We start from the raw sequence: 55,814 nt of genomic DNA, 5'->3' as shown, positions 1-55,814 counted from the left end.
CGACGACCTACTGTTAGAAGTACTTGTTTCTCAGTAGGCATCAAAGAAAAAATAAGTAAATAATAAAGCATCGCCCGCTCATTGAATCTGCGCGTATTGTCAAGCGTTTTGCTGCAGTTTGTTAAGGAATTAGTGCGTTGCCACAGATTATTATTTAGATGCATTTGCATTTGAAAGCATCCAGCATATAGAGGCTGGAGTGATCAATAGCCCTGGTGCCATATCGATCTATCCTCAGTTTGATCGATTGGCTGGAAAAAAAAATCTCGATCTCTTTTACGTTCTTTGCTCCAAACGAAAGCCAAAATGTAAAGAAACACGCTGAAAAAGACCTTTTTTTTAACGCAAGAGGCCTCTGAAAATATTTAGAACAACAGGTGCCAGACAGGCCACGTGTGCCCTGACGTTTATGACGAAACAGAAAATAAATACTTTGCTTATAAAGTTTCTCTAAAGTGTAAATGTGACGGACGCACTATGAATTAATGTACGCGTTTTTTAAAGAATAAAAATCGAATTTTATTTGTTTTCTTGCGGGAAAGAAATGGGACAAAACACAAACCGTTTATTCTTAATGTACTTTGAATCTTAGAGAAAGACGCCGAAACTATCCTATTAATAAATAAACGTGTTTACATTTTTTTTAACATGTATATCCGAGTTATTTATTTTCCAGTGAGCCGTGAACGCAGCAGCCATCGCTCAGATGAATTCACGTGATGTCACTGCGATCAATAGAGCTTCTAATCACAAACACATTCAATTGACTATCGATCAGATTTGGAACTATCACTAAATGTTGTGCATAAACTCTTTCATTCTTTCTTTCTTGAGCACATATTCCTCCAATACAACAGAATATTCGTGTTCATTTGATTGCATTCACATACATGTTAGTGAAGACTCAACACCTCTGAATAAGTACAGAGATAAATGAATGAATGACAGGAATAATACCAACATTTGTGTGCTTCCACTCCAGGAACAGGTTGGGCAGCAGAGTTTGCTAACACTTGTTTTATTTTGGTGAAATGTGTGAGTACATCTGTGTATCGGATGAGACTGAAACAGGAACAGAACCCTGCACAATGTTAAAAAACATCACAACATCAACACCTCTGCAAAACATGTTTGAACACAGCCTCGGTGTGTGTGTGTGTGTGTGTGTGTGTGTGTGTGTGTGTGTGTGTGTGTGTGTGTGTTCCAGATAAGACAGACATAGATAGATAGATAGATAGATAGATAGATAGATAGATAGATAGATAGATAGATAGATAGATAGATAGATAGATAGATAGATAGATAGATAGATAGATAGATAGATAGATCAGTTGTCAGTCTAGATTGTAATGTTGTTAATCCAGATCTCTCAGCTGAGGTGCTCATATCTGTACATTCAGCCTTATAGATTCCAGATTAGAATGATTATAGATTGTAATGTGTATGCATTATCTCTCCAGCTTAAGAGCATTATTCTTTGTTCTTCTCCCCCTGCCTTCGCCGTTCTAAACCTCTCGGCTTTTTCCATCCTTAAACACTGCTAACGCTGGATTTATTAGGCTTAAAGAACAGCCGACACATCTTCCTCAGAGGGGATCAGACATTAAGTGTAGATCAAAAGGATAAGGTCTTAAAACAGAACAATGCTCTTTGCTTATTCTTATTCCCCAGCGTGTGTGAGTGCAGGCTTCTCTTGATTTTACAGTCTATACCGTTAATGTTTTCATACCTTTTATAATTATGTACACATTTTAGGCAAGAGTGTATAAAGCAATGGTTTTGTGTAGTTTGAGAAACAGAATTTGGTACGTATGGAGGGGGGGGGGGGAATAACTGGAATATTTACTTCCATTTGTGCTCTTTGTGTGTTGTGGAGAGACGGAGAAAAAAAGGCGGCGCAGATAAATTTAAAGCTCTCTTCGGTGTGCACGTATTTCCAGAAAGACAGATAAAACAGTGACACAGCTTCAGGGAGAGTGATGGATTGTTCAGTCAGATTTGGAACACACACACACACACACACACACACACACACACACACACACACACACACACACACACACACTGCAGAAACGCTGACCTACTAGTAGTCATCCTGGCTCTGCTATCAAACAGATTCTTGCCGTACAACACTTGCAGCACATTTCTTCTTCTTGTGTGTTTAATCTCTTTGCCAGTGTCATTTTGTTATCTCGCAAATTTTATATTCATCTGCCAAGTAAAATCTTTTCACACACACACACACACACACACACACACACACACACACAGAGCGAAGGAGAGAGACGTATCAGTCGGAATAAATGTGGAATCAAATACAATTGGCTTTTGCTTAACCCCACCACCACCACTGCCACCCACACACCCATACATGCCCCCCACCTCACCATCCTACCCCACTTCCTCCCACTCCTCCCCTAGTGAAACTCCCACCCTCCACACCCGATAGAGCACCCGTTGCTAAGCGACAGAGGGAGAGATGGATTGAGGAGACACAGTCAATCAATTCTACAGAGAGAGAGAGAAAGAAGAAAGAAAGGAGGCAAAAGGGGGGAGAAGGTAAAATAAAGAGAGGAGGGAAGGAGGAGAGGGGAGAGGAGAGCAAAGGAGGGGAGGACAGAAAGCAGAGTGATTGCAGTCGTATTCAGGCACCAGTTGGGGCGGAAGACGCTTTTTTTGAATCCATCTTTGTTAACTGTATGGCGGCTGTTAGAATAAATCCATCTGTGCGGCCGTCCGCCCTTCCATCTCTGTCTGAGTGCTTTACTTTAATACTTTTATCACTGCAAATTACAGTCCACACAAACAGCCCGTGTTTAATATTCCCCTACTCAAAAGAGAGTTAATTGTATATTGCATGCAATCTTTCTCCCCAGCCTCCCTCTCTTTCCCCATTAGTCACTGCCACACACACACACACACACACACATGCATGCATGTGCTATTGCCCAGCATCTGCATGTGTGTGCGCAGCGCTGGGTGTTGAGCACATCGACTGATTATCGATCCCACCACTCACCTCCCTGCAGTCAGCTCTTGTCCTACATAGCATGCCCTGTCTGATTTCTCCCTTAATGGCTTTTATCCAGCTCCAATCTTTATTTAAACTGAAAAGTAGGAATTAGCACCCACTTCTGTCCTGGACTCTCTTACCTTTTCTTTTCACTGTCACCTACTTTCGGCAACTATCGGTCCATTGAACCCCTCCTCGGTTCCTCCCCGTGGCGATGAATGCTGCCCCCCCCCCACACACACACACACACACACACTCGCAACGTGTGCAGTATTTTCTCAGTGCTCTAGCTTTCAAAGGTGCATCATGCACGTTTATGATGCTTTGTGTTAGAGTAAATGCAAAGGTGGTGATTGGCCCTCTTAGCAAATATAAATCCATACAGATCAAATGGCTGAAGTGTCTGAAGGTCAACAGATTTGATAAAAAAAACAATACCCACCGCAGTTGAATTTCACTCACCCGAGCACGATTCTACCCAACGTTGTTTATATTGCAGCCTGCGAAAGTGGCCACTCGTAATTAAGGACCATGACACAACACAACTTCTGTTTATACCCTCATTTGGGGTCGTCATGGCAACAGGACAGGCGTCAAATGAGCAGCGTTTATTCTGTGCAGACATAGTTTTCATATTGATGGCCTCTCCTTATTGAGATCAGGCGTCCACAGCCCGGGGAGGAAACCTCTGCGTGCTGTCATCCTTTTCGATTTGATTTGATTAGTTGCTTATAGAGGGGAGTGATGGGACATACGCTTATCTTGGCCCAGCAGAAACAAGCCGTACCAAATAAGACACATCGGACTATCTGTGCTGGCACACACAATGGGGATTAATTGATCCTCTAATACCACAGATAAATCAATTCCTTCCTCCACCTCCCCCCAGAGCTCTCAGGCCAATTGGATGGCCCCGCCATTTGATCAACACTGCATCTCTAGCCAATCGGAGGAGAAGAGGATGTTGACTGACAGCAGAGCAGAGGTGAGGCGAGGAAGTGGGAGTCCATCGGAAAGCCATCAGCAGGCAGGAGCGAAAGCGACCGCCGTCATGCGCTCTGGTATGGAGGGGAGCTGCCTGAGAGTATATCTAAAGGGGACGCGTGGCCCCACTGTAATGCAGGGATGCCGTAGATCTCCCCTCTTCAACAGCCTCGTCAGCTCGACCTTCGGCAGCCTCGGCCCTGAGCTACGTGTCCCTGGTCGAGACGTCAGCCATTTTCTCCCAGTTACCCCATCTTATCTCCACCTTCATGAAATCCATCTCCATTAGACCCCCCCTTATGCAGCCCACCACCATCATTCTCACTCCTTCCCTCCATCTCCATGCATTCCACCTTTCTCTCCTCAGCACCTTGGCATTTCTGTCTTTCCCACAAACACTGTTTTCCTCATACGGCTCATATAATAACAGGCTAAAAATATGCCTTCTTTTTTTCTTCCCAGTATTGATTTTGCCTGTAGCATTGTCTATGGAGAGAGGGAGAGGCGAAAGACAGAGGGGCGGGGAGGGGGGGTGAAGTAGAACCGAGTGGAAAAAGAATAACTCTACATTTGCGGTAGTGCTCTCACCTTTCCCGTTTTACTTAGTGGGGAGCCGTACTCGACTTTACTCAAGTGCATTACCTTTCAATTAAAAGGTAACCGCATTTACTGAGGCGGCTTCCCGATCGCTCACGGCCTCGCACAGCGCCGGCGTGCTCCGCACACCCTTAACGATAACCTGCTGAAATTATAGGAACCTTACCTTTGCAAACATGTTCCAGATCCGCTTTTCAGGGGGAAAAATGGTCGGCTCTTTTGGCACTGGTGTGTAATGGGAATGGAGAGAGTTGATCAATAAGCTATTGATCGGAGCTGGCCAGAGTCTGGGGAATTGAGAGTGAGAATAGAAGAGGGAGTTAGGGTGGGGGGTTGTCCAGGTTGAATTTTTAAAATGCTCTGTTTCAGCGATGACAAATAGTCTATTTGAAAAGGGAGAGACAAAAGAGAGAAAGAGCATCGCTGAGAGATGGATGCGCTTGTTTTGCTCTCTGAACAGAGAGCTGAGATTTCCCCATTTCCCAGAAGTTCGGGTATTTTAGGAGAGCTGCTGGACTACAAAGACAAAGGGAGCAGGGACGTCTCAGGCTACAGTAGCCCTGCAAATTCTGGCTGGAAGAGAGGGGGGGAGGTGCTTCTCGTAATAAAAACTGTCAAATCTGACTACAGGGGGTTCAGACTAGCAAATACAAGCATTAATACCAGAAACCTGTAAGTAGTCGCGCTCACACAGGCAGGATTTCCCAGCAGTGTTCCAGCAACACCCTCTCTTATCCTCGTGTTGTGTTTCTCTAATATGGATGTGAACAGACATGACACAGGAATACTCCGGATGGAGCCGCATGTGTGAATACCATCCATCTCAACGGTGTTCTGATTTATACCGCAGCTTCGTTCTGGCGTTTCCCTCCTCGTCTCAGCAACATAAAGGTGACCATTTCTGGGTTCAGAGAAAAGTATGAATGACCTGAAGAAGCAAGAATATTTTTGTTGTTTTTAGGCGAGCAAGAATGTCTGAAAAAAGTTTTGCTTTGTTTTTTTTCCCAGGAAGTCTCAGTGGCCAAAACATCCCACTCCTCCTCTTCTTCAATGGCCTTGCCTTTCGTGTTAAACATATATACTGGACATGCTTGTAAATGGGCAGAAACACTTTGGAATCGTTGCTCTACTTGACTGAGGGCAATGAAAGGCAGTTAGAGCACTAGTCTGTGAGCACCCCTGAGAGGAGCCTATACCTCGGTAAAAATTCAGCTGTAAATAATGTATTGGATGCAAACTAAAGGTCTACGGGGAGATATGGACAGGCTTGTTAGGGTTTTAGCTCTCTTGTTCCTCAACAGTCGGCCCCTGATAGCTTCCTCTGTCTCCGTCCTGGTCCGAGGATGCTTTTACCTGCGGATAGTGTTAAGGATACAACAGGAATGTTTTTTTTAATCCTCCGCATGCTGCCCAGAGGTCTGGAGGGCTGTTAACTCACCTATGCTCCATGTCCTGTTAATATTGGTGTGTGCGTACGTGTGTGCGTTATCTGCGCCGGCAGTCGAAGTGTACATGCAGACGGCCTCTGTGTGCCCTGTCCGGGATGCATTGATCACAAAGCAGGATGTCAAACATTTTAGCGCCGATCTTGTCCTTGTTATTGCCCCCACAGCTGGGCCGTTAATGCATTAAAAATCATTTGTTCCTATCTTTCCAAACTTATCTCAGCCTACTGCCCTCAGCAACACAAGAATACCCCTCCATTGTAACATACACACCACTCTCACCCCTCCTCCTTCCACCCTCCGTTTCCAACCACGTCCCTCCATCCTCCGTCTCAATCAATCTTTACGACACCCGGTTGCATCTCTCTAATGTTTCCGGACTTGACCGTATCCCCGTTCAAAAATTCTTAATTAAGCCCGTTCTGTGTGTTTACCGTTGGACAAATTACAATCTGACAGGGCTAATAAAACAACAGTGGCGAGAGACGGCCGACAGGAGCATGTGCTACGGCCCTCACCTCTTTCTGCCGTCTCTATCTCCACCTGAGCTTATCTCCCTCCATCCCCACATCCTCATATCTGCCTATTTTCTACCTCACAGGCTTTGAGGAGGACTGGGAGGGGACGGGAGGACGAGAGACGCGACCAGTCGGTCAGGGTCTCTTTTAAACGCTCACGCCATTAGGCTGAGAAATCTTGGTAAATACCATTCGGCCTACCTGCTTCTCCTCTCTGATTATTAAGATTCATGGACCTGCCTGCCTGCATGTCAACCCTTCCAGATATGAGTCATATATCTCTGCTCACATCAGCATCTTTCTTCATTTAGATATTGACTCACACGGTGCAATCTATAGCCCACATGGTGCGAGTTGTATCTGTATTTCTGTACAGTTTTGTCTGGTCACTTGAGAGCTGCCATGGGCACGATGCTAAAGCGTGACGGCGAGAAGAGGCCGTGTCACCGGGATCTCTTGCTGTTCGTGATGTTAGTGAGATGAACAAGGAATGAGCCTGGCTGGAAGGAAATGACCTTCATCTTCACGTGCACATGAGCAGTCCTGATGGGAGGAACTGTCATAAGGATAATAATACTGGATAATGGAAAAGTTCCAAATAAATGTATGAAATGAATGTTTCATATATATACTAAAAATAGTTTTATCTCAATAAAATGAGAAAGAGCAGCTTTGGAGGCAAATCGTTCATAAATAATGAAAGCTTAAAGATTGATTTCATTCGATGATACTAAATAAAATTAATGTAAAAATTTGTGTGATGGAAATTGCTCCTTTTGAGAAAATAAAGAAGAGTGGAGGACCAAAAAACTGTCCATGCATGTTTGGGAAAAAAGGGAATAAATCAGCTTTAACTGAATAACCCAATATTAAACATATGGACTCTATAAACTCTATTTGGTCTAAATAGATTAGATTGAACTGATGGTGTAGGCTGTGCTGTTGTCTATCATCATAAGTGTTGGAGTTAGGTTTCATACTAAACTGTGGCTGGAGCATCTCTACAGCCACTGACATAATTCGATTCATTTTTATTTATGTTGTCAATGCGTGACCTCTGAGTTAAAGCCAATAATTCTGAAGAGCAACTTTTTTTCTCCAACAACTTAACAGTTCAGACTAGTAATCGGCCTTCTGAATTTTAAGCCAGCTTTAATAATGATCATAATCCTCAGTGGGTGTCAGGGTCGGGGGGGGGGCTGTAAAACCAAATGTAAAACCAAACTTGGCTTTAATTAAAATGGGACTTACGTGTCTACAACAAGAAAGAAAATACCCAGATTTCTCTGAATCATCATGATCTTTTCAAACGTGGTACTGGAAGTACATACGTCTCAGTGCATGTGGAACTTATACTGATGGGCGCGACACCCTGAGCGACGAGCCTATTGTATCTCACACTTGGCTGAACATATACAGCACATCAGAGGTGTAACAAATCCATTCATGGTTGCCAGAACCTTTCAGAGAACTTCTGTGCCTGTGAGCATCACATCTTCAGGTTTCCACACCTCGGAGCAGATGTGTGTGTGACACACCAATACAGCGTGGCCCCATGCTAACGCGTGTGTGTGGCTGTGCGGGAGGAATCAGCGCCGTGTATGTGCTCGCGGCAGACGTAGTTTTCCACGCAGGGCATCCGTGTCTCACTGGCGTCTTTAGAGCGGTTAATCAGAGGAGAGGTTGAGAAGAGTGTCAGAGTGTCAGGCGGGCTCCGGTGAAGAGTCCTCCAGCCCTCTCTCTTTCTGTGTTGACACCTCTTAACCTCAGTCTATCATCTCTCACTCTCACACACTCCACTTCTATTGACACTCGCTACCCCGCAGCTCTCCAAAGACCCGAGGAGAATCCACTACGGTGATTGTCCATAAGAGGGGAGCATCGGAGCCTGCAGAGAAGAAAGGATTATATAATGCACTGACATACAGAACAAGATGCGAGTGGATTTAGTGCTTGTTTGCTTTCTTTTCTTGACATTTATGGATGGAAAAAGAGGAGAGAGGGGGGGGGAAGAACTACTGAGAGAATGAAAGATCAACAGATTGAACAAATCTGCCAGAACATTGACTGACAAACGGTGAATCCTCTCATGTGTCGATGTGTAAATAAATATCCACCTTTGTCCCCCTGCAGCGGGGAGAGGACGGGCTCTGCTTCCAGCACTGTCACTGGCGTTAGCGTTAGAGAGGTCGGGCGCTTGAGGTCACCTAAGAAAGAGGTCAAAGGTCACTGAGCAGCGGGTCTTGTTAAAATGCATTTTAGCCTCCTTCAGGGATATTATGTAATGGCTCTGGGAATAAGTTAGGGTCCAGGTTGGTTGTTTCTCCTGGAAAGCAGATAATGTATGCGATCTATGTATATTCATTACCTTAAAAAAATGATAGAAAAAGGAGAACGGAGAGGTCATGCATAACGTAGCTTTTGTGGGCTGTATTTGTATTTGTATTTGTAAAATCTGCATCCATCCCGGAAACAATCCTCTTAATTAACCACTCAGAGGATTCTCACCTCGTGCACAGGGATTAAGATGCTTTTAGAAAAATCTGAAAAGGTTTTCCACTTAAACAGGTTTAGTTTTTTCTTCACTGACTCTTACTCAGGTTAGCTCTGAAGAGAATCTGGGTTGTGAGGATCGATATATTGGAGGCATTTGAATATCAATACGGCCAACTAGCCGTCTTCAATCTTAATTTTTAATACGGTGATAATAAATGTATTAATTTTCATAACTTTCCTTCAATAGTCTCATGAATATGAGCGATGGTGGCCCATTTTGTTTTAGCGAATATGCATCTCTCTCCTCTGTGTTGCCATTGATCACTCCCACATCCACCCCCCCCCCCCAACCCCCATGTTTTGTCCTCCAGTCTCTCTCCCTCTCTGCTGCCTCTCAAATCACCGCACTGTAAAATTCATCCTTATTCCCCCATTTTGGCGGGCTAACTGTGCACACTACCTTTTATCAGTCCTGAACTGTTGAATTAATAAATTGATATTGACGATCTATCAACCGGGGGGATAAATTATTTGGGAGCAGAAGGCTGAGGTCACATGACTTTTCCTACCTGCGATTCTATAATTATTCCCCAGGAGGAGAATCTCGGTGTGGTGCACCCTCTCAGAAATGAAACAAAACATGTGCGCACATCCATCACCATGTGTACAGCTACAAACAGCCCTACGTGCACGTGTTACATAGGATCATTGCTGCTTTCATAACCCTCATCATATGGACACTGGCCTGAAATTGCACTTTATTATCATCATTAACACAAATCCTTAATGGAGAAAAGCGGAATGTGCAGCAGCTTGAAATGCAAATTCTGTATTGAGCCTTCTGTTGCAGTGGACACGTTCACCTGATAACAGTGTTCACCCTCCACCAACCCCCACCCAGAGCTCCCCCGTTCTGTAATAAATGCAAATAAGAGGTGCACACTGGAAGGGGGGTGCACGGTGGAAGTAGGGGGCAGCGAATGCATCAGAGTGCCAATCACGGAAGTGCTCTTGTTGCCCTCCGGACATTGCTGACCTTTTGACCCTGGCCATGGCCTAAAGGTCAAAGGTCTCCATCCAGGGTCAGTGAAGATCACTGCAGGTCCCTAGCCAGGGATGCATCACCATGGCAACAATTAGATCCCTATAGGAGGAGAGATGGGGGTGTTTTGCATCTTGTAAACCTGTAAAATCAGGTTTCTGTGCACATCAGTTGAGCATCAAGGTGCTCAAAGGTGGGGTTTCTTCAGCTGGGAATCTAGTAGTCCTGTGAGCACACGGCTGAAAACTTAAGAATGAACAGTGGCTGCATCCACAGAAGCTATATTTTAACTGCATTGTTGTCTAAAAGGTATCCAACATGACAATGGATACATTTTAGGCTTCCCGAAAAATACAGCGCAAAGGTAATAAAAAGAAAACGTTTATGCCAAAGGACTACATGAGGGTATCTTTTTTTTAAAGTGAAGCACGACTGGATGTATAAAAAAAGCAAAACCTACTAATAGCCCAACAGCCCATCAAACGGTCGTCGTATTCGCTTTCCGCTAGCACCATCTAGCGGTGGCCGCGGACGTTTTCTGCGGTGCTGCTGCTGCTGCTCGGCTCGGACAAATAAGGGGGGAAAAAACCCCACAAGTCTGCTTTTGTCCTCGGAGGACTGCGGTCGATGCCTCGTCCCACCATATGTCTGATCACAGCTGCCAATCAACAGGTCAAAGCGACCCCGGGGAGGCAGGCGCTGGTGGGGAGAGATCAAACAGTGGACCTCGGGGATGACAGATGCAGATGGGAGAGGGAGGGGGGGAGGCAATAAAACATTGCTTCAAAGATGGCAACGGTGCACTAGGAGGCAAATTATTGTTAACAGTAATCTGCAGAATAGCGCCTCGCATTCTGGTCGATTGACTATTACGGAGCCTTTGATGGCGAGGTAACGCCAAGCTATTGTTCACGTTGGGACACGGCCGGAAAATAGCAGCTGTTTTTGGTTCAACTATAGCGCTTCTTAAGCCTTAATACTACTTTACAATCATGCCGTCTAATAGATTTGTAATTTGGACTCCAGGCTTTCGCCTATTGACAGTTATGCACAACGCCCAACTGCACGGAGACGCCATGTTAGAAAAAGGGCATAAATTCTCCTCTATTTTTATTTTTTATCAAAATCTAATTTATAGGCAAATTAACAGTCTAAATAAACAAATTTAGGTTTAAATCCTTTAAACCCTGTTCCTTAAACACAAAAATAGTTGACTGATTTGCCTTATTGTTCATTTAACTAATTTTACATCTTTTTTGACAACTATAATATAATATACAGTGCATTCATCATTAACACCTCCTGTAGATATGAACTAATGCTTTGTTGGCATGTTTAACTGCAGTCAAAAATTAATTGCCGATTTGTGCAATTTAAAAAAAAAGAGCAAAATGAACAAACGAAGAGAGACAGACAGGCGGACGGATGGATGGACAAACAGATGGATCTGTTGTGGTGAGCTCTGGACTCATGCATTGACGTGTGAGCCGTTGTATGTTGAGTCGAGAGTCAAATCAATGGCATACGCGTCCGCTAAAGGGAATCAGCTGCGGAATGCTGCTGCGTTAAAACATGGCCTTCATGTTTCATGGCACTCTCAGCACGACTGATCTTCTTACCTCACTCTCTGCTAATCAGGAACAAATCTTTGTGCCTTAATCTACGGCAACCCCACCCCACCCCAGGACTGTTCCACACACCTCATTAGATTAACAAAATTAGATGCACATATGCACATGTATATGTGTGAACGTGCACAGACACACACCCCCACACACCCCTTCACACGCATGACCTCAATTTAATTCACCCCGAAGTAAAACATTTCAAATTTTACAGCGGAGATAAAATTATATTTCCTTTTAGTGACATTATTTATAGTAATGTAAATATGTGCTTGTATGTGTGTGCATGCATGTGTATGCGTGTGTGTGTGTGTGTGTGTGTGGTGTGTGTGTGTGTGTGTGTGTGTGTGTGTGTCCAGCAAACATATGCAACCAAATTAAACCCCTAAAGCTGGTGAATTGAAGAGGATTTTAAGCGGAGGGTAATTCATGGGAATTAAGCAAATTAGGACTCCAATTAGCTGCCGACATTGAATTGGAAGATTTAGAGAACAAAAATTAATTAGACGGATTTGTCATTGTTATAACAAGCATGGCCAGAAAGTGGCTATTGCGGAAAATACGGGCAAACACCAGCACGCTCACCCCACTTACAGATTATTGTCTGGTCAGGGTCTCATTTCAAATCAAATAACGCCTTACTCAAATATGCAGTCATTTAAAAAAAGACATGAGAAAGAAACCCACGTGAGCAGAGACAAACAAATTTCAGAAAAGTCAATGCGTGACCTAATCCTCCCAGGCTGGAGGACGGTGGATGTAAATGCCAACCTTTGCAAGTCAGAGAGGAATTTCACTATTGATGTGAGAGCCAGACATGTAGAAATGCAATATTTATTTATTGTGGGAATATTTTTTTTGTCCACTTTAATCAAACTGTCGGTTGGTACTTTTTGACGTTCCACAATGACAAAAATCCATTGTTAAAAAATCAAAATCAAACATGATGAGATTGAGACATGCATGTGCTGATTATTATGTTAGGCCTGATTTTTCCAATGAACAGGGTGCATAACCCCCCCCCCCCACAGCACATCTCCCCGGTAGAGGAGCATCCTTCCTGTCTCCATGCCTCCTTCCCTTTCCTCTGCCTCCTTTATCGACGCCCCCCCGCGGTCCCCCTATATCTGAAGCAGCAGTTATGGATTATGCAGTGTGATAAGCTTCTCATTTCTTGAAACTATTTGGGATTGGCCAGATTATCTGCCCTCATATCCTCAGCAGTCGGCTTTGGAAAGCCAGATTTTCGTCTCTTAAAGCAGAAGATTTTGCATCCTTACAGCTTTGAGTAATTAGCATCTAACACCAGGTGGTCTTCCAGCAATGGGCTCACTTTTAGTCCTATCTGCATGAATGGGCAAACACACACACACACACATACACACACTTGCTCAGGCACAGAAAACTGAAGTGCAATTTATAGAATTGAACAGTGAATATAGTTTATTAGCATTTTATAACAATGATGTGTTTATGTTGTGCTTACAAATGAAAATACAAATGCAAGTAGAATAGCCCTGATTTATAGACAAAGCCAAAGTCTGAAATGTCCTAAAATAGCTGTGTTTAGTTTGCAAAATGTAGTATTGTTCAATGTGGTCCCCATTAAATGTAGCATCATCTAACGACACATTGATTGATAAACAAAGATCAAATATAATCCTCCTTCAGGGTGCAGAGGTGTGCAGGAAAGACTGAAGCCCCACTGATGGGTGCATGTTTGACCATGGTGACCAGTAGAGTCCCGGAGCCATGCAGGACAGAGGGAGTGTTTGGACTTGAGGACAACACCAGCAGGCTGCTCTATTGGGTCTGGGAAGGGTCGTGTGGTAAGGGGAGCTCAAGGGGGTGAGGGTTAGCTGCCCCCCTGCCCTTCGTACCCTTCGCCGTGCCCTTCGGCAATGGTAGTCCCCGTTAGAAAAGTCTTGGTAGTTTGAAGGGTGAATCGCCCAGAAGTGGCCTTTCCCATTGTCGCTCCGACCTGCTTTAATGAAGCAGTCGTTCAGGGACAAGTTGTGACGCACGCTGTTCCTCCAGTTTTTATCCTGTACCAGAGAAGAAGCACAGCATTGTGGTTAAAACCTAGCACTAAGCAAACATTACTTAACGGGTGTCCTTAATTGAAAAGTAACATAGGTGATTGTTTAACATCACTGATCCTGCTCAGGATGTCACCTTGTTCCGCCGTTGGCAGGATGAGCGATGGCGTGTCAAGAAAGTATATGATCGCTCTAAGACACAATGCCCTGAGTTACCTTTTTAGCACGTCACTACAGTGATCAACATTAATCCATTAGGCTTTGTCCAATCTGTTGTTGCACCTGGGGACGGCAATGTTGGTTTGCAACCTAGCAACAGGATTACGTTATTTGCCAGTTCGGCAACAATAAGATCATCTAGTGTCCCTGCAAGCGCCTGATTGTCTAACCCCTCAGACAGATTACCTACACCAAGTAGGTCGCATTTACAAAATGGCTGCCACGGGATTTCGCAACACCTTTGCGTGTCCTGTCGAAGACCTAGAGCGATTCAGCTTTTTTACGTTTTGTTGCGGTGTTCTTTATAACCACTGTTCACAACATCAACGGGATGATACAGAATGTTTGGAAACCATGCCGAGAACGTGTCCCAGCTTTCACTCGACATTGTAACCCAACAACTGTTGTTTTGTCGCAACGGACGTGCTCGTACCTTACTCTTGAAGTAGGGGTAGTGGTCCATGATCCACTGGTAGATGTCACACAGCAGCAGTTTCTTCTGGTCTGAAGCCAGGATTGCCTTGGAGATGAGGGCGATGTATGACTGGTTGGGTTTATCGGCGGACTTTTCAAGGCTGCTGCAGGTGGACATGGTAGTGGTCAAATCCTCCCCCTTCTTCTCTGCTTGGTCTTCATCCCCCTCCTCTCCTTCGCCTTTTCTTGCTCCGTTTCCTGACCTCTGCAGCCAAGTCTCCTGCTTCTCAGAATGAATCTCCACCTCTTTGCTCTTCGGATTCTGATGATTTAGCACGCTGTTCACTGTCTGCTCGGCTGTACGACTTCCTGTCGCTTCTTCTTTAGAACCTTTGACTCCTTTATTGAACAGAAGGTAGTCGATAGTGAAGCTCAGTCCCAGCCTTTCTCTGCCAATGGTGCGGCTGTTCGTGTCTTCCTTTGTCATCTCTGCGTTTGGATCGCTCACGCTCATTACAAAGGTTTTATTCTGTCCAAAGTGGTCGTTTATATAGAAGTAGATGATGAATTGTTGAAAATAGGAATCTCCCTTAGAAGAATCGTCTCAGCTTTTCTTTGTGTCAGATATTTACAGCATCACTTTTTTCTAATTTCTGGACCCTTCATAAGCCGGGCGTCGTGATGCCTCTTGATTCTTCTGCCAAAGTCCTGCCAAGATCACAGATAAAGATGAGCCTCTCAACTGTTGTTAACCTTGATGCGCTCACAAGTGACACCGTCTCAAACCGTGGAAGTGACGTCAGCCAGCGAGTCTGAATAGGGACAGCGGGTCAACAAATTTTAAGAGTAATCAACTGTCTCGCGAAGGTCAAAGCTGCTCCACTGTCCAACAGCCCTTTGCTCAAGAAGCAAAGACCTGTCTTTTGGGGCTGTGAAGGTGACTATTTATATGACCGTGAATTTATCCCTCACAGAAAGGGGTAGAGGAGGCACAGGGGAGGTCGAGGTAGGGGGTCTGAATTGAGACGGATTATTTTTATTAACCTAAGCAAATCTTTGTAATTACGGGAGATTAAACACTCAAGAATTAGTAAGACATGGTGTGCAGAAGATGCATGCTGCAGAATCAAAAGCCTTTAGTGGTACACTGTTTTGTCCAAGTGGGTGTTGTACAAAAATACTAATTTTTTTTTTTAAAAATTAAAGCGTGGGAGGCAAAGCAAGGCTCATTTTTGGGTAAGAAAGTGAACATGCAATTAATATAAATGCATTAATTCCTTCTTGTTCAGAAAATCCATTTTTATTGTGCACTCCTATTCAGTGTTGCTCCTTATTTAAAATTTTATTTTGTATTTTATAAGTATCATTTTGTCAATATATGACTACAAAATATAGCTTTAATTCCCATAAAATTGAAAGAGAGCAACACTATTGTCATATATTGTTTGCTTTGACTGTTTAATGAGGATTTTGTCAGTGTTAATAATTTGTCTTTTAAAAGAAATATAGTTATTTACCTTAAAGAAGATATACTTTTTACTTTTTCTGTGTTTTGTTTTTGACAAACCTGCTTTGGTGTTTGCATTTTGATGCATTAGACTGAATTCATATTTGATACAATAATATTTTTGTGTGAACAACAAATTTACTATATTTTCAGGTCTTCAAGTGAAATAGAGGCTCACATTATTTTATATAGATATAGTGGTTTGTATTTTTAAAGTTTATTCTGTAAATATTTTTGCCTGAAATAAAAAAGACATTGACTACTGTATTTAACAAGCTATTACATTTATTACTTTAATGACTTGGGCAGATTTTGAAAATTGATTTTCTGTCTCCCATTTTCTCACACACACACACACACACACACACACACACACACACACACACACACACACAGAATTACAATACAGGTCAAATCTGAGACCGTATTGCCCTCTTCTGTTTAAATAAGAGAACATGTTATGTACAACACGTTTTGCTCAGCTTTTTATTAAAGGTAATTTTAGTGTTACTTCCCATAGCAATCTACAAGGTAATATTGTGATGTTACAAACTATATAAATAACAAGGTTTTCATATATCACCTGTTGTGAAGACTTACAAGTTCCTCTAAACTTCACTCAACATAATGCATTACAGTTCATTTTTGTTTATATTTATTCATGAATAATAATGAATATCTCTCTATTGACTTATTTCCTGAGCATTGTTGAAATCAAGATTTCCAAAGTTTAAATAATCATTGTTTGAAGGATATTACCTTCTCAAACACAGCAACAGCAAAACACACCTTAGTACACGATAACGCAAATGCTTTAATTGGGTCTTTTGTTTCCATGACAGTAGTCTTTGTCACATATCACGAGTTTTGGAAAAGCAGGACTGGATTCTCATGGAGTGCAAGAACGTGAACCTAATCTATTTTACTACATTCCTCCTGTGTTCCAGTGGTAGGCAGTTGTGTTTTGCGTGGTATATTTCCACTGTTGCATGTAAAACGAATCCCTGGTCACCCGTTTAATTAATTTATGAACGTAACTTAAACAAAGCATAACTTCACATTTCACGGTTTGAGACAAAACCCGAAACAGAGATTTTCCCACGGACTGGAGCTGAACAAACCATGCGACCTGTTCCAATTCACCCATCGTGCGTTGCGCAAGAGTTCAATATAATCCGATTTTAAGACACACCCGGACAATAACTCAACACTATCAAACCGAAACACCGCGGATATCAAAATACTTTCACGTTTTGCGCTATTTATAGATACCGAGGCCTATTTTGGATACAAGACCTGCCTCTTAGTGATTTTTAAAACTTGTACTGTCACTTTAAAAAAAAGCGTGGTCCCGCCCATTTGATGTTTTTCGCGTTGGAGGGCGGCGGGACACGCAACGTGATTGGCTCATTCCACCTGTCTGTCAAAAGTGGCCTCGCGTTCCATTGGTGAAAGACTAGCCGTCGTCTCTGACTCTCGCGGTATTGCTGCACGAAGATGGCGGCCGAGCTGGTGGAAGCGATGGCAAGTAGATCCCGACGAGCCCTGATTAGGCTGGAGATGGGCGCGGGAGTGGGATTTGAAACGGGGGGCTTTGTATAAGAGCGGCTCGTGTGTCTGCGGGCTTCCAAACGATACCTTTTATATTTGTACGACAAATTAAATAGCCTGCACAGCTAACACTACTAGCCACTTGTGTCTGTTAAGTAAGCAAGTGCGTTGGTTGAGCTAGCATCACGCTGGCTTTGGAGGCTGAAAATGAATATTGTGATCAAAAATGAACTCGGAGGTTTGACTGTAATGCGATTTCCCCTGCGCCCATAAGTGATGTTATTAGGTTTACATTGATGTCTTCCTATAGTAAGCCTTTAGTTACGAGTGCTGTGCACCTGTCAAAGCTTCCAGTTGCCATGATTTAATGCCGATAGCCCAGGCTTTACAGAAGCTAACCCACCGGCTAGCATAGTCTGGAAATGCTCAAACGAGGCTGAAAAATAAGCTTTATTGTTTACATCCTGTGGTCATAAGATGACCATTTAGAAAATGTTACCAAGATTGCAAATGATTTAAACATCGATGCTAAACTCGGTGCCAGTCAAAGCTTAATGCAACTGTGTTTTTGTAAACATCAGTCAGTAATTCACAGTTGGGTGTTGCTCTTGAAACATATGTCTTATATAATTTATCCTTTAAGCACGACACAAACACAAATGGGATTGTTATTGTGACACTGCATCTACGTATTGTTTGTTTTCCCCAAGTTAAAGGACTTATATTTGTTCTCTAAACATTCTCCAAAGCAAAGCTGCATTCCGGGCGTCTTTGAAACCAGTTTCCTAAAGGCATTTAACAAGAGTTTTATTTTGAGTTTGTGCATGGCAACAAATTAATTTGAACCGACCCATCACAAGTGTCCAGAGTAAAGAGCTACTTGATTAAAGCTGAGGCCATTTCTGTTCCAAAATAAGATCTGAATGTATTGAATTTCTTGATGAACTTGGTTGGTGTGTTCAGGGGGATGAAAATCAACTTATTAGAGAATCTTTTTTCTAGACGAGGCCTGTTTCGGAATTTAGATCTGTTCACATGAGAATTGCATGTTGTGTTAAAATGATGTTCTGTAGTCTATTTAAAACAATTTCTGTAACTGATTATGTTGTCACATACACAGGTATTTTAAAGTAAGAGACATAAAAGCAAGTTTAGACAGGCAAGGCCTGACATTTTTGTTTATTACCCCTCGGCATCATCTTAATTATCATTCTTTCTTGTTCCTTTCAGAACATGGTCAAAAGTTTCCGGGTCTCAGACCTACAGACGCTGCTGGCCTCAATGGGTCGCAGCAAAAGTGGGCTGAAACAAGACCTGGTGGGGCGTGCGTTGAGGCTCGTGCAGACCGAATACAGCCCAGAGCTTCTGAAGAATGTCAGACAGCTCTACGAGTCGCGTTTCCCCAAAACGTCTGGGTGGCTCGCCGCGCGACGTCCAGAAGGGATTTCGGTCGCTTACTCGTCCCTCAGCTCATCCCCCAATACCACATCTCAGGGCGCAGACTACCTCAACGGCATTTCCAAACCAATCCCCACACCAGCACCAGAGGTCAAACTGGTGCCGCTACCCTTCTACCAAACTTTGGAGACGCTGCTGCCACCAACAGAGCTAAGTGAGTGGCTGTCAGTCCAGTTTCTGTATCTTTATCATGAATCATGTTTTTGTTTGATGCTGTTGTGACCTGAACTAAACACTGTTTTTATTTTTAGTTGCCCACAACAATGAGAAACTGCAGGACAGTCAATGCATATTTGAGTTAACACCAAACCAGGCAGACCAAATCAGGAATGCAAGGTAAGAAATAGACTCGCTCTAATCTGTACTATCAATTAAAAAGAATATAACCAAGTTTACATATGTTTTTTCTATTATTTACTTAGTGAGCTCCGTGCTGGCATCAGATCAATTCAAGTTGCTCTCAGGTAAATTTCGCCTACTTCTGAATGAGCCTCAATGATACTTTCCACTTGAAACGTCTTTGTCTCTACGCTTGAAAATAATTCAGCCTCATTTTGTAGTTTCCCAACGCTAGCTTAACTAGCTGAATCGTACTGAATCACTGTCAAATCTAACACACACTGAATAAATTTGAGCTTTCAGTAGAAGCGTCTTTGCCATCTTCAGCAGCGCGTGATCAGAAATCGCTACTTTGGCCAAACTTTAATGGTCACATTTGTAATTTGGTTCCTGAAAGTTGCAAAGTGAACAATTTCGGGTGAGTGTTTTTATGCTAACGTGTCTCTTGTCTTTGCAGAATCTGTTACACAGACTCCATTGGTGTTCAGGAGGACCAGTATCCTCCCAACATTGCTGTCAAAGTCAACCAGTCCTACTGTCACGTGCCGGTAAGAGACTAGTCTTCCCAAAATGAACAGTCTTTTGACCTCGGATGGATCCTCTCATCAAGGGATCCTATTGTGAACTTCATTGCTTAAGTGACTATTGAATCCTTGTAAACAAAAGGATCTTTTTATCGAGGAAATGTAGTTGGCAAGAGTAGAACACCAAGAGAATATCGGGGATTTCTACAGTAAATTAGTTAAGATACTTGATACACATTTGACTGCTAAAATTAAAGTTATCATTCTAAATGTCATCCAAACTTATTTCTTGTGAGGATTATCAACAATTAGTCTTTGCAGCAGTATTTTAATCCCTTGATCAGATACACTTTTAAACTATGTCAATACCTCCATTATTCTCTGAAAATATGTGTTTTTGTGCTTATAGGGCTACTACCCATCAAATAAGCCTGGCGTTGAACCGCGGCGCCCCTGTCGTCCTATAAATATCACTCCCTGGTTGCATCTCTCCAATGCCACCAACAGAGTCACCGTCACCTGGGGAAACTTTGGCAAGGTCAGCGTCTGAAGCCGTTTGACAGTTGGGGCCCTCAAGGCTGCCTGTTTAAAAAGGAGACTTGAGAAGATGCCTTTAAAACGATGTGTGGCTTTGGGGAATGTTACCACACCCACATATTATCTTTTGGTCCCATGCGTCTGTTTTTCTTTCACTTCTTCTGACTGAAGTTAAACTGAAAACGCTTTAACGAACGAGAGAAAGATCTCCATTGAAAGACAAAACTAAGAGCGCTAACACAATAAAAGACCCTCCGTGCTGTAACAGTAGCTGTAGCTGCACGTGCGAGTTTACTCGGCATTTGATGCAAATGGCAGGAAGTGAAGAGCCTGGCGGAAACGGTCAGTGCTCGATTCTGTTTCTGATCTGGTGTTGATGAGTCTGCTGACGCCCTCTGAATGTGATTGCAGCGGTACTCGGTGGCCGTCTATTTAGTGAGGGTCTTCACGGCAGCGGACCTCTTCAGCCAACTCAAACTCTGCTCTGTGGAGAGCGCAGAACGCTGTCGTGAGCGCAGTAAGTGTCAGCTACGCTCCTAACAGCAGCATCGCAGACGTCACATGATCATGATCGTTGTGTGTGTGTGTGTTGCCTGTAGTCCAAGACAAACTACGATTTGATCCAGAGAGCGAAATTGCGACAACGGGCCTCCGAGTCTCCCTCATCTGTCCCGTGAGTACTCCCTCGTATATCCTGCTTGCAGAGGGGGAAAAAAAGGAACATCTGTGTTGTCCTGCTTGTTTAAAGTTCACTTCCTGTGTCTCCCACTCTGTCTTCCAGCTGGTGAAGATGCGGCTCGGTGTACCGTGTCGAGTTCTGACCTGCGCCCACCTTCAGTGTTTCGACGCAGTCTTTTTCCTGCAGATGAACGAGAAGAAGCCCACATGGACCTGCCCCGTCTGTGACAAGCCCGCTCCCTTTGAGCTGCTCACCATCGATGGGTAAGGAGCTGTAGCGCCCGCTCTGACCTCTTCAGGCTGCAGGTTTGTCAAGGTCGGAGCGTCCTGTCGAACTGTAAATCAACACAGAATGCTCTGCACTCCTGGAGAGGCTGTTTGTCTCTGGTTTGTAGTTTCACTTCTGCTGCCAAGTTGCTCCAAACCAACATTCAGTGCGTGTTTATTTACGCATTGAGATCATCCGATTTATTAAAATTGTACATTAGAGAAACTCAGAACTGAACACATTAAATACAGTTTTCAGTTGAGTTAAATGAGCCTTATCCCCCTTTTTTCCACCAAATTACTAATGTTGTATTGGTGTCCTGCGATATATTTGATGATGGATGAAATTAAACTGCAGAGGTCTGGACCTACCATTTAATTTCATATTTATGTTGTGTAATGAAATCTCGCCGCGCTTTCTCTGACCAGCAGTTTATATTTCAGGCTCCTCTCTGAGATATTAAAAGAGACGAGTGAAGATATCGAGGAGATCGAGTACTTGACTGACGGTTCCTGGCGACCCATCAGGGATGACAAGGAAAAGGAAAGGGAACGAGAGCGCAGCAACACGCCCGAGTATCCTGTTGTTAATATATGTAAGTCGGCAGTTGAACGTCTCGCCCTTGTGGGGGTTTTTGTTTCCTTTCCTACACACTTCGTTGCTTCCGCGGTTCTTCGTCTCCCGATCAGGTTTTAAATGAGCTTTACCTCTGCAGGCATTCCTGAAGCAAACGGTCATTCACCAGCTCACAGCAGCACTGGCCTCACAGGTAAATCTGGAAGCGGCACTTCTGTGAACGCGACAGGAGTCACCGGAGGAGGAGGAGGAGCCGCTGCTGTGGCCCCAGCAGGAGGCGCAGTGGTAGATCTGACTCTTGACTCCTCCTCAGAAGAGGAAGGGGGCGGGGCGGGAGGAGACAGCGAGGACACAGAGGACAGCGAGGACAGTCCAGCCCCGAAGAGAGGCCGATACAACTACGACAAGGACCTGGTCACTGCCTACTGACCCCACGGCTCTGTCCCCTCAAAGACTGACACACACACAGAGAGGCAGGGGGCTGACGTTACGAGGACAGGAACACAGTAAACCCACTAGATGCAACAACCCTCCCCGACGTTCAGATGTCAGAGCCTTCGAGCAGCTCTGGTTGCTATCCAGACAAAGCAAACACACTCAGTCATGCACTGTTACCGAATCTTCAATCTAGACTGATTAGGATTCCTCTTTGTACTGTAACACCACTGGAAGCAACGCTAACTCGCTTTTCTTTCTGGCCAGCCGTCACCACGTAGTGAATATCTGTACCATCCTGCCTCTGTTATCAATGGATCAAGCACCTCCAACACCACTACCACCTCCTCCCCCACCCCCCCTTTGCCCCGTCTACCACCTGAGACTCTTTGTATTTGACTTTTGCCCACAAGCATTCGGTGATTGCGTCTAATTTTTTTTTTTTTCCCCCCACAACTGTGATGATCAGGCGAGGTTAAATGGAGGATTTAGGATCTAAGTCAGAAACGGTGGCGGTGGGGAGGGTGTAGCTTAACTTAATCGGTGAAGGACAAGGCGGTGTGATAGTTATTGGAACCTTGCCCACGGTGTTGTTTGTTTTTTCTGGAAATTTTTATGTTTTTATTTAAACTTGAGGTTTATTAACATCAAGCGGATAAAATAAAAAGTACACGGCGGGAGAACAGCATAAATACATTAAATTGAAAGCCTGACTTTATTTTTTCCAGGATTATTTCTCCGTATAGACCGAACACTATACTGGCCTCAGTGTAAGATGCTCTTCATCTAAATTTGCCCTGTAGTTTAAGAGAACCTACCTCAGTCATACAACGCTTAGACTGACCAGAGAGCTGGGAAAGACGCAAAGATCAGAAGAATTTGAGTCTTTCTTAAGCCATTTTTACACTGGATGATTTGTTTTACTTTGTTTTTTAGGGTTTTTTTTTTTTTTTAATTTTCCATCACAGATCTGTTCCTGTATCATTCTGTAAACTGTGTATCAAGATGCGGTTGCGAGATTTCGGTGCCTTTCGGGTGGTTTTTTTTGAGGTTTTCCCAGTTGACCGGCAGAAAAAAGGCGTTTGGCCTTTGTGAGAATTTCCTCCAGTAGAGGAAGAAGCAGATGCTGTGGGTGAGGACGGCAACTGTCACATTTTATCCTCCATATTTAACCCCCTTCACCTTCTCATTTCAGCTTTTTGTGACCAATCGCACGCGTGGCCGTGGTTCTGTGCAGACGGGTGCTGGCGGTTGCAGAAAACAGGACACTTCTGTTTGGGTGTGATTAGTAGTGCCGCTCTGTCCACTGATACTTGTTTTCTGTTACTCCAAACGGACCCAGACGGGGTCAGAGCGTCGCTCATGGCGCCTCGCTGGGGCGAGTTAACGCAACGACGGGTAATGAAGTGTCGGTAAGCGTGACCCCACCAACCTTCGAGTCGATGATTACATCGCAACAGCTTCGCCGAGCAACGATCCGCCCTGGCCGCTTCTCGGTGGTAATGTCACCTCCTCTTGCTGGAACTGGATTAGTCCTTAATTGCCTGCGTTCTGACAGCGTACGAATAATGTTCCCCTGCTCGCGTCGGGCTGTTGTCTTGTCTGTAGCCGAGGTTTCGTCTCGGATCAAGGCTGCGTTCCCAGCGCGTTTATCGCCGCAGAGTAGTGATTATTAAAAGTCCCCAACAATTATGAGATCTCCCCAATCACCTGATGAGGGTCGGGGTGGAGGCCAGCAGCGATGGGCCTCCAGTGTGTCGTCAGGGCGGTGGAAACGCTCCCCTTGTGTCTTTTGATTCAGTTAGAGGTGTGTGGCTTCTTCGGCTGGAATGCACAAACGACTTTGACCTTCTCCCAGTCGAGTCTGATCTGGTCTTCCATGTTCCTCCTTTTCTTCCTCCTTTTCTTCCTCCTCCTCCTCCTCCTCACGGACTGGCTGTAACAAAAGTAGATGAAACCAGTGATGGGATTCGGATTTGGAATCTAATAACTCCAGCAAGCGTTTAGTGCTCATGAGCAGAACAAGACCTCTCGGACCTGTCGTGAACTTTGCAATTAGTTTTGGGGTGGAACGGCAGATATACATATTCAAAGTATAACCATCCATTTGTTTGGTATAGAGAGTAATTATTTGATCGGGTCTCCTCGTCCCCTCCCCTCCCCCTGCCCGTGGTTAAAGATGGGCTGTGCAGGTTGCTTCTGTGGAACTGAGCCAGTTGGGTTTGCAGGTGGATTCCTGGAGAGCTGAGGTTCTATTGTGGACTTTCTTCTTCTAATTTCCCACGAGGTAGCATGGGCAGAGGCTTGCAATTTCATGATGTAAATGTTTTTGTTGTGTTTTTTTATATGTTCATATTAAAAGACAATAAAATTTAAATAATATTTTATTAAGCCTTGAATCGCCTCCAGTTGTTCCTATAGGCAAACGGACACTTGGAAGCTGCGGAGGGCAGCAGCGCCTAAGGTGGATGCCACAGAGGACTGGGAGGACTGGTCAAGGTGGAAATTTGTAATGTCCTGAACCAAATTCTCAGAACTGAGGACACATTTGATGCCTGTTGAGGATTTAAAAAAACTGTAATACTTAACTAAACGTATTCTAACAGCTGTTATTGACGTGTGAATTTAATTAAAATCAGTTCTTAAAAACATGTCTGCCGTTGTTTGGTTCTTCAACAAACGCATCAGCTCTAATTTCAGCAACGTCTGCGGGTTTTCCAGAAGGTAAATAACAGTCCCGATACAGGGTTAATGTGTGTCATTGGGACGCGGAATTCTACTGGTTATGCAGTCCACTTTCATCTGTCATGTATTTCCCAGCTGGCATAAAAAGTGACAAATTTGGAAGGCTGGATTATGTGATCGCCCTTTGGTTTTCTTCACGTGTCATTTTAATGAGACTTGAGTTCTTTGAATCCAAGGCGTTGAAAGGAACTGACCTTTATAGCGGTGAAAACCACAAAGTGTTGTGAAGTTTTTTTATCACATACAACTTAATGGCACTTCTTTCATGTATCCATTATGAGAAAAAGTGCAAATGGATAAAGATAACTTCATATAAGTGGCAAAGTGACGTTTCAGCTCCTGAAACATGATTGCATAATACGATCTAGAGTGCTTTTACAGCTGTTTCTGTATCTACAACCCTTTTAAAAACACAGTGTTATATGCAGTAATCACTCCCTGGAGCTATAAAGTATTGTCACAGGAATTTACTGCAGTAAATCCCACCGCTAGATGGCAGCAGCGCGTTTTTCAGCTCGTACGCGAACATTAATTAAGCACAAAAGAAAGCGGCGAGGGTAAATAAGAGGAGGCAAAATAGGGATTTCTAAGCACTCGAAATAAATAAATGGGGTGTTTTGTTGTTGTAAGCTCCATACGACGGACATCTTCCGTGGCATTTGTGAATTCCGCCCCAGTCTCGCGTTATTTATGAGGGGGATGTATCTGCCTGTGGGTGTCATCCAGGTCTGATACTGCAGCTGCCGTTTCCTGTACCGAAGCACCATCAAGAGCCAGGAGTCCTTTTCGCTTCAGGGCTCCACACCCCGAAGGGAGGATTTTTTTGAGGCGGTCGCCTTGCGGAGGGTAGCCCGTCGAGCTGGTCTTCCGGTGTACCTGCCGGTAAAACCGCGACGGCCCGAAGTCTTTCGGAGGCGAAGAGCGGCACGTTAGTCCGGAGAGACGCGGGGCACGATTTTTACAGGAGCTGGTGCTAGCTAGCAGCGGCGGCTAGTAGCAGCAGGTAGATCACCAAGGGGAGGCGTAAAATAGCAGTAGAACTAAGATGTATAGACTCAAAAAACTATAGCTGCACCCCAAAAACGGTGTGAAAAGTTAAAGGAGACGAGTGATCTATATTTATTCAGTCAACTTAATGATAAGCCAAAGCTGCTCAAAGTATATCAACTTTGCTAACGTTAGCTAGCCAAGTTACTAGCCAGCGAGAACTGCTCCTGTTGCTTTTTCAGACAGAGTTTCGACCACCTGAAAGGGTTTAATTGACACTATCCCAGCTGACTGGAGATCAGCGCGTTCCCGGAGACGGTAGCATAGAGTCATTACTGAAATGGCTCCTAAAAAGAAACCCGTTCCTCTCAACATAGCGCCCATCGGGGAAGGACAGGCCATCTCCAACACCATCGATGTTGCATCTGAGTGAGTAGCACTGCAAGGATTTTTAAAACGAGCTCGAATGCAGACATGTCTGTGTGTGCTTTATAAGCAGCCACGTTCTCAAGCGATGCCTTTACATGGAAAAGTCCCCGTGGTTCTGTTGGTGTTGTCATTTATCTGCATTGAAAGCAGCTCCTGTCCTGCAGAGCCAACCTTGAAGCTCTACAGAAGAAACTCGGGGAGTTGGACCTGGACGAACAACAGCGCAAACGCCTGGAAGCCTTCCTCACCCAGAAAGCTCAGGTTGGGGAGCTGAAGGATGAAGATTTCGAACCAATATGCGAGTTGGGTGCTGGAAATGGAGGAGTGGTCAACAAGGTCCGCCACAAGCCCTCGGGCTTGGTCATGGCTCGCAAGGTGTGGATGGAGGTTTTCCATTTTGTTTTATACACGGAAATGCTTTGATTTGGGACTTTGAGACGAGGGATTGACAGTCGGCGCCATGGAAATGCACTTGGATAATAATATATCACGCGTTGAATAATCAGAAAACCGATGATGGGGGAGACGGACTTGGCTGAGGGTGTAGAATTGTCATATTTCCTGCCATTTAACCCAATATGTCTTTGCCTGTCGCTCATGCGTGCAGTGGTCTCGATTTCCTGATTTCACACCACACGTGCTTGTGGGGGTACGCTTGACTGAACGTGTGCCAGTAACACTATTTTCAGTTTGCATAGGTGTGCATAGAGACATGCTTGGTGTGTGTCAGGGGTTGGAAGGGAACTCTAAAATGGAGGGCATTAGGATAGCTTGGATAACACCCAGGCTACAGAGAAAGTGTTTAAGCCATGCAGGCCACACCTCTAAATTGTTGCATGTTGAGATGATGGCGAAGAAGCGAACTATGCAACTCTGTTGGATTTGTCAGGACAGGGTTTTACTCTGACTTCTCTCCTCCCTCAGTTGATCCACCTCGAAATCAAGCCTGCAATTAGAAACCAGATTATCAGAGAGCTGCAGGTGCTGCATGAATGCAACTCTCCCTACATCGTGGGCTTCTACGGAGCCTTTTACAGCGATGGCGAGATCAGCATCTGCATGGAGCACATGGTGAGAAACAAAGGCTGTCGGCATGACGACTGTCGGCTTGATGGGTTGTCATTTGGATTTGGTCTTTCTGAAACGGCGTCTCAGAGTTTCCTGGTGTGACATGTCTCTGCAGGATGGCGGATCCTTGGACCAGGTTCTGAAAGAAGCTGGGAAGATGCCAGAAGAAATCCTTGGAAAAGTTAGCATAGCTGTACGTGGTTGAGTAATTCCTTTTACAATTTCCATGTGGATTCAGACGTATCACATCCGCAGCGTTGCATTAGAATCGCACGCTTGATCGCTAATGCTGTTAATTATGAATGTCTGTCTGTCGTAACGTTGCCTAACTTGCTCGTGCGAATGAATCACTGCTCTCTTCTGCCCCTCTGAAACGATTGCGTAATGTTCTGCGTAGAATTGTTTCTAGTATAAGAAAAGCTCCTTTTTGTGTCTATCCTAATATTTCCCATCTTTCATATGTCCATCTATAGGTTTTGAGGGGATTAGCCTACCTTCGAGACAAGCACCAGATAATGCACAGAGGTAAGGCCCTGGTCCGGCTCGTACCAAGGGTACAATTTGGAGAATGACTCGTTAGAAGCCCAAATAGCTGAGGACGGTTTTGTTTTTATAAAAAGTGTCAAATTTAGCCTGTTAAGTAAATGTTGGAATGATATTTGTAATAATCGGCGCCAACGCTGCAGCGTCCATGCAGGGAACCTTCGCAGCGCTGCGTTTTGGGGCGGTTGTTTGTCGGCTCGGGCGGTAATTGTCGTCTCTTGGGCTTGATTACACAGCATCGTTTCTCTCAACTCCTCCTCTTGTGTGCTTGTTGCTCTGCCATCTTAAAAAGAGGTCTAAAAAGATTTGAAAAAACATCCTGCAGAGCGAGGCTGGTCGGAGCCTTGGACGCCACGCTGTAAACAACTGAATGGCGCTGCAGTGAGAGTCCTTTAGCGCTAGCGTGGCCACTGTATCAGCAGCCCTCTCTGTATTTGGTCAACAGCTACAAGTCTTCAAGCTCACTGCTGGACGCCCAGATGTGTCACACCGGACACAACCCTCGCGTGCTTGTCACATTGTTCCGCATTCACACAGAAGGTTGGATGTAGAAGTTCTGCGAGCACGCTGGTGCATCACCGCGGTGCCGCTGTAGCCGGGCTGTGTGGAAGCAGAAGCAGCCACTCGTGTTCTGGCTGTTATGAGATGGCAACACGAACCTTTTCTCCAGCCATCCTCCCTCTTGCTTTACCGCACAGAGTGGTGCACGTAATGGCTCCAAGGGGGTTGGTTGCCTCTCCAATCTACTATCTGACCACACCCTTGCTCAGAGACCATAGAAAGAGGCTCAGGGTTTGGGCTTGGCTGGTATTTTCTATATTTACATATATAAACTGCGTCTTTAGCCTTCCTTTATATCTGGAGGCAGTTTCCAGGGTTGCAGGTGCTATTTCATTTAAAGATGCGCGATATTTTCCTGCTGTACGTGTGAGGGCTTTTATACAAGCATGTTCCTTCGTGCCCGTTGAAGGATTTTCACACATGCCAACATGTGTATTAACGCTCAGGTGTTTGGTGGCGCTCCGCTCTCACTCTGATGTCTGGGTGGACGCGGACTGCGTGGTTCTCTCTGGAAAAGGCCGTTTGAATTTGTCTATTTTTGCATATGTCCTGTGCCGTTAGACGTCAAACCCTCCAACATCCTGGTGAACTCTCGCGGGGAGATCAAGCTGTGCGACTTCGGCGTGAGCGGACAGCTCATAGACTCCATGGCCAACTCCTTTGTTGGAACACGCTCCTACATGTCGGTGAGTCAGGTTTGCGCGCCGCCTGTGCGCCCACCTCTTCCTCTGGCCCCATCCCCACTTTCCTTTCCTCCTCATTGCTCGTGTTTGTCGGCCCCACCCTCCACCTTCCCTTCCTCAGGCCCGTCCTCATTCTCCTGCCAAGGGGCCGGGGCTTGGCAAACGCCAGAGCAACGCGCTCTCATACTTTTCCCCCACTGTTAAACACCTGGTGGGCACGTTGTCAAAGACGGTTTCTTTCCATCCCTTTCCCAGAAAGCACCAGTGCTTCAGAAGAATTTAACCCTTCTGTCAGAACCTTTAGCAAATCTTCCTTATCAGTCCAAACCGGTGCAGCCAAACCCTCCCATCCTCTGAACTTTGGCTCTCACCACTCCCCAGCTCTCCTTGCCATATTGCCTCCCACCTTCTCTCCCTCTGCCATTATCCCCCTCATCCACTTCCTGTGCCTTTCCCTTCCCTCCCTGGCATCTTGGCTCTACCTGCCTCTCTGACACGGACTGACTGTTGCGCAACAGCCGGAGAGACTGCAGGGCACTCACTACTCTGTTCAGTCTGACGTGTGGAGCATGGGGCTGTCCCTCGTGGAGCTGGCCATCGGCCGATACCCCATCCCCCCACCGGACGCCAAAGAGCTGGAAAGCATCTTCGGCAGGGCGGTTATGGATGGGGCGGAGGGGGAGACTCACACCAACGTGCAGAGGCCCAGGCCACCGGGCAGACCCGTGAGCGGTGAGGCTTCACATCACGGCGCGTGTTCACCGTAAAAGGTTTGATAATTGTCTCAGTTTGTTTTGTGGTGCTCCTCTGCAGGCCACGGGATGGACAGCAGACCGGCCATGGCCATCTTCGAGCTCCTGGACTACATTGTGAATGAGGTGAGAGGGCGAGCTGCTTCTCTAGAACTAGTTCCTTACAACAGAAGAGCTCCGTCTCAATTTGGCAACGTAACATTGGGATCGAAGATGTTGGTTTAGGATCATATGACTTCACTGTATTTTTTTGATTCCTCCCCAGCCTCCTCCTAAACTTCCCCTCGGGGTCTTCTCCAACGACTTCCAGGAGTTTGTGTCAAAATGGTGAGTAGCATCTTTCGTCCGAGCCCTCCACGGCAGAGCCAGGCGATGAAACCGCCGGCGTGCTCCACCGCTGAACTGTGCTGATGTCACCGATGTTCCGGGACGCTGCAGGAACACGTCTAGATCTGAAGTTTGGAGGGAAAATGCCGTCATCAGCGTTTAACTCTGTCTTTCTGTGTGTGTGTGTGTGTGTGTGTGTGTGTGCGCAGTCTGATCAAGAACCCGTCTGAAAGAGCAGTCCTGAAGTTTTTGATGGTGAGTATTTGGAAGGCTTTGATATGTTTGATCGCCACATCTTTATTGCTCCGATGATTGTAACCAGTGAGCTGATGTGAAACATCTGTCCGCGGCCAGAAGGAACCGAGCGCAGCTGACGGCCCCGCTCTGCTTTTCTTTCAGAACCACACGTTCATCAAACGATCAGAGGTGGAAGAAGTGGATTTTGCCGGCTGGCTGTGCAAAACGATGGGCCTGAAGCAGCCCAGCACCCCCACCCGCAGCACTGAGTGATGCCCCCCCCAACTGCCCAGTCGTACACAGCACTTAACACTTCCACGAGCCACCGCAAACATTGGCACTTTGTCATCTTGGTTTTGAGTTTGAAACAGAATAAACATTTTGGCCTCCCCCCTCATTCATTTGCTCACCAGCAGCAGGGCCCTTTTAGTCATTATACTGTAAGACCACAGCTTCAACGTGCCGGTGTTGATTCGCTTACGTTTCCACGATGCTAGCAAGGATACGATAGCACTGAACGGCTGCCAGCGTGTCGGCTAAATTCCCGTTGATTGACAAGCTTCTTTTGTATTGTTGAATATACTGTACTAATCTTTTATATGGTGACAGTTAATGATGTGTGGTAGTGTTTTCAATAAATGACCTGCTGTATAGTTTTCCAAACAGAGGAATCCACACCTGCAAATTCTAAATTGCTTTTAACAAAGCCGAACGGAGTTATTTCGTTTGGTTTTTGTTGGGGTTTTTTTTTTTCCTCGTTCGTTTTAATCCCTTTGTCAGTGTCACCTTTAAGAAAGGTTTAGCTGCAGAGAACTTGCACTTACCTCCAGAATAGATAATATATCAATGTTGTGAATCCAGGACAATGGGCATATACTGTATGTGGAGCTTTTCACTTTGGTAATATTACACGCTAATGTTGTGGAGCCACAAACCAAGGAGGGTACTCATGGCTACTGAAGTTATCCAACGCCTGAACCGTTCTGTGCGTGCAGCAGCACGGCAATCCGCTCGAAATGTTCCGTTTTCTTTCACTCCAGCCGCGTCCTCATCGTCTCCTCGACGTGCACCTCGTGTGTCGCCGCACGATTCCGGTGCAGATCCCCGGTACCCGTCCCCGTTGTCTTTGATGTCTGAGAAAACCGTGATCAAACTGTTATTCGTTGGGTCATTATAGCATGGTTTATTATCTTTCTATTAATGTGTGTTTTTACTTCCTGAGACCATCGCGGGGATGATTAGCTGATGGTTTCATCAAGGCCCAAATCTGAATCAATGGCGTCTACTTATTTTTAACCCCGTCTTTATCGTCGGCCTGTGTTCTCCCTGAAGTGTATCGAGTTTTCCCTCTAATGTTGCGCGCGTGTGTGTGTGTGTGTGTGGGGGAGCACTTGGAGCTTTTTCTTTGGACACAAGCTTAGAGGTGTGAAATACATGTGAAAACATTCTCCCTTTGGAGTTTCACCCAGTCACTCGTGGTAAAAATACGATGAAGTGCAAAGGGGTTTTGACTGACCTCTTTAGCCCAGGTCGGTGGTGGTGACGTCGTGGCGTTATCTTGCTAGCCTGCTGTCTTGCTGGAGCTCTTGTATTCTCTGCTTATGGCTGCCATGTCTTACCCCCCCCCCCCCCCCCCCCCCAGAGCGAAATGAGTGCATTGTCACTTGTATGTGTACAAAGCTATATACAAAATTACAGGAGTACTATTTTGCAGTCTTAATATACTTTTTTTCTTTTTGATTTATGTGAAAGACAAGGGAGAAGTCATTTTATTATAATATAAAAAATAGCTGGAAATTGTTATAATGTATAAGATTAAAATAAAACTTATTTGTGAATGTATTTGGACTTGCTCGTTTTGGGTCTTGCTGCTGATTTCCTGCCTTCAATAACTGACATGAGAAATGTAATTCCTCGTGTTTTGTTTGTTTTCTCTTCTTTAAATGTGGCGATCATGCCCTGCTTGGACCTGCTAAAACGAGACAGAACAGTCAAATTGAAACAGGAGCAGAGGTTCTTGCCAAACCTCTGGTACAGGGTGTTCGTAATGTGAGCGTGCTTGGACTAGCTGACAGTATTTGACCTCTCTCGTCTCTAATGCTGAACATCAGCTTCTCCCAGCCAGGAGGCTCCTCTTCCTCTCCTCTCCTCTCCTAAACCAGAACCATCAGAGGTGCCGCTGCTGTAAACATCAAGAACGTGTCCGACACTCCTGCCAAACTCTCAATAATGAATCGAACACATTCCATCCTATCGCGTTGATTAATAAAGATCCCTGCTAACCTGGTCGAGCTGGACAAACGAGCGGTTTCCCTACATCCGTTCACAATACAGCCATCCCAGCAAGTTCCCGAAGTAATACCTGGAAGTAGTACCTGATTCACCTTTTGTGAATTCCCTCAGGTGTCTCATGATGCGCTCGGTTATGTGGACAGCCTCCACGTGCCTGTAGGCCCCTCACATTTGTGGAATCAACAGCTGGGGATGTTCTGGAGGACCTGTTGATGGCCAGTGTATCGTCGTCCACTAGGCTGCATTGGTGTGTAAGGACTCTGGTTGAACCACCTGATCACTGTTGTAGGAGACGTGGAATAGATGTTTTAATGTTTTTAACTGTCAACAGCCTTTGGCGCTCGAGTTGGCTTGTATGAAGTCACGAGCGGTTCTGCTCCACTACAGGTCTCCTCCACCTCTCCTGGTGGACTGGCCCATGTGCCGGTGTCTCCACTTTACTTACTTTATATATATATATACACACACATACACACACACAGCTATACATGTGAGCATGTTTGTGTGTTTTCTTTATGTATGACTTTTGAAAAATCATCTTTGTTGCACTAAATTTATTGAATCGTTACGTTGAAAATGTATTTATTTATGCATGTATGAGTTTAGGGTAATTGTCCTGTGATTAAAAAACAAACAAACAAACCTGCACTATTTAAATGTCTGGAACAAACGGGGTTAATTTAGCCACAACAGCCGGAAATAACGAGGTACTTGATTCTGATTGGCTGTTGGGTCTCCGGGAACGCACCGCTGTATCGGCCACACCTGTAAATAAACTAAATAATTAGCAAACAACTTTTACAGTTACAACTGTAGCTTTGTAGACCAACACGAGCGGCAATGTAAGTCCAACTAAATACTTACTTACCTATTAACTGGGCTAACTTCACAATTAAGCTCATTTTTGCTGCCGCATAATCTCTTAATTGTCGAAATATTGTTATATTCCCTTCCTTGTCTGGATGTTCTTAATTAAGAAATGCCAATTAGGCCGTATTCACGAACGCATTGGCGCTTATACAGATATTATTTACATGTTCATTTACTTATAAGAAAGTATTTATAGCGGCCCAGAGCCAAATCGTGAATATGTCTGACATTACCTCAGACGGTCGTAAATTAGGACAAACAGGTTCGAACCGTGTCGGCAATTAACGTCAAAATAAACAGTCGTAGCTAAAATGGTTTCTTTAAACGGAAGCAGCGCCGGAAATTGAAGATGAAGATCAAAGTAGTGTCTGCCGTGTCCTGCAGGGCGAGGCGCTGCAGCAACAGTGCCATCTCCACCAACGAGGCGTTGCTACCAGCATGGGCTAAACTGAGCCTTGAGTCCACCTCATGGTTGGCTGACAAGCCCTGATGAATGGTGGGACGTGCCCCCCCCCTGCACCAACTGTTCACAGATAACATTGTTTGAAGTAAGTCCTGCCAACAGTTTAAATAAAGGAAAAACAACTTCTAAATGCCTTCAGGTGTGTGTGGGAATAGTTTATGATGCAACAGTATCCATGAGCACACTCTTGTTGGGGGGGGCGCAGGTGGATGTTTGAACTCAAGTGCAGCAAGCTTAGGATCTACTCATTGGAATTTGCCGTTTCCCCCAGTTCAGTGGCTTCTTTCTGTTGTGTGTGATAACTCAACTGTTGGAGCCTGGCAGGTTTTACCTGAAGTGACTGGGTCAGAAGGCGTTGATCGGGGGGGTTGCTGGCAGCCCCTACTGTGTGTATGTGTCGGGGCATGCTTTGGGGTGGGACAGCGTGACTTCAGGCGATACGACGGTTGGGTGCGACTGGGCTGCATAGAAAAGGAGAGCTACATTGAGAGAGGAGGCTGACAAGCTCTAACTTATTTTCCCTTGAATTTAAATTTAGAGGGAAACGTTGGCTGGCGTTAAAAGGGGAACCGCCACCGGGCGAGGCAAGGGTTAAACGTTTGTGTCAGGTCTGATCAAATTTATGACCCCCATAATTATTCGCTGTGGTGCGCAAACACGTCTCTAAATGAGTTTTTATTTATTTTTGCATTGTGAGGGGAGGAGGGGGGGGAGAATGCTGTTTCTTTAAGAGAGAGGGAGCGAGAGAGTGTGTGAGAGAGAGAGAGAGAGAGAGAAAGGGAGGGACCTCTTTGCCCTCCAGAAACCAGGAAGGGAATTGAGTTGATCTGCTGCTGCTTGGTTAGCGCATACGGGCTTTAAGCTGCACAACAGTGAGAGGGAGAGGAGGAGAGGAGAGGGCTGAGCTAACCCACTACAAGCTTCACCACGGCCATCGCAGGTGAGCTAAAGGCGCCCTGTCATCCCCCCGCTGTCTGCCCCGGGCCTGTCGACCACAGTGGAGCAGGGCAGAGGAGGAGAGGAGAGAGGGAGACAACAAGGGAGGGAGGGGGACAGAAAGGAGAGCAGGGTGGGGGGGTTGGCCAGAGAGGAGAGGTGGGTCGCAGCTATAGTCTTTAGTCAGGGTTCCTCTTTTTTTTTTTCTTTTTTTTTAATCCCTCTAAAGTACTTCCTCTGTGCTGCTATTTACCTCTGGGGTATCTTGAGATAAACTTTATAGGATGCGTCCAAGGCATTAACTTTTCGGGCAGGTGGAAGCACTTAAGAGAAGGAGGAGGAGGAGGAGTGTGAAATGGGTGGGAGTCATGAACAAGGAACCAAAAATAATTCCTCTGGACAAGGTGCGAGCAGTGGCCACAACTTTTGGGGACGGTCTCGATAGAAACGTCCCTCAGCTGTGTGCTGCGTGTGCAGGGGACGCCGTGGTGGGTTCTGTGATAGAGGAAAGAGTAATAATTTAGGTCAGGAGTTTCAAGTGTCATTAGTGTGCATGCTGATTACAGAATGTGCACGAGGTGTTTAGTGGCTGCTCTTAAAGTTGGGGTTGCACTGTCTCTTGTGTGTAAGCTGCGAAGCTCGGCCCTGTTTGATGGCTGGACTGTACTTTAATACCTGGCAGCCTGCTAGCAACATACTGTAGTGTATAATTCAGCCCTGAGTGCTTACGTTAGAGCAGGCTTTGGAAATAAGAGGGGGGGGGGGGCGCTGGGGGCAGATAGAGCTGGGACTCGTAGTCCGCGACTGAGGCTGCAGAGCAGGTTGAATGAGATTTCAGGACTCTATATCCCAGAGTGCCTTGCCCTCGGCCATCCCGGAAAGGGAACGGCCGCTAGCCTATCCACACTAGGAGGTGTGGTGAGCGAGCCACTGTCAGACCAATGAGAGCAGGAGATGCTGAACCGAGTTGTGGGCTGAAGGCACAGGGGGTGGGGTGGTAGTTGTGCGTGTGCGTGCGTGCGTGTGTGTGTGTGTGTGTGTGGGGGGGGGGGGGGTAGGTGTCTGTTTGTGTGGGATCAGGCAATGGCTTGGCTGTATGACTAGGGCCACTCGCAAGTTTCCTGTCTGGTGAAGCTCCAGCCCTGCCCAGAGTGGAAGGCAGCAGAGCTGCAGTCAGGCCTGGGAAACGTTTTCTGCCTGTTTCTGCCTGGTGTCTGAAGACTGTCACTCAGAGGAAGAGAGCGGTAAGATGAGAATCAAACAAATCTAATAGCACGAGTTGTGACACAGAGTGAGAGGGATGGGGGGGGCTTGCTGGAGTTCTTGACCCACTTGAAGATGACAGCTAGGTCACCACGGAGTGTAAGGTGCTGCACACAACATGGCTAAAAGTCAGAGCGTTATTGTCTGTCGAGGTTTGAGTCTTCTCATTGGAATTGGAGCTCAACTTGCAGCCGTGCTGTTGTTGTTTTAAGTTTTTACCTGATTTGGCAGCATCACATTTAACCACAGCAAAGGCATCGTCAGCCCTCTAATGATTTTCCACAGAAAAGGGAACATCAGGTATTTACTATGCGTTGCCAGAGCTACTGTGATTGGATAGATGACAAATGTGAGGTGTTGAGTCATCATGTGAGGAATGACGTTGACAATTGTCAGAATTGTGTTTTACTGACGGGGAATGTCGCTTTCCTTTGGTATTACAGTTGAATTCTGCTGATTGCAGACTCCATGCTGGGGATTTGTATTTTTCTGACTTATTGATTTCAGATTTTCTCAGCTACTCAAAGCCCGGACGAGCTCACGACACTTTCCTCCCCTTTCCACCGCTCACTCTCCTTCCTCGCTACATTTATTTTTCAAAAGTAGATTCTAATCTCGCCCATGCTGTCACGGTTTGGCCTGTAGCTCGTGGGACTTCACAAGAACCCTGGTCGTCTTGCTTGATAACCGTCGTTATGATTTTTGTGTCTGGATACCTGTTCTGGGTATGTAGAGGGTAAAAGAAATGGAGTCCGTGAGGAGATTGGAATGCTTCATGCCTCCATTAAAGCAAACAAGTCTGATTACATTTCATCTTCGTTTGTACTCTGAAGGAGAGGAGCTGTTGACACTTGTCATAGAGACACACTACTGTATGTAATCAAGGATTTCTCCAAGAGGTTAAACTAGGACGCCATATGTGTTTGTGTGTGCTGCTGTGTCTCTGTGTTACCAACAATAGACTGGAGGGGAATTGCAGGGGACCTCAGTGGCTGTGGGCAGGTCCAAGACACCACCCATCAATTTGGCGGTGAGGCTGAATACAGTTTGATATTCCTGTATGTTTGTGCCTCCACCACTATGGTCTGAAACTAGCAGGTTCAGACAGACTGAGAGGACAGGTCGCGTGATGTCGCCGTGGCATGCCGAAGCTTTATTTTAGAGTCCGATGCTGGTGTAAACCCTGGACTCCGTGTAAGATTTCTTTCCTGTTTGTTTGCTCAAAGCTTCGGTTGCGTGGTCAAATGGCGGAGTTGGGCGGAATGGAAATGTGATTTGTGTTGCTCACAATATTGCCCGCTGCTGTGCTGCCTATATGTCGGTTTGTGTAAAAATATCTGCAGTTTGAAGACTTCATGTGCCTCTTGGTTGGTGAATTTGGCTCCACTTCCCTCTAATGTTTGGTTCCCCTGGTCAGCTGCTCAGTAAACCACAGCTTCCAGCCTGCCTCGGCAGACAGACCCCTCTCTGTTGTTTTTCTGTTGTTGTGCTAAAGTCTACGGGGAGTAAAGGGGCTTCTTCTGTTCTCTGCTGGGACGTTTATTATGGAGAGGCCAATGCAACCTGATCAAATTAGGAGGGCAGAGGAGGCTGCAGAGATATTTTCAGGGCAAGGGGAAAAGCCTCAAATGTTCAATCCTTTGGGGTAAAAAGTTGTTGGTGGCATTGTTATGGTTGTTTAGTCACCTTAGAAAGTGTGCAAATTTGATGTAACCTGTTGTTAATTAAGTAGGTCGCAGATAGGGCGACTCAGACGGCCTCTCATGAGTTATCATTAAGATTATTGAATGTAGTTGAGATGAACTCGAGAAGGTTTCTATGTAAGGGGAGCGTGACGATGATGGTGGGTGGGTCTGCACTGCTTTGCCTCCTCAGCATTAGAAAGGGGAAGTGTTGGATGTGTACTGAGCAGTGCAGAGTCTAAGGCAGATGGAGCAATGATGAGATAAGAGCGACGGGCCAGATGAAGGGGAGACGGACAGTAGGGGCAGAGAACAAGCAGGCGAAGAGTTGGTCATCTGATAACAGAACGGGTTCTGTTACATGTCTGCAACAGACTCACAGGAAGCCCTTCTTCCTCGTTAGACTGCCCATGCACCAAGCAACGCGGCAGAGCGTTAGCGGTTGACGTACAGGCTAACTGGTCACGTCGAGGTCCGCGGGACAGGGATGGTTTGGGACTCCTCACTTTACTTAGTGTATGTAATACAACAATAAAGAGGGGATTGCACACCTCCTGACCGACACACAACCTTATTTAAACCTTTTTATCAGAAGGATACCTTACTGTTCCATCAACTGTCAGTGAAGTGATGAGGAAAGAAAGCACAAAGATCTCCTTCCCCTGATTAGATTAGTCCAACTACTGGTAGTAAATCTGTTGTCCCTGCCTCCTCCTAAAGTCTTCAGGCACTCTTTCAAGAACTCCAGAAGGTCCTGTGTGGTTGTTGTGACTTTTGAATTTGCCGTGTTAAGTAATTTTAGTCTCGGATTACAACATTGTGTAATTTTAGAATCAAGTACAACCAGCTAACCACAGAGCACAGAGTCTGTTTGCAATAAGTAAGAATGCCATTCATTTTCTTCATAGTGAATTTGTTTTGAACCGTTTTTAACATCTATGGTAGATTTAATGGCATCTACCTGAGTGTGAAAGCATGATAACTTCTCCTGAGACAACCTTGTAATATCATTAAAAATAATATGAAGGAGTCACAGTTTCTACCATACATCTGCCTTTCCCACAATCATAGTGTCATAGTGACAACTGTGATTAGTGGAGCCTGAATTTCAGATTAGAATGTGGCAGATAGTTTTTGTTTTTACAGTTTGTTGATATTTTCTTGTCTGAGAAATCGTACATAAGGACAAAACATCGGTACATTTTCGAATAGTCTGAGAGATTAGAGGAGTGGTAAGCGGCCCCACATTTTATGTCTCCAAACTTTCTGTTCTATCTAGCTGAAGAGATCATTGAAGCCTTATAAAGCTGCCATAAAGTTCTTCGTTTTATCCCTCCAGTTAGACTTTGCCCATCCTGTGGTAGTACCTCTTCCTCCTAATGAAGCAGGTTGGTACAGGTACCCGAATTAAACAAGTTTATTGATATGTGAGTAGGATTCCAGCCCCACACATTCTGTTGGTGAATGTTTTTTTAACGTCTTACCTCACCCACTACATTTGTTCTCTACTGGCTTTCTGTCAGTTTCTGTTGGTTTTTTTTGTTTTTTTGTCTTGCTGGTACTTCCTTGTAAGTTTCATTGCCAGGCGTAGACCAACCCCAACTTCAGCTTTATCAGTTGCTTGGCTTCTTCCTGCTTTGCTCCCAGTATAACCAATCAGGTTTCCTTCCACTCCTGGCAGAAGTGAGTCACTTGGCTGTGGTACTTGCCTTAAATCCACTTCTTCTAGGAACCGCGGCCCCCTCCCCATTCTGATTATCTTGCATTATCTTGGTCCAACCTTGACCCGATTCGACCTCGTAGCAGTAACGTGGTTGCCATAGAGGCAAGATCTCTATACAGTAAAATTAGGACATTGGAGTAAAGAAGGACAAAGAAAGGATTACATTGGTGTAGATGGTATCCACCTCGATTATAACTGCATAAAATGGACGTCCAGGCATTTTCAAACTTTTTATTACTCTTAAGTTTCCCTTTTTCAAGTTCATAAGGTGACAAAGAGTAGAATTATACACTGTGCCCTGCTCCTTTAAACCTGTGTTGGTAAAATAATTATGTCTGTGTGTATTTGAAGCATCTGAGGTTGCACAGGGTTAATAGTTTGTTCTTTTGTATTTAGGAATGACTGGTATGTGTCAGGCAAAGACAGAGATACTTTGAGTGTGGAAATTCTTCACTTCTTCCATGATACACGTGAGGCAAAATAAGCACTATTTAATAACTGCAAGTGCTACCGAATATCAGGGCAGTGAAAAAGAAGGCAGTTAGGTGTGACTGCTGTTTCTCTTTTCTGATTACGTAGTCCTGATACCTGTCCTGCCTGAATACGTGGGAAGGGGAGAGGAACATTAGAGGTAATGAGGGTGTGGGTTTGGAATGGGTCGCTCCCGTGCATACGCGGTTGTTTGACTTGCAAAGCTGGCCCGGGTGCTTCCGAATAGGTCTTTGAGAGAAGGCCCTCACTGGGAGGGGAACGCCAGAACAGTTACCGTGCTACTGCGTGCCGGGCTGCAGCCCTCGTCACCCACAGCCATGAATTAGTGATAAGGAATGTTTCAAGCCATGAGGAGGTGTCAGGATCAGGTTTGTTGGACTGCATTCCCTGTCTCTTAATGCTCTTTATTCGGGACAGGTGGCTCTTGCATGCAGAGTAGTCCCTGCGTGCTCTTTTGGCACTGAATTGAGTTTGTGCACGTGTGTTTTATCTCAACTCAGTTAAGCGTCAGAAAAGCCGTTGCCTCTGTGCATTGTACAGAATAACTTGCTACTTTATATTGCAGGACAATCAGCTTTAGTGCCGGTGTGTCTGTTGACCCAAAACGTGGGTGGGCTCATGGGTAATGCCAGTAGTCACATGGTTAGCCATTAGCTTAGCTTTACCCTCAGCCTGTTTATTCAGATTTTGATCGGTAAGGTATGTCGGTCTTTGATGGTAGACTTCTATTAAAGCCAAGCGAACGATGTGCAGTAACCACAGTCAGCATGTGAGAGGAAATTATTTGGAAACTTACATCCTTGCAGTTTGCCAGGGTAGGAAGTCACACATCTAAAGCTGGTAAGGCAGGTGTTGCTATTTATGCCCAACGTATGAAAGACAGGATGAGGAGGCTGGGTGAGTACCGGCAGCCAGGCTGGGCAGGTTTGATTTTGAGTTCTAGTGTACACACCAGGCAGGCTGTTGTGAAAGATTGGCATTTGAAGATCTTACCTTATAGAGAGCAACCCTCCCCCTCCCCAGTCAGCCTCACCCCCTGCTATGTTTCTGGCAGATGGAGGGACAATGCCATATACATGTGCGTTTACCTTTTACCTGCGTGTGTGTTTTGGGCACTACTGAGGACTCTGCTTGTGTATGGGTGGGTGTTGATAAATTGAGAATAGTTTGTCCTGCTGACCCCCCCCCCCCCCCCCCCCCCACTCTCCACTGTGCAAGCTTCAGTCGATCATTTTAATCCCCCCCCACCACCACACTACACGTGAGCGAGGGGACAGCCTTTCCTGAAACTTGGCACACAGTACGGGGTGGGGTAACCAGCTCAGACCGGATTGACAACCTCCCTTTTTAATACCGTTCCCTTGCAGCTTGTTGCGTGTACTCTTCCTCCTCCTGTGTAGGTTTGCCTTGGCAATGCCCCCCTCCTCCTCCGCCTAGCTCGCTCTTCTCTTAGCTCTCAACTGACACGGCGTTGAAATTGCACGTCCCCAGTTCCCAGCATGCACTTTGATTTCCTTTGCCATCTGTCCTCGACGACCTCTCACTTGGTTTGACAAGTATCACTAGAGAATATGTATATTTTATTAACACCTACACATAGTCTGTTTCATAGTGAGCCCTGTCGGTGCACCAGACCGACTGATAGATTTTATAGGCAAATTAAATAAAAACTGAACTAACTGTTGAGCTTATTTGTTTGCGAATGTCGTGGAGGTCCTTATGTGACCACAGAAAAATGCTTAGAGCATGTGAATTATGTCGCAACTCTCCAATTCATTTGAAGGTTGCAATTAGTTGGTTTGAGATCCATAAAACTCGCCATGGCGGGAAGTTTGATGTGGCTGGTTTGTCTATATAAATACAAATTCCAGTGCAAACACGACTTTGCTGCGATGGATGAGAAAGATGTTTTGGCTTTGCCAAGTTGTAATTAATAAAATACTGTGCTACATACTGAAAAGGTCAACTCACACTTCTGCCATAATCGCCACTAAATGTACTGATTATCGCTGTTTTGTCCACAATTGTCCTGTTGTGGTTTAAAAGCGTATACATCAACACAGCAGTTCAGTTTCTTTCTTTTTATTATTTAACTGTGATTCTTTTGATGATGGCAGATTCAGACCAAGGGGCAAAATCGAGAATGTTATCCCTATTATTTATTTTTAGATTACACCATAAGATCAGGTAATGTCCAATCATGGTAATTTGGGACTTTCTCTAGTCGCATCTTTACTGGAAGAGTGGTTCAATGGTTCAATCCTTCCTACAATGGGTTTTACAATTGAGGCAGTTTCAATACCTTCAACGCTCCTCTTGGTTTCCACGTGTTCATGATTAAATGGACATAGTGGTTCAAGTAATAATAAGCTAATTGCAGAATTTAGTGGTGTTGCATCATCTAATAATCTCTCTTTTATCCACATAAAAAGTGACGATTGGACTGATTAATTGTAGCTGTCTTTTCTGTAAATCACATCCAACTCTTCTCCCATCAGACAGGCAGACAGACGGACGGCAGGACGGATACACGGGTGGGGGCTGTGCTAGGCGGCTCGGCGGCAAGCTGGTGGAAAATGTCGTCAGGAGCCGGCGGGAGAGGTGGAAGGCGGCTCAAGGGGACTGCAGGCAGTGGAGGTGGAGGAGGTAGAGGAGGGGCAGGAGAGGCAGAGGAAGGTCCTGTGGGGATCCCCTTCCCTGAGCACAGCGCAGACATCCTCGGCAGCCTGAACAAGCAGCGGCTCAGCGGCCAGCTGTGCGACGTGCTCCTGGTTACTCAAGAACGCGAGTTCCCAGCTCACCGCGCCATCCTAGCGTCCTGCAGCTCCTACTTCCACAAGCTCTTCACTTCAGGGGCCGTCGCTGACCAGCAGAACGTCTACAACATCGACTTTGTGGCAGCCGAGGCTCTGGGAGCTCTGCTGGACTTTGCTTACACCGCTACACTCACGGTCAGCCACAGTAGTGTTGCTGACATCCTTGCTGCTGCGCACCTCCTGGAAATCCCACCCGTCCAGGATGTCTGTACACACTTGTTGGACACCAAAGTGCTCTCCCCGCCGGTAACAATCCAAGATATAAAATGTGTTTTCTTTATGTCTGCAATACTGTAATTCTGCGTTCTTGCATGACCTTAACGACGACTGTATTTTTTTTTTTTTTGTTTCTCTTCACTAGGCGGGTAGTGAGCGAAGAGATGAAGGTGAAGATGAGGAGGGGAAGAGCAGGGGAGGCAGAGAGCAGGGAAATCGTGTTCGGGCTCGGGAGTACCTGGAGTATTTCCAGAGAGGAGCACACTGGAGCAGTAGCTGCAGCACACCGGAGCTCAGGGACCTGCCCACACACCTGCACTTTAACCACGGCAATGGAGGGCCCCCCAGCAATGGAGCAACTGCCGGTCTTGGGGAGTACTACTCCCCCTTGGCCCTTGCCTTGGCCCAGGCCCCCACACGTGAGCCAGAGGAGGAGGACGAGGATGAAGACGAAGATGAGGACGGCGAGGCGATGCAGGGAAATGGAGGAACCTTGGGGTCATCGTACTACGCTTCATCCCAAAACGGGCACTTCTACCTTCCCCCTGAATCAAGGCCGGGGCAGGAGCCAGAGGTGGACAGTGGGGGCAGGGAAGCGATGGTAAGGGAAAGGGGTTCCGCCAGCGCCCTACTTCAACAGATGATGGATTCCATCGAGAGGCAGAAAGAGTGTGCAGCAACTGGGGAGGAACACGGCGAGGGGGATGACGCAGACATGGAATTTTACTTGAATTATTTTAACAGCTCGCAGCACGAGGACGCGGCTTCTGCTGCTGTGACACAGGGAGTGTCGCCCTTTTGGCTGTCACGGGGTAGAACAGGCCAGGAGAGAACAGGAGTGGGAGGAAAGAGAGCTGAAGATAGAAGCAGCGTAGGTGGGGGAGGAGGAGGACCGGAGAGGAAGATGCGTTCTAAGGCCTTTCAGAAATGCCCCATATGTTCCAAGGTCATACAAGGAGCCGGCAAGCTACCCCGCCACATCAGAACGCACACGGGAGAGAAACCCTACGAATGCGCCATCTGCAAAGTGCGCTTTACCAGGTAAGCCCACTTAATAGAGTACTTCCTTGTGTCACACATGCTAATAGTCTTGGACTTGGCACCACATACAAAACACTCAGCAGTGGGAAATATCACATAGCCAAAAGCAGGGGTATTAGCTCTAACCAACCTAGCCAGGCGGAGGCCAGTCAGTTTGTTTTGTTGTGCTTGAGAAGCAGTCCTTTTTTTAACATCACATTGTGACCTATTTAATATTCAAGCTCCAAGGGGATCGGGTTGTCGGACAAGTGTGTTTTATTGTGACAAGTTTCATGGCAAAGTCCTGGAATAGTAACGCAAGGGTCCTATAAAACAATACTGTACCATGGTGGTGTTATCTTGTGGAGGGCTGCTATAAAGTGCTTAGTTCTGATACAGAGGGGGGTTATAGGTCCTGGGTGGTGCTCTGTGCATTTCAGCACTGTAATTTGAACTTTTGATCTCTGGTTATTTTAATTATTGCCCACACCAGAGTGTTTGTACCACCCCCTCCTGTTTCTTTCTGTCCCTCCTGTACCTGAAATCTGCCATGTGTCTTTGAGATGCATGCAGCTAGTTTTAAGCAGATGCCTTCAACAGTTTCCATGTAATTACAAGTATTTCCTTTTCCTTGAAGTCATTGCGTAAATTGATTAATCAGTAGACCCGCACTGGAAATAGACGCAGCAGACTAGAAATACCCGTTGACCTCTGCCGAGTTGGCAGGTAGGGAAGCCCCAAGTGAATATGCCTTCTTGCTAAATTTGACTGGCATGGTGGGTATTGTAAGCTTAATCCTGTTTGATCGGGGTTAAGAGTTTAATAAATCAGCCCGTCCTTTAAATAATTCACTTTTCATCTGTACCCAACTTGGTCCCAAGGATTTGGTCCGTGTTCATGCGTCCACACAGATACTTCAGGTAGCCTTTTTCCCCCCCACAATACCAGGGTGAAGTTCTCACTCTGTGGGCACCAGGTTTGTTCACTCGTATGACGGATAATCCACTTACATGGCATGTGTGTGCAACTGTGTATGTGTCTTGTTTATTTAGGAGCCCTCTGCCTTCGATGCAGAAGGGTTATACGATTAAAGGGCTTGGGAGCCCTGGAGAGAGTTAAGGGCTAAAGTGGGGGGAGGGAGGGACAAGAGTCAGAGCAAGGCCGAGGCGGCCTGATAAAGTTTGAAAGGCGGCACATTATCGAGTGAAAAATGTTCAGCATGTGGCGACATTTCAGTTGCTAGTTCTGACTTCAGCAGAATGTTGAGCAACATTGACATATGCTGTCTTAATCCGCATGATTTTCCCTCAAAATAACAACTGCCCTGTTCCCACCTCACCTGGATTTCCCGAAATCCATCGGGATTTAGCGCGGAGGTTTTTCAGAGTGTAATGATGCAGGCATTTCTCAAATCAATCCAATGACATGGTGCTGTTCTCAGACTTGAGTTAGGGGAAATCATAAAAATTCCAGATGATGCAGGGAACATTGAGCTTTATTGTCGGACCACTGTTGTGCTCTTGTGTGCAATTACACAGATAAAGAGCAGAGGTTTATGGTCCCAGTCGGCCCAACGTCCCTCAGAGTATAAGCATATTGGAGGAGATCCAGAATCTTTCTATCTACAAAGGATCCAACAAATATCACCTTAACATCTGAACACTGCTCACATGAGCGTTCAGGCACCGTACATGTAGAGAATGACTAAAGCTAGCTGACCTAGCATATTCCAATGGCTGGGCTTTGGTCGACGTGCATGGAAAATCTGTCTTTTCGTCTCTGCGCTTTAATTTCATTTTCACTTGCGTTGTACTTCTCCCTCACAGGCAGGACAAGCTCAAGGTTCATATGCGGAAGCATACAGGAGAAAAGCCTTACCTGTGCACGCAATGTGGAGCCGCCTTTGCTCACAACTATGACCTGAAGAACCACATGCGTGTGCACACCGGCTTGCGCCCCTATCAGTGCTCGAGCTGCTTTAAGACTTTTGTGCGCTCGGACCACCTGCACCGCCACCTCAAGAAGGACGGCTGCAACGGCATCCCGTCCCGCCGCGGCCGAAAGCCTCGGGTGCGAGAGCCGGGGATCCTTGATGCCCCGCTCAGCCTGCTGGGCCCCGGGGCCCATATGAGCCCAGGGTCTCGAACCATCAAGGGACGGCGGCGCTCGGAATCGTCCCCGTCCGCAGAGATGGATGGAGCCGCGGGAGACCACGTACACAGTCCTCAGGTGCAGGAGCTGGCAGCAGAGATGAGAGCCTGAGACAGGACGGGCGAGGACACTGCTGGACACCACAGTTGACTCTGCACTGCCTGTGAGACAGGCCAGTGAAGAGGGGAGAAGAAGAGTCAAAGGCAAACTTTTTAAAAATATAAAGCAACTAACTAATCCTCTATAAACCAAATCAGGGTGTCACAAAAATCTAATCTTTATATTTCTTTCTCTTTTTATTTTAGGAAATGGAGTAGACTTGCAAGCACTTGAGTCAGTTTATCTGTTAAAGAGCAAAGAACGCTTCAAATCGCGCACCCCTTATGTCCAATTTCTGGGCCATTTCTTTCTTTATGATACTAGGGTTTTATACATTGGCAAATGTATGATTGATACAAAGAAACTCTGAGCAACTATGCAGTTGATTTAGATTTTTACTGGCTTTGTCCTCTCAGCCTTTAAGCTCTAAGCAAGGTGTCTGTCAGGCACCTTCTGGCCGCTCTACGGGTTAAGCGAGGACAAATCCTCCAGTGAAAACAAGCCTTTTTCTATTCCTTTGCAGGTTTGAAATGTACAGTTACCATAGAAACAAAATTGCCTCAGTGTGGCATATGCAAGGAAAAGTCACCAGAGTTTTGATGCAAGGTTTTTTTCCCCCTCCTCTTTCTCTAAATGTTCCAGAAAGAAAATAGAAATAAGACAAGGGTTTGTTTGAAGTGTTGCTTTCTCTATAAAATACCATTTAAGAATCTATTGTCTTATTGTAAAACAAATTGACCGAGTCAAATCCGCATTTAAGGGGGCTCTTCGGCTGCAGGACTAGGGAACATGAAGGGTGGAGGGTTTGTTGTACAAGCACTACCATCGTCAGTGTAACTGTCGGCGTCCATCCTGCAGAGTTCCAATTCCATTTTCCCTTTCTGATCTTGTCTTAATATTTTACTGTTCCTTTTTATTAACTGCTTTGGGTACTTGACACTTTATAAATGTAGACATGTACATACAGCCGTTGGCGACGTGGCCTGGCGAGGTGTAGTTATCTGGCGTTTCCTCCGAGGCTCGATGTCACGCTTTTTCCACGGTGAGGCAGAACCAGAGAGAGAGAGAGAGAAAGCAAACTGTTTGAATGTTTGAAGAAAATATTTTAATCATGCAATTGTCCTGAACACAACACTTGACATGTACAGATCCTGCCCAAAGGACGAGGTGGAACGGCCGAATGAATGAATGAATGAATGAATGAATGAGTGAATGAATGAGTGCACTCGACTTTGCAGTTTATCAGAACCTGTCCTTGTGCGACAGGATGCTGGTGGTTGTTTCTTCTAGCTGGAGCGAAAGAGTGTCAGAGAGTACCGGGATGAGATAGAGGAGCACCTTTTTTATGGGTTTGCACAGCTTTACTAAAGATATCCAACAGAGCAAGAGAGGCATATTTAAAGGTAGTGTGCTGGTGTTTGGGGGCGTGCTTATTCTAATCTTTTTCGCCCTGGGGGCCACGCAGCCGCGAGGCAAACTGTATGATGAAGAGAGCAATAAATACCTGTCCAAGTTGGGAGGCCAAATAGGAGTACAGCTGCAGCTGGTTGATGGGGGAAGGGAACAAGGGAAGGGGAGGGGGATCTCACAATGTCTGTTGCATTCCAAAAAATAATCTCCCCCAGCTCAGCCACGTTTCCAGGCAGGAGGGGGGGTCAGATCAGGCCTTTTCTCTCCCTCCATAGTCCTCTAATGCCCCCGAACAAGCCTGGAAGGGATATTATTATATTAGAGCCTGGTGTTGCTGCGGGTAGGACGCCTGGTGCTGGCGGCTCAGCGCGCGAGCGTGTTTACGCGCGCTTCCTGTGTTTGTCTGCGCGCGAGCGAGCGAGCGAGCGAGCGAGGGAGGGAGGCAGCCGGGGTCGCTCCGGCCACATCACCGCCGCGTGAGTCAGTCGCAGCCTGCGCCAACATGCGCCCCGAGCGGCCAGACCCCGCGCACTCGCCCCATCTCCCCGTGCGCACCGCCGCCGCCCGGGAGCAGGTATCCGGGAGGGAAACCGCTGGATCCCGGCGGCGGCGCACATCTGGATTTGTCGGTCTTAAAATATCCATGTTGTGCTGTTGTGTTGTGTTCCAAATCCGACACGGTTTCCCCAAAACGCGCACGTTCCGAGCGAGAATAGGAGCGTGGACGGGACTGTGCCGCCCATCGTTCCTGAATCCCTGCAGTAGTGCTGCGGTTAAACCATCAGTCCTCTGCACCTGAATTGGAAAGAGGCAGTTTGTAAATGCACTTGAGGGCACTTTCAACAAAACGGGTACTTAAAAAAAAAGAAAGTTGCAAACGAGATAATTCCTTTCATCTGTCCGCAGTGGTTAAACTGTTCACTGGTTTTGTTCAGGTTTTGACGAAAAGCTGCCAAATTGAATAAATTTGTGAACTCTGAAAGAGCTGAGCGAATGGGGGGTTCGATCCAACTAAATGCACTTAAAGTTAAAGTCATTTTATGTCTTAATGTTTAAAAATGGGGGGGGGGTGAAGGAGGAGGCAGATGAAGACAGGCCGCTCTGTGTGTGTGTCTGCGTGTGTGTGTGTGTGTGTGTGTGTGTGTGTGAGAGAGAGAGAGTATATTTATCCGTGCATTATTTCCCTGCACATGCAGCTGAATGTTTCCAGTCAGGAGGGTCTCAGGACAAACGCAGATGAACCAACTTTGCGTGTGATCCACCAGTTGACGACCAGCCTCATTAACTCGGCCGGTAATTGGCCACAGAGGCAGAAACACCAGAACGGCTCTTCGGACAGTTGCTTGTTTACTTCACGGCTCTCTCGGTGCGGATTCGCAGAACTTCTTTTTGGGTTTGTTTACTCTCGTCCATTGTCGTCAGGGGCTGCCTGTGTCTTGAAAGCTTCCCTTTCTACCGTTGCTTTTGCTGACGGACTTTGTGACTACACTGTTCTGTTTAAAGCCCACAGACAGACCAAATCCAGCGTTGGTGGTACTTATAGCGGATGTGTTGTGCGTCAGAGCCATGACATCATTTATTTCTGCTGCCCTTAATATCTCCCCCAATGTCTTATGCTTGTTCATCGACCAAAGCTTTCTTTGTTTTTCTTTTATCTCAGTCTTAAAGCTGGTGGTATTAAAAAGGCAGAATGTGTGTAATTTATCTAGACTGGGCCTCCCTAAGCCACACACCTGGACCCTCCTCTTGTGGACATGCAGAAAAGTGTGAAATCATACAGAAAATTTTACTTGAGTTCAGATTCTCTCCTTCTGCGCGTCCTCGTGGACAAAAGAATCAGTGATTTGAGGGTGTGTTGTTTTGGTTCTGTCTTTTATTTCATTGTACAGTGATGTTGTGCTGCATTTTTACATGGCTGCGTGCGTGTGTGTGTGTGTTGGGGTTAGGATTTGGGTTGCTGTGCCGGGGAGGGTTTGGGGGTAAACGTGCTTGGGTGGGGTTATGGATATAAAGCCTGATAGCACTGGAAGTGGTGCTTTAGCTGAGAGAGCAAAAGTTTGCACTAATGTTAAATGTCCCTTTTCCTGGTCGTGGGGGAGGGACAGGAGACCTCAGACAGGCCGGAGAGTTTCCGTGAGCACCGCGGTGTGGCCGAGACTCAAAGGTCTAGAAACAAGTCCATACAACCCCCTCCATAGAAACAAACGTGTAAAGAGACGTCCAACAAGAACAAAAACCAAAGCAGAGAAAACACGGCTTGTCTTCAAGCCATTGGACATTTTAAGCTATTTTAAGCAGTTACATCTGAAGGTCGTTGAAGTGATGCTCTGGATGTACAGTCGAGGTAGAAAATCAGATTTTCCTCTTCGTGATGTTGAATATTCTGGATCTAAAACATTGAGGCACTTAAAAAGTTGCAGATACTTTTAATTCCATCTCCCAAGTCTTTAATTAGTTCATGTTGTGTCAGCATCAAACAAAATTCTCTGAAATGAAAGTGAGCGTTAAACTCTTCTGCCACTATGTCCTGTTGTGAAGTGTTGTCTGGGCGGCGCTCACCTGGACACTGTGTTGGTGTCAGAGCGGAGGAGCATTTTTTTGTGTTTGCAGACAGCCATATTGTCCAGTGTGGGGCTGAGGCTCCCCCCCAGCAGACCCGCGGGCCAGAACAAAGGTCCTCCACGTGCTTTACGCTGGCAGGAACCTCTTGAAATCGCTCAAATAAGTTTCGTTGTATGAATTAAAGAAATCGCTAAAGTTGGCGCAGAAATTGATCAGTGACCGCGGGATCAACTGTCCCCAGCCTCAGCCCCAGACCGGGGGCCGCTCTGACACCGGATCTCCAGCAACTGTTGTTTCTCACAAATTTTAAAATGTTGTTTGTTTTTTTTTCATTTCCCCCCTGTGCTGTTTTTCTTGTATTGAATCTATTGGAAAAGGCCATAAAGACTACCAACGTCTATGATAACAATCACAACTGTAAATAAGCAAACAAAGCAGGACGGGAAGGGGGGGACTGTTAATGTTGAGATTCAAAAATGGGGCTATCTGCTTTGTCTTTCCTGCACACCTGATTATTTTGTGGATTTTCCATCGGACTGTCGCAGCATATCCGGTATGGCACTATGCGCAGCGAGGCTCTGGCACCTCCACAGACGGCCCCGGGGTCCTTCAGAGAAGCTGCTGTCTGTTGACCGGTTCTCGGCCAAGTGGGGACAGTTGGGACAGTGAGCCTGTGACTGTATCGGGGGACGTAGAGGGCGCCACTCGTGGAGGAGGAGTAAAGCTGGAGCCGATGGGGAAAATTAGATGTGTTTGAGACGAGGGGAAAGAGCGCAGCGTGTTCAGGACACGATAAGAACGACGAGGGCACCGCAGATTTGACATCGGGGAACTGCAACAGGGAGAATATTGCTGATGTTTTTGGTATCTATGTACATTACGTACTACTCAGGTGGAAAATACACTGCTATGCATTGGTTTTTAATGTCCGCTAGGTTTGTGGTATGTTTACGATCCCTCCCAGTTACTTTTGTCCTTGCATTTGTTCATCCCAATATTTGTCTCAGTAGTTCCAGAAAGAAAAAGCAGGAACAGTTTCCCCCTCATGTAAAGAGGCTGTGACCGGACTGTTTCTCCATTTAATATTGATCCAGAGATCCGTTAGTTGGAGGAAGGGAAGCCACCTGAGATTCCAGGCTCATTAGGCGGACTGACATGTCTGAGAAGAGAAGGGTTTGGGAAAGCATTTCCCCTCCCGCCACCGCCCCTCTCCGGACTTTAAGAGTACATCTTCGCTGCCGACTGGCCTTTGATCAGAGATCACTCGTCCTCGGCAGTGGGGGGGACGGACGGGAGCAGACGGAGAGAGGGGATCGGTTCAGGCGTGGAAGAAGAGACAGTCTCGGGTTTCAGTCATCAAAACCAATTTAGGATACATTCCATAACTTCATACTGTGATTTCCAGTCTTTTTCCAGGTGTGAAAGGTTCGTGTTGGAGACAGGACGAAACCGTCTCGCCTCACTTTATGGCTGTACTGTGTGACAGACAGTCGTAAAGGCCCCAGCATGCCGCTCTCCAACTGCCTTTTATTTTTCAGCTTCTGCGATTGTAACAAAGCACTTTGCAAAAAGGCCATCCTGATATTTGTGTTCCTTTATTCTATGGTGATCACTGTTATTGTGATTATTTTAATGTTTGTCTCGATGTTTCTTTTTTTTGTTATTTCCTCTGTGCAGATGATTATTTAAAAACGATATGAAAATGAGAAAAAAAAGAGAAGCAAACTTGAATATTTTGTATCTGCGTCCGAGGTGGCGAAAATCTGCGATCTCACCTGGACAGAAAAACACAATTCTTCTACCCTACCTGTTATATGCAGCTTTCCATTCACGCTTGCTAGATGTCAAATCTTGTTGGGAGAAAGGTCGTTTGATCTCTACGTTGGGAGCCATTTTCTCCAGCAGAAGCCTGTACAACAGTTGCGAAGCTTTCCGAGAGAGCTAGCTGTGCTGAATGTTAAACACGCAGTGTCGTATCCACTGCAGAACCTCCTGGTCTGCAATAACCGTGCAGTTAAAGGCGGGATCTGGGGCTCCGCCTCGAGCGTAAATGATGATGAATAGACAGGTGAGCTGGCCAAATGACCATGCACTTTTGTATATGAATACAGTAAATGTTGTTGGCCTTAACATCCATGTCGAGCAAAAATGATGGCAGTAGTGGGCAAATGTTGACCCCTGAATATTTAACAAATCGGTTGGTTTTAAGTGGGAGATGTAAAGATGTTACTATTTATAACAGATTGATTTATAATTAGATTGTTATGACAGAGCTGAAGACAGATTATTTTCCTCCTGGCGTATATTGAAAATGGTGCAAAATGTTCCATTTTTTTAAAAAAGAAACAACAAAAGCCTGGACATAAATTGTACTCGCGCACTACGAGTCTAATTAGACCCAAAAGCAATGATCCATTTCTGTGTGTCGGAGCTTCCATCCTGTTTGCACATATGAACACATGCCACTCTGTTGTGTATCCCAAAAAGGGCAGAGTGCCTGCTGTGACGTCACGAGTCAGATGATGTGCAACATCGTTGAATGTGTTAACCTGCAAGCTGCAGCGGATGGTTTTGTTTTCTACACAGTTTAGTGTAAACTTTTTACTTTAACTCCTTTCTCTACAGCATTTTTAGTGTAGCAGTCTGTATGTTGGAAGCTTCAGGGGGGATAAAAATGATTTTTTCCCCCTTTTTGTTCTTTTTTTTTTGAGAATTTGCACTTTTTGGAGATGAAAATAAATTGTATTGTATATGAGACCACTAAATCTACACAGTTTAAACCATATAATTCCATTTTGTGTCATTTTTTTGTTTGTTTCTTTTCTTTTTTTATTTTAAATATATCCATAAATGTCTGGCATCTGGTTGTCTGGTTTAAAGAATATAAAATCTTTCTATTAAAAACAATGGTTGCAACGTTGTGTGAATAAGTCTTTCCTGTAAAATCACGACACAATATTTTGCCATGGTCACAAAATGTGTTTTGTGGTTTCAACAGGAAGTCTCATTTATGGACAGGTTAATGCACCAATTTGGATTTCTTGGAGTGAATCTTTTGGAATTACGGCTGTAGAAGCAACAAAATACTCGCCAGATTTTTTGATAGACGACGATGACCGTGACTTCTCGTGTAACGATCGAGTTTTATCATGGATACCTTGTGTTTTGATCGTTATACAATGGAATCGCACGGACGTGTCTGTTCCCCACTTTGGCCACGAGGTGGCAGTAAAATCAGTGTTTTCATTGCGGACCTGTGAGCTGCTCAGTGCAGCCGAGCGACAAAAACGCTCTCGACACCAATATAAACTCCAAAACAGCACAAATTATGTCAGTGTCCAACATAATGCCTGTCTTTAGACTCAAAACCACAGCCCAGTCTCCTCGGGCGATTTGGACATTTGTACTATTTATAGTGTCCAGGGCCTTGTTTGAGGAAATGTCTGTCAGAGCTGACAACAAATATTGTTTTTAAATACCAGTAGGACTTATTTATATAGACTTATCACAGAAGTCCAGCGACAGAAGGCAACCCCGTTGTCACCGTTTCTTCCTGTTTGTCTCTGCCTGTCTCCCTGAGGCGTTCCTATGGGGTGACAGAGGTCAAGGAACAGCTCATTAACCCCACCCCAACAGTCCACACATTGCGCCGCAGTCCATAGGTCCTTAAACACACACACACACACACACACACACACACACACACACACACATGGGTGCACTTTAATGCTTAACTAATAGCATTTAAGACATCCACTGCATGTCAGCAGTATGTTTCAGGGATGCACTATAAGACAATAAGACGTGTTATGTCTGCATAACTGTATTTAAACATGCTGTGATCTGTCTGGCATGTCATTTTTTTGTTATTTCTTGATTTCCTATCTCCTTGATCATATTTGCTACTGCGGAATCACACTGATCACTATATTAAAGCGTGACATGTTTTATTCAGTCACGTTGAACCTGTTGGCCAGATGTCTTGGGACCTCCAAGTCATTAATTGTTATGTTTGGAAGGTATCTAAAAACACAGTGGGATGTGGTGTTATTTTCCATGTTCAGACATCACTGGTGCAGTCAAAACATACTGGATAAGAGGAACAGCAACACTTCAGGGGCTTGGAGATGCCTGCGAGCTGTTGTCTGGCTGTTTTTATTTTAATCATATTATTCTTTTATTATTCTCTGAGAGTGTGTGCGCGTGCACGTGTGTGCATGCTGTGACGGCAACTGCTTGAGTTTGCCTTTGTCTCGGTGTTGATGTGCAAAGGTGTGGTTTCTAATCTGCCTTATGTGCAGGTGCAGGCGCACACTCTTGTCGTTTAGGCTAAATGAACCTCCGGCGACCTCACAGCGAGCGTGCTGAAATGTGGAGTGAGGCTGAGACGCACAAACATGCACACTAGCCTCATTTACCAGTGCACACCTTCCTCTGGGGACATAAAATACCCACGTCTCCACGCACCGTGGGACATTGGCTTCCTCGACAATAGCTGCTGTCCTCAATAAAGCCCATGTGAGCGTTCGCTGCAGTCGCCCGGTGGATTTCCAGTTCCTCTCGGGGTGTCTTTCTGTCCTAGATCAGGTGTTTAAACTGCTCAATGTGACAATAATTAGACACCACTGAAGACATGTGTTCTTTCTTATGTTGATAAGGGACGTTGACCTTTAACCTGTGCGCCCTTATCCCCCATCCCCGCTGAAATTCACCCCTCCCATATGCCCCCCCTCCCGGCATCCAATGCTCTGTCCAGCTCGCATCGGGGAGCATAGCAGGAGGGGGGATTGGACAGCCTCGGAGCCTCGCCTCTGGCCATCTCTGCTCCTCCCTGGAGAACGGAGGACTGAGGTGCCTTTAAACCACTGCGGCAAAAACTCTCCCAAAAACCCTGCAGTCATTAATATGCAAAAATGCAAATGAGAAGGTAATTAAGAGCTGGAGCTCTCTGGAGGCTCTTTGATTGCTAATGAATTCTAATCTGCAAAGAAAAGGGGGGAGGGGAGGAGAAGAAGAGATGAAAGAAATAGAGAAAACAAGGAAAGAGGGAAGACTAAACAGGAAAACGGGCCGCAAGTTTTCGTCTCGGCGTCACGTTTTCTACCTGGAGGCTCGCGAGGCGTCGCACCAGGGAAATGAATCACGGCTGGAGGGTTTTTTTCAGTGGACGGCTGGGAAACGAGACGTTTCGACGCATCAAATATCATATCGATGTTGAGGAG

General features: G+C 45.8%; 4 protein-coding genes across 10 annotated transcripts; 3 read left to right on the top strand and 1 right to left on the bottom strand.

The window, feature by feature from the left end:
• Positions 1-13,387: 13,387 nt before the first annotated feature.
• On the bottom strand, positions 13,388-14,906 carry foxq2 (forkhead box Q2). Its single transcript, XM_057038949.1, has 2 exons — positions 14,412-14,906; positions 13,388-13,765 (listed from the first exon to the last, which is right to left on the bottom strand). The coding sequence occupies exons 1-2, from the start codon at positions 14,904-14,906 to the stop codon at positions 13,388-13,390; spliced, it is 873 nt and encodes a 290-aa protein (XP_056894929.1).
• Positions 14,907-17,264: 2,358 nt separating this feature from the next.
• On the top strand, positions 17,265-24,916 carry pias4a (protein inhibitor of activated STAT, 4a). Its single transcript, XM_057038481.1, has 11 exons — positions 17,265-17,423; positions 18,681-19,062; positions 19,160-19,244; positions 19,331-19,372; positions 19,705-19,795; positions 20,181-20,309; positions 20,720-20,825; positions 20,908-20,981; positions 21,090-21,250; positions 21,698-21,849; positions 21,970-24,916. The coding sequence occupies exons 1-11, from the start codon at positions 17,397-17,399 to the stop codon at positions 22,257-22,259; spliced, it is 1,539 nt and encodes a 512-aa protein (XP_056894461.1). The 5' UTR covers positions 17,265-17,396; the 3' UTR covers positions 22,260-24,916.
• Positions 24,917-25,547: 631 nt separating this feature from the next.
• On the top strand, positions 25,548-32,439 carry map2k2a (mitogen-activated protein kinase kinase 2a). The gene is made up of 11 exons (XM_057038347.1): positions 25,548-26,426; positions 26,591-26,801; positions 27,351-27,497; positions 27,610-27,687; positions 27,968-28,019; positions 29,160-29,284; positions 29,800-30,013; positions 30,095-30,159; positions 30,299-30,360; positions 30,570-30,615; positions 30,760-32,439. The coding sequence occupies exons 1-11, from the start codon at positions 26,338-26,340 to the stop codon at positions 30,868-30,870; spliced, it is 1,200 nt and encodes a 399-aa protein (XP_056894327.1). The 5' UTR covers positions 25,548-26,337; the 3' UTR covers positions 30,871-32,439.
• A 2,565-nt stretch (positions 32,440-35,004) lies between these two features.
• On the top strand, positions 35,005-53,508 carry zbtb7a (zinc finger and BTB domain containing 7a). 7 transcript variants are annotated; one of them, XR_008951353.1, is made up of 5 exons: positions 40,639-40,686; positions 42,817-43,380; positions 43,496-44,391; positions 46,197-46,724; positions 46,827-53,508. XR_008951353.1 is itself a non-coding variant. In XM_057038342.1 (4 exons), exons 2-4 carry the CDS (start codon positions 42,895-42,897, stop codon positions 46,630-46,632), a joined length of 1,818 nt encoding a protein of 605 aa, XP_056894322.1. In that variant the 5' UTR covers positions 35,005-35,162; positions 42,817-42,894; the 3' UTR covers positions 46,633-53,508. The 7 variants fall into 7 exon arrangements, 6 of the variants coding, with proteins under 6 accessions (XP_056894322.1, XP_056894326.1, XP_056894323.1 ...); XM_057038342.1 differs by lacking the exon at positions 40,639-40,686 and adding an exon at positions 35,005-35,162 and having other exon boundaries at positions 46,197-53,508; XM_057038346.1 differs by lacking the exon at positions 40,639-40,686 and adding an exon at positions 35,026-35,162 and having other exon boundaries at positions 42,821-43,380; positions 46,197-53,508.
• Positions 53,509-55,814: the final 2,306 nt, after the last annotated feature.

This window comes from Takifugu flavidus, chromosome 7 (genome assembly GCF_003711565.1).
Source record: "Takifugu flavidus isolate HTHZ2018 chromosome 7, ASM371156v2, whole genome shotgun sequence".
Lineage (NCBI taxonomy): Eukaryota > Metazoa > Chordata > Actinopteri > Tetraodontiformes > Tetraodontidae > Takifugu > Takifugu flavidus.
This window is presented reverse-complemented; position numbering and strand designations above follow the sequence as displayed.

Excerpts from the sequence above, each read along its gene's own strand:
- foxq2 (XM_057038949.1), bottom strand. The coding sequence starts at position 14,906 with ATGAGCGTGAGCGATCCAAACGCAGAGATGACAAAGGAAGACACGAAC. Across the intron at positions 13,766-14,411 it reads ACCCCTACTTCAAGAGTAAG|GATAAAAACTGGAGGAACAG; the intron begins GTACGAGCACGT and ends TCTCTGGTACAG.
- zbtb7a (XM_057038340.1), top strand. The coding sequence starts at position 40,654 with ATGTTTCAAGCCATGAGGAGGTGTCAGGATCAG. Across the intron at positions 43,381-43,495 it reads CCAAAGTGCTCTCCCCGCCG|GCGGGTAGTGAGCGAAGAGA; the intron begins GTAACAATCCAA and ends TCTCTTCACTAG. Across the intron at positions 44,392-46,196 it reads TGCAAAGTGCGCTTTACCAG|GCAGGACAAGCTCAAGGTTC; the intron begins GTAAGCCCACTT and ends TCTCCCTCACAG.
- map2k2a (XM_057038347.1), top strand. The coding sequence starts at position 26,338 with ATGGCTCCTAAAAAGAAACCCGTTCCTCTCAACATAGCGCCCATCGGG. Across the intron at positions 27,498-27,609 it reads GCATCTGCATGGAGCACATG|GATGGCGGATCCTTGGACCA; the intron begins GTGAGAAACAAA and ends ATGTCTCTGCAG. Across the intron at positions 30,014-30,094 it reads ACCGGGCAGACCCGTGAGCG|GCCACGGGATGGACAGCAGA; the intron begins GTGAGGCTTCAC and ends GCTCCTCTGCAG.
- pias4a (XM_057038481.1), top strand. The coding sequence starts at position 17,397 with ATGGCGGCCGAGCTGGTGGAAGCGATG. Across the intron at positions 19,063-19,159 it reads GCTGCCACCAACAGAGCTAA|TTGCCCACAACAATGAGAAA; the intron begins GTGAGTGGCTGT and ends TTTTATTTTTAG. Across the intron at positions 21,850-21,969 it reads GTATCCTGTTGTTAATATAT|GCATTCCTGAAGCAAACGGT; the intron begins GTAAGTCGGCAG and ends TTACCTCTGCAG.